This window comes from Mauremys mutica, chromosome 13 (assembly GCF_020497125.1).
Source record: "Mauremys mutica isolate MM-2020 ecotype Southern chromosome 13, ASM2049712v1, whole genome shotgun sequence".
In the NCBI taxonomy this organism is placed as follows: Eukaryota; Metazoa; Chordata; order Testudines; family Geoemydidae; genus Mauremys; species Mauremys mutica.
In genome coordinates, this window is record NC_059084.1 from 47728859 (window position 1) to 47799723 (window position 70865).

Consider the following 70865-nt stretch of genomic DNA (forward strand, 5'->3'; position numbering starts at 1 on the left):
GGGGCAGAGCAGTCCCCTCATAGTGTGCCTGAGTCACTCAAGGTGGATTCTTTAGCACAGAAATTGCAAGCTCTGATGGTAGATGAGAAGCGAACAAAAGAAGAATTAATTTTAGCATTAGGAGGGGCTCCAACACCTGCAGCACCCAGCCTGGTGGGATGGGCCAAAGAGCTGGAAAATGCTCTCAAAGATGCATTGAAGCCAGTACATGAAAATGCTCCATACAAGCGGTTACGTTCATTCTCGGGGGTGTCACCTGTACCCTCAGGGGAGGATGATTACGAGACCTGGAGGGATTTTACGGTGCCACTTGTCCAAGAGTGGGAATGCTCTGATGCTGAGAAGCGGAAACGGGTGCTTGAGAGTCTGAGGGGACCTGCCATGCGAATTATCCGAGCCCTGAAAGACTCTCAACCAGCTGCCACAGTGCAAGACTATTTAACCGCTCTTAAGAGTGTCTACGGTGCTACTAATAGCAGTGAAGACCTGTATTATCATTTCCGCCATACCTATCAGGAGCCCCACGAACGATTGTCTGATTTCATCAGGAGACTAGAGGATTTGCTACAGCAGGTAGTGCGGAAGGAGGGCATCCCCACCAAGCGCATTGATTTCGCTAGGTTGGACCAAATCCTCCGGGGCACCCGACAAGATGGGTTAATGTTGTGGAAACTGCAGCTGAGGAAGCGGGCCCAAGACCCACCCCCATTCCACAAGCTCATTCAAGAGATACGTGAGGAGGAGAAGCGATTATTGCAAGCGGATGCAGTGTTGCAGCCGAAGATGGCAGGGAGTCACACCACCACAGTGCTTGGAGAGATGGAAGATGCCCCATCAGTGGCAGCAGCACTGAGAGATTTGACCCAAAAAGTGGCCATAATAAAAGCTCAGGGACATACTGTGCCATCCTCAAGAGAGGAGAGTAGCAGGAGGGGTGATAGCCAGCATGAAGGTTTCTGTTATAACTGTGGAAGAGATGGTCACTATGCCTTCGACTGTCAAAACAAGACAAATCATGCAAGGGTATCTCAGAGATTGCAGCAGACCATTAGGAGGCTTCAGGGAAACACCAACAGGGCTTGGGGAAGGAGCAACCCAAGACCCTGAAATTTCAAGGCTCCCCCAAAAAAACCACAAACAGAGGCTACCCACGTGGGCTGATAGGCCCCCAAGCTATAGTACCTGTTCGTATAGAAGGACAATTGTGTAAGGCATTGCTGGACAGTGGATCACAGGTCACCATACTTTATGAATCTTACTACCAAGAACACCTGCAGCACTTGTCCCTGCGTCCCCTGTCTGGCCTGACAGTCTGGGGAATTGGCTGTGACTACTGCCCCTATCGGGGATATATCCTGTTAAATGTTCAGTTCCCAAAGAACGTTGCGGGGGTAAACCAGGAAATAGAAACTTTGGCACTGGTCTGCCCAGATCCAAAGGGAAAAAAGTATGCACCTTTAATCCTAGGGACAAATGCAAACCTGTTCCAGAGGTTGGCGTGGAAATGCCATAAGATGGCAGGGAACAACTATCTGCAGGAGCTGCCAATGCATGCTTTATGTAAAGCTGCATACCAGCGAGCCAGGGGGCCCCCATCCCAAGAGAAGACCAAGGCTAGACCTTTTGGGAGGGATAGTTTCCAGTTTGGGGATTCCCCCATTCCTGCTAAGTGGAAGGACCGCCTGTGTGACAAGTTAATCAAGAGGAAGGCTGTTTTCTCTATACACAAATGGGATGTTGGGTGTGCACATGATGTGAAGCACCATATCCAAATGCAGGATGGTCGGCCTTTTCCAGAGAGGTCGAGACGATTAGCCCCCGCTAATATTGAAGATGTGAGGCAGCACCTACAGGAACTGGTTCAAGCAGGTATCATTCAGGAATCCAGGAGCCCCTACGCATCGCCGATCGTCGTAGTACGAAAGAAAAGTGCAAAGGTGCGCATGTGCGTCGACTATCGCACTCTGAACCGGCGGACGATCCCTGACCAATACACAATGCCCCGGGTGGATGACGCTTTGGATAGCTTGAATGGTAGCTGCTGGTTCTCTGTCCTTGACCTCCGCAGTGGATACTATCAAGTGCCCATGGCACCCGAGGACCGGGAAAAGACAGCATTCATCTGCCCTTTAGGATTTTACCAATTTAATCGCATGCCTCAAGGAGTATCTGGAGCTCCAGCAACATTTCAGCGACTCATGGAGCGGGTGGTAGGGGACATGCACCTGTTGAAGTGTCTGGTATACCTGGATGACATTATAGTGTTCGGGCGCACTTTAGAAGAACACGAGACTCGGCTGTGCAAAGTCCTGGATCGTTTGGAACAGGCTGGCCTCAAGTTATCCTTAGACAAGTGCATCTTCTGCCAGACATCCGTGCGGTATGTGGGACACATAGTGTCTGCAGATGGTATAGCTACAGACCCAGAGAAGGTGAAGGCGGTAACTACCTGGCCGAGGCCCACAACTCTCAAGGAATTAAGGTCATTTCTGGGATTCTGTGGCTATTACCGCAAGTTTATCAAGAATTTTTCGCACATCGTACATGCACTCACAGAGCTCACCAAGGGATACCCCCCCACAAATAAGAAGAAGGGGAACTCACCTCGCCATAAATACTTCAATGTGGGTGCACCTTTTGGAAAACGGTGGACTGCTGAGTGTGAAGAAGCTTTCCATAAAATCATTCAACAGCTCATGCAAGCACCTGTTTTGGTGTACGCTGATCCCACCCAGCCGTATGAACTTCATGTTAATGCAAGCTACACTGGTTTAGGCGCTGTCCTTTATCAAGAGCGTGAGGGCAAACTCCGACCGGTAGCATTTGCAAGTCGAGGTCTCACACCGCCTAAAAGAAACTACCCTGCACATCAAGTGGAGTTCCTGGCATTAAAATGGGCCATCACAGAGAGGTTCCATAACTACCTCTATGGGGCCAAGTTCACTGTAAAAACTAATAATAACCCTTTGACATACATCAAGACAACAGCAAAATTATCCGTAGCAGGACACCGGTGGTTAGCGGCACTCTCTGCCTATGATTTCACTCTGCAGTATCGACCCGGTCGAACAAACATGGATGCAGATGCCTTGTCTCGGCAACCTCACTCTAAGGATTTATTACTCAATAAGCAGATAAATGTGGGGACCTCTGAACTGAGAGCTTTATGCCAACGGGTATCCATTGTGAAGGAAAAATCCACAGCCAATGGAGAACGGGCAATTGACTGTCTGGGTGCACCACCAGAAGCCATACCCATAGCCTACTCAAGTTTTACTAGAGTACAGGACCCACAGCTGCCCAAACTAAAGGATCGAGAGGTAGAGTACGCCCAGCGAGCTGATCCACGGATGAAGGACATCCTTTATGCATTGGAAAGGGAAAAAGATCCCAGGGCTATTCGACCGAGTCACCCAGAGGAGGCCCTTTTGCTGAAAGAATGGGATCGCTTATTGGTTCGGGATGGACGACTTTACCGAGGGCAGAAGCATCCCCAGAGGCCTCACCATAAGCAGTTGGTGCTACCGCAGAAGTACCGGCAAGGCGTGTTAGAGGCGTGCCACAATCGAATGGGGCATCTGGGAATCGAGCGGTTGGAGGCCCTAGTTAAGGCAAGATTCTATTGGCCCCAAATGGGGCCTGACATCGCCCACCATATTCGCACCTGCACCAGATGTATCCAACAAAAGACTCTGCCTAAGCAGGCGGCTCCTCTTGTTAGCATCACAAGTTCTGCACCCATGGAGCTTGTCTTTATGGACTTTCTGTCATTAGAGCCTGACCGCCGGGGTACTGCAAATATCTTGGTGGTCACTGACCATTTTACTCGTTATGCCCAGGCTTATCCCACCAAAGATCAAAAAGCTTCCACGGTTGCCAAGATCCTGTGGGAAAAGTTCTTCGTCCACTATGGATTGCCCGCCCGACTACACTCAAATCAGGGACGGGATTTTAAAAGTCAATTAATAAAAGAACTTTGTAAAATCATGGGGATAAAAAAATCACGCACCACCCCTTATCATCCCCAAGGGGATCCACTACCAGAACGATTCAACCGCACACTACTGAACATGCTGGGAACTCTGGAGCCTCAGCAGAAAAAATACTGGAGCCAGCACGTAGAGCATTTGGTTCATGCATATAACTGCACTCGACACGATGCAACTGGGTTCACACCATACATGTTAATGTTCGGTCGAGAGGCCCGGTTGCCGATCGATCTCTGTTTTGAAGTGTCTTCAGATGGGGCACTCCCAAAAACATACTTGGGGTATGTGACGCGCTTAAGAGATCAACTGAAGGAGGCATATCGAATAGCGACGCAAGCAGCTGGTCACCAAAATCAAAAGAATAAAACCCGATATGATCAGCGAGTGAGGCAACAGGAGATTCGGGTTGGTGACCGAGTTTTGGCCCGAAATCTCGGACTACAGGAAAAACACAAAATTGCAGATCGTTGGAAGTCACACCCGTACATTATAGAGAAGAAACTTGGGAATCTACCAGTGTATCGCATACGTCCTGAGGGCAGTCGCGGCCCCACCAAAACTCTCCACCGGAATCATCTGTTACCTATAGGACAAGTATTGTTTCCCCGTGAGGATATTTCCACAGATTCTGAGACTCCCGGACCTGCAAGTCGGACACGGTCCCAACGACGGAAATCTACCCGTCCTCTGCAAACACCCAGCTCCTCGGAGAGTGAGAATGAAATAGGGTTTGGTGAACATCCAGTTGGAAATGACCTGACCCTAATGGATCCTTTTGTTGTCACGCAAAGAGATGGTGAAGGGAAAAACCCCACACTAAGCATTCCCAAGGCCTCACTGTCCCAAGCTGTGGAGACCCCCCAAGAACATAATGAGGAAGGCTTAGTGCAGGCAGAGAACCCTGTACCCCAAACAGCCACTTTAAACCCAGATGCACTTGAATTCGTGCCTCAAGGACCCATCATCTTGCCTCCATGTCCAGTGGTGTCACCTCAGCCAACATCTGACAGCCAGCCTAGACGTTCCTCTAGGGAAGGGAAGCCCAGGTGTGTGCTGACGTATGATCGTTTAGGGGAACCCAGTGACCTACAGATTCCTGGGGTGCCACGGGGGGCAAGCTGCCTCATGGGAAACCTGTTCCACCCCTCGGGGTCCTGTGGGATGGATGATGGGAATGCTTCTGACGAATGGGGGCCCTGGGTCTCCTGCTGGGGATCCATGGCTTAAAGTTGCCTACCTTGACGGGGACATCAAGGATTATTTCTTTTGGGGGGGGAGAGTGTAACCCCTTTGGGGTCTAGAGAGCATAGCCCCTTTAAATCTTTTTCCCAAGGGGGAGGGGGAGAGTAAGAAAAAGGAGGGAAACTCCAGGGGGCAGGGCTGGAGCTGGAGGGAGAGAAAGGAGAAGCAGCATGGCTGGCCCTGGAGAAGGAAGCAAAGAGAGCCTGCTGGAGGCCTGAGGAGGACAAGCCCGATCGGGGACAGCCCAGGACAGGAGCCAGGAGGAGCCCTGTGCCAGGGGGAATCGCCCGAGAAGGACAGGCCGGAGCTGGACCCAGTATCACGGCTGCCCGGAGCTGCCTGGGGCTGTAAGTACTGGGGTTTGTGACTCTGCACTGGAAATAAGGAGGGAGGCTGTTAAATAGTTAAGTGGGGAGGTGGTCGCTCTGTGTGGCTTTGCAGAGAGCGGCAGAAGAGGCACCGGAGGGGTTTGCTGGGGAGAGTTCACTGGCGCCGAAGACGACCAGGAGCACCCAAGACTCACCACCGGACTGGAACTTTGCTCAGGCCTCTTGAACTCTGTGTGCAGACGCGTTGCTCAGTGTCTGTCCTGTCAGACTGTGCTACCACTGGGTCCGTGGGGCCTTGGTTTGAATGCCCCCCTGTTTTACTGCTCCCCCTATATTTCCCCTTGTTGTTTTTCTCCTCCTAGCCCTATGTAAATAAATATCTCCCTTTGTTATATCCATTGTACTTTTCCTGTGGGTGTGTGTGTTCACTCTGGGGGGTTTGGAACAGGTGCCCCTGGGGTGGAAGGGATTTCTCCTGCTGCGTTCCTGCACGCGCTGTCTCTTGGCCAGAGCTGCCTGCAGAGCAGACTCCATCTTGGCCACGAGGGCGCTATAGTTACATAGGGGGAGGTACTTACAGGCGAGGGGAGTGCACGGAGCCCTCTTCCTCCCCTCCCCCAGCTCAGGGGCCGCAGGGACATGGTGCTCGCTGCTTCTGGGAGTGGCATGGGACCAGGGCAGGCAGGCAGGGAGCCTGCCTTAGCCCCAGTGGGAGCTGCTGCCACCCTGGAGCTGCTCCAGGTAAACAGCGCTGGGCAGGAGCCTGCCCCTCAAACCTCCCCTGCCCCGAGCCGAGCCCCCTGATGCACCCACACCCCTCCTGCCCCCAACCTGCCTTGAGCCCCCCCCCCACTTCCCTCCCCCTGCTCTGAGCGCCCTCACTCACTCCGCACCCCCTCCTCCACCCCTCGGTTAGATTGTGGGAGACAAGAACATTTGGCAGCAGGACCAGAATCTGAAACTAGAAACTCTCTGAGTACAAGGGGAAGCAGGTTCAGCCTTTTTGTAGCCATGGGAGACCTGACAGTGACAATTGGTTGGTAGCTAATGCAGGGTGGGAATGTCACACGAGCCTTTGGGGAGTCCTGGGCCAAATCTCACTCATTGGGAGCTGCGTTCTGTGACCCTAGTGCCCCCCTGGCCCCACCGCCACCAACAACGGGCCTCTGCTTCTCCCTCAGCGGCCGCCTCTCCCGGACTGGGGTTCACAGACGAAGCGGGGGATCTCTGCACCCAGCGGGGCTGTGGGCAGGAAGGGGAGACACGATGTCCGGGAACGGAAGGGTTAAAACTGCCGGGAGGTTTGTGTTACATTCACCCGGGTGCCGGGTCTCCTGTCCCAGCCCGGAGCGGTGTGTGTGTCACTGCTGCCCCCGCGCGGCTGCCGGGAGAAGCGCGATTCCGCATCCTGGGTTTTTGTATGATCACAAACCGGTTTCGTGTCACTGTGTCCCCCGCACAGTAATAGCGGGCGGTGTCCTCCGGCTTCAGGCCGGTCATTTGCAGATACAGCTCACTCTTGGGATTATCCCTGGAGATGGTGAACCGGCCTTTCACTGAATCAAGGTAGTATATAGTACCCCCACTGCTGCTAATATAAGCGACCCATTCCAGCCCCTTCCCGGGAGCCTGTCGGAGCCAGCTCATCTCGTAGCTGCTGAAGGTGAACCCGGAGGCTTTGCAGGAGAGGCGGAGAGAGTCTCCGGGCTTTTTCACATCCCCTCCGGACTCCACCAGCTGCACCTGGGACCGGACACCTGGGAATAAAGACAGGCCATTAATATCGGTATAAAAACAGCGGTAACACAATATTCTTCTCACTCTGCCAGTTATTCAGAGAAGGAAAATACCTTCCAAAGCGGCTACAGCGAAAATGAACAGGAGCAAAAATCCCATTTTCCCGGGTGCTGGAGGGGAAAGTTCTCAGGGACTGGCTGGTCACTGCACAGACCCAGGGGCTGCGGATTGTGTCTCCGGGTGCAGCCTGGGCAGAGAGAGGCACAGATTTAAACAGGAAACTGTTTCCCTCATTTGCATATCCCCGCTTTATAAGAGACACACACTCCTGCTGCCCGTGATCTGAGTGACTCGCCCCAGGGCTGCGGGTGCAGGAGTCAGACTGTCCCGTGCTGTGTGTCTGTGCAGCGCCGGGCACAGGGTGCTGGGATCCTCCTGACACTTTCGGACCCCTGGGAGGAGTGAAAAGCTCCCTGCAGTGACTGTATTTCCCCACCCGGGAACTGAGGGCCTGGTTATTGTGAGGTGACATTGGGGCTGGGGGTGACTCAGCTCTGGAGCCCTGTTCCAGGGGCACAAGGGCCATGCACTGTCCAGTCAGGGGGGGTCAATGTCTGGGGAGGGGTCGTGTCCCAGGGATCCATTGGCTGGGCCACCCGCTGGAGAGGGAAGATTCCCCATGGCGCGGGGGGGATTGGGGACGGAAGCCCCTTTCTCTTCCCGGCAGTGACCGGCTCCATTGAAATGATCCGTGACACTAGGAACGTGATCGGAGCAAGCCTGGCTCGTGCTTTGGGCCGGGTCTGGGGCCCGCCTGTGGGTGCAGGTGGGAGAAGCTGGGGGGGGGGGAGTCTGAGGACAGAGTTAAGTTTGCAGTGGAGCCTCCCTGGGATTAGTGGACCAAGCGCGGCCTGACCAGGGACCAGGGTTTCTTGCAATTGGTTCTGGCCACTAATAGAGACAGGAAAATGGCCTAGTTCAGTGGCTGTCCTGTCAGCCGTTCCAGACTGTACTGAATCAGGAGTCTGATTTGTCTCGCATACTCCAAGTTTCACCTCACATAAAAACTGTATCAGACATCAAAATACAAAAGTGTCACAGCACCTTATCGAGAAATTGCTGAGTCTCATTTTTATCATATAATTAGAAAATAAATTGATTGGAATATAAATATTGTACTAAATTTCAGCCTATAGAGCAGTATAAACAAGTCATTGTCCGTATGAACTTTGAGTTTGTACTGAATTGGCTAGTGCTCTTTATGTAGCCTGTTGTAAAACTAGACAAATGTCTGGATGAGCTGATGCATCCCCAGGAAGACCTCCGCTTACCCCGTCTGAGAACCACTGCCCTGTCGCACTCCTTACAATAGATGCAGACTCCTCTCCTCGGAGATGTAAATTATTAACACAATGGCTCAGACGCTTCTTATCCTGTTGTATATGGGAGAAACAAACAGCTCCCTTGAATAACCAGAATTTTTTACCCGGGGATTTGGGCCCCCTATGAAATCTATTCTAGTGAACTAAGAGATGGTGGGGGATTCCGCTCGGAAGCCCCCACTCCCCGTGCACTGTGGGGCGGTGGCTCTGTGGGGTCAGTGACGGGGTCAGGTCCGAGGTTTTTGACTGGATTGGGGGACACCCGCTGGAGGGTGAAGATTCCCCGCGGCACTGGGGCAAAATGGCCCCTTCCCTTTCCCAGCAGTCGCCTGCTCCACTGACATGCGCAGTGACCGGGGGCCAGGCCCCCAGCAGGAGGAGCGCCTAGTGCACGGAGCAGGGCGGTGCTGCAGATGGTCGCTGGAGATGGGAGAAGTGCTCGGAGGAAAGTCTCAGGCCAGAGTTCAGAGCTGGATCCGCAGCACCAGGGCGGTGAATGTGCTGAGGGCAGAATGTCTCCGGGGTGAGCACCGAGTGTCACTGACAGCGGAGAATGTCGGGGGGGGGGGGTTAGAAAAGCCTGGGGGGAGTCTTCACCCGTGACTCCTCATTGCCTGGCTTCTCGGGGTTCGGGTTGATGGTGGGAATTTGCAGCTTAGAGGCCGGCCGGTGCAGTGCCTGGGTATGATGGTGATAACAGCGATGGGCCAGTTCAGGAGTGGGTCTCGGGTGCGTTGAGCTGAAGTGCAATTCCTAAACCAGATCCTGGAGTTTGTCTGTGGGGAGGGGCTGTGGGGTATTTTGCGGGGGAGAAACCAAGATTCCTGGGCTTTGCATATTGCTGTCAGGAGGGGCTGTAGCACATTCATATCTGGGATCCAACCCCCGGGGAGGGAGAGATGTCCAGAGGTCACCGCTCTTCGAATGAAGAGGGAGCCTGGATTAGCGGTAGAAGGGAGGGGACCAGGCCAGGATGAGCGGGTCTCTATGGGGCGATGACAGTAACTGTGGTGTCGGGTATAGAAGGCAGAGGGTGCACCCAGCCTTTTCGGTCTCTGTGGCGTGAGGGAGGCTGTGGGTAGCCGTGGTGGGTAGGTGCAGAGAGGGGGAAAATGGGCAGTAACGTAGGGTCTGTATGAGGTGAGCGTGGCCGTGGGGGGTAGTGGGGGGAGGTGTAAAGGGGAGGGGAGAGTTCTAGTGTGAGGGGGTGTGTCAGTATCATACTCTCCTCATGACACTTTTAACTGACTGGAAATGAAAAATATGAATCCGAGCAGAGAGAGGTTGAACTGGGGAACAGGAGGAGGCAGGACCGCAGGTCAGTATTGGAGGTAAGCATTCGTAGTGCTTTTCTCTGAGGTATTTCTATTTGGATTCGTATTTCCATTTACATTGTTATTCACATTCCAGTTCACCCTCCCATTCATATTGCCAGTCCCATCCGTAGGAGTTCATAGTCATATAACTGTTCCCATTTCCCCCTGTAGTCCCATTTATACTCCACTTCATATCCCCATTCAGATTCAGGTTCAGATTAATACCCCCTGGACACTTCCGTTTCGATTCCCCTTCCCATTCACATTTATGTTGGATCCATACCCACTTTGGCCTTCCTCTTCCCACCACGGAGCATGAAACTCACGGACGTGTTTCCTTTGGATTGTGGTGGGAATGTGGATCTGGGCATCAGACCCTCAAATGCTTCGGTGCCACTCAGTAGGTGCATAGACGCTTGTGCTGCCCCCTCTACAAAAGGGTGGATTTTTATCCAGAGGATGATCAATGGGCTAAGGGGGGAGATCACTCAGCGATCACTGACCCCGCCCTGCCTGTCAAACAACCCTCACTCAGGGCCCCGCACGCCCACCAACGGGCCTCTGCTTCTCCCTCAGCAGCCGCCTCTCCCGGATTGGGGTTCACAGATGGAGCGGGGGATCTCTGCACCCAGCGGGGCTGTGGGCAGGAAGGGGAGACACATTGCCCGGGAACGGAAGGGTTAAAACTGCCGGGAGGTTTGTGTTACATTCACCCGGGTGCCGGGTCTCCTGTCCCAGCCCGGAGCGGTGTGTGTGTCACTGCTGCCCCCGCGCGGCTGCCGGGAGAAGCGCGATTCCGCAGCCTGGGTTTTTGTATGATCACAAACCGGTTTCGTGTCACTGTGTGTCTCCCGCACAGTAATAGCGGGCGGTGTCCTCGGGCTTCAGGCCGGTCAGTTGCAGATACACCTCACTCTTGGGATTATCCCTGGAGATGGTGAACCGGCCTTTCACTGAATCAAGGTAGTATGTACCCCCACCCGTGTTTATATAAGCGACCCATTCCAGTCCCTTCCCGGGAGCCTGCCGGACCCAGTTCATGTAGGCGCTGCTGAAGGTGAAGCCGGAGGCTTTGCAGGAGAGGCGGAGAGAGTCTCCGGGCTTTTTCACATCCCCTCCGGACTCCACCAGCGCCTGGGACCGGACACCTGGGAATAAAGATAGGTTATAAATATTGGTATATAAACAGCGATAATGGCATCTATTGTTCTAGCTCTGCCCGTTATTCAGAGGAGGAAAATACCTTCCAAAGCTGCTAGAGCGAAAATTACAAGAATCAAAAATCCCATTTTCCCGGGTGCTGGAGGGGAAAGTTCTCAGGGACTGGCTGGTCACTGCACAGACCCAGGGGCTGCGGATTGTGTCTCCGGGTGCAGCCTGGGCAGAGGGAGGCAGATATTTAAACAGGAAACTGTCTCCCTCATTTGCATGCCCCCGCTTTATAAGAGACACACACTCCTGCTGTCAGTGCTCTGAGTGACCCGCCCTAGGGCTCCGGGTGCGGGAGTCAGACTGTCCCGTCCTGTGTGTCTGTGCAGCGCCGGGCACAGGGTGCTGGGATCCTCCTGACACTTTCGGACCCCTGGGAGGAATGAACAGCTCCCTGCAGTGACTGTATTTCCTCACCTAGGAACTGAGGGCCTGGCTATTGTGAGGTGATACTGGGGCTGGGGTCGGGGGCCAGTCAGCTCTGGAGCCCCGTTCCAGGCGCACAAGGACCATGTAACATCCGGTCAGGGGAGTCGATGTCTGGGGAGGGGTCGTGTCCCAGGGATCCATTGGGCTGGGCCACCCGCTGGAGAGGGAAGATTCCCCATGGCGCGGGGGGGATTGGGGACGGAAGCCCCTTTCCCTTCCCGGCAGTGACCGGCTCCATTGAAATGATCCGTGACACTAGGGACGTGATCGGAGCAAGCCTGGCTCGTGCTTTGGGCCGGGTCTGGGGCCCGCCTGTGGGTGCAGGTGGGAGAAGCTGCGGGGTGTGGGGGAGTCTGAGGGCAGAGTTAAGGTTTTGCAGTGGAGCCTCCCTGACATTAGTGGGCCGAGAGCAGCGTCTCTGGGAGCTTTTCTTTAGGGGGGAGTCGAGAAAGGATTCAAACAGTGAAGGAAGATTATTCTGCGCGGCTGATATTTATATTCGTAGAAGCAGCAAAGAGTCCTGCTGTGGCACCTTATAGACTAACAGAAGTTTTGGAGCATGAGCTTTCGTGGGTGAATACCCATGCGTCTGACGAAGTGAATATTCACCCACGAAAGCTCATGCTCCAAAACGTCTGTTAGTCTATACGGTGCCACAGGACTCTTTGCTGCTTTTACAGATCCAGACTAACACGGCTACCCCTCTGATATTTATATTCGTGTTTCTATTCCTGTTCCCAGTCCCACTCCACTTCCCATTTACACTCAGATTGTAAACGTGGTGGGACTGGGAGAGGTTTTATGGTCTGTGTTTGTACCGTGCCTAGGACTATGGGAGCCTAGACTGTAATTAAGAACAGAAGAAGGGACAGACTGGGTCAGACCAAAGGTCCATCTGGCCCAGTGTCCTGTCTTCCGACAATGGCCGGTGCCAGGTGCCCCAGAGGGAATGAACAGAGCAGGGAATCACTGAGTGACCCACCCCTTGTGGCCCATTCCCAGCTTCTGGAGACCCTAGGCGCCAGGACCACAACTAGCACCAAATCTATCACCGCTGAGCATCATCACCAAGATCATTTACTTAGTTAATTATTAATAAGCAATTAATTGTAGACAGAAGCTTTCTCCTGATTGTGTATAAAGAAGTTGTGTGACATGAACGCTACGTGTTTCTAAACCATCCGCAGGATGTAATATTGAGGGATAACAACAAAAAACACCACCGCAAATATTCCCATTCCCACTGACTTTCAGACAAGTAGCAGCATTCACGCTGACACACAGATCTCCATTCCCATGACCACTCGTGTTCCCTTTCATATCCCCACCCTCATTCACATACACTGGAGGGGGGAGTTCTCAGGGAATGTCCCATAGACAGTTACACTGAACGATGCTCAGATGAAGAGGGTGGGTGGCTCCATAATGCGCCATGGTACTAGGCTCTCAGACTGGCTGGAGACCAGTTCACTGATGAGGCTAATCGGAGGGAGACAATGTACAGGGCAGGGAGTGAAATAAATCTATAAACAGACACGACCCAACTCTCTGGCATTGACCAACAGGGATCTGGGGAACAGCCTCGTTCCCTTTTATAGCTGCCAGGGTTTGTGTTTTCACCTCTCCTGCTTTCTATCCGCACACGGGAACTGAGAGGTGAACATGGGACTATTTTAGGCTTCTGCTGCAGCTGCCAGGAAGGTTTTTGTCTGAGCCCAGACTGGCTTCCCCTCACTGTGTGTGTCAGTGTCTCTACACAGCGGTGTCCTTGGCTTTCAGGCTGTTCATGTGCAAGCGGAAAGTGGTGCTGTCCTTGGAGGCTGCAGATCTCCCCTGGATGGAGGAGGCGTAACTGTGGATGGAGGGATCATAGTACCTGGCCCGCCACCCCAGCCCCTTCCCGGGCTCCCGTCTGACCCAGCCCATCCAGGCGCCGCTCAGAGCGAACCCGCTGGTGGCACGTTGCAGCGTATGGGACTCTCCGGCCTGCTTCAGCGCTGGCCCCGACTGGGTCAGAACCACCTGGGAGCGGGCCCCTGGGGGAGAAGGGAGAAAACAAGGCAGCGGTACATTGGAGCAGGGAATTTTAATCAAAGGGGGAAAATGAGTTGCATTAACCGCTGAATTTGCATCTCCTCCTCTTTATAAGACACATCTTGGACCTCAGCGCTCAGCAAACTCAGCCTCCCGGAGGTGGGTGCCGTGGGAAAGTATTACCTGAGTGAAGGAGAAGAGTAGAACTTCACTCAAAGAATCATTTCTGCAGGGTTCTCTACAATTTTTAGAGACAAAATTCCTTTTTGATTGTTCATCTTAAGAACATAAAAACCGCCACACTGGGTCACACCAAAGGTCCATCTAGCCCAGTATCCTGTTTTCTGAGAGTGGCCAATGCCAGGTGCCCCAGAGGGAATGAACACAACAGGGAATCATCCAGTGATCCATCCACTGTCACCCATTCCCAGCTTCTAGCAAATAGACTCTTTAAATAATGTCTCTGGCATTTCTTCCTCTTCGTTCATGTGCACAAGGCGGGTTGAAGGGCAGAAAGCTAATGATCAATAGCTACTGAGGCGGATTCAATTTCTCCATTGCTACCCACTAAGTAAAGTCCTCGCTATTCTCTCAACATAGCGAGCCTTTAACTGCCAATCTGCTCTGCCGTGTCAGTGCCTGCTGCTCTCTGCTGGCCCTGAGAGCTGTTTGCGTCCGAGGAGGAGGTTTTTGTATTCACTGCAGTTGATTTCTGATCGCTGTGTCTCTCGCACAGTAATACCAGGCGGTGTCTTCCGCTTTCAGGCTGGTCATTTGCAGATACACCAGGCTGTTGGAGTCGTCTCTGGAGATGGTGAATCGCCCTTTAACCGCATCACTGTAAAACGTGCTGTGGCTATTAGCAGGGTTGTATATCCGTGAGACCCACTCCAGGTCCTTCCCGGGCGCCTGGCGGACCCAGCTCATATGGTAGCTGGTGAAGGTGAACCCGGAGGCTTTGCAGGAGAGGCGGAGAGATCCCCCGGGCTTCTGAATTCCACCTCCGGACTCCACCAGAAGAACCTGGGACCGGACATCTGGGGGGGGGGGAGGAAGAAGGGAAAAAGCCATTAAGAATCGTGTTAACACACGACCTGAGCCGAAGCTCACAGAAGCCGCGGGGAAGCGGCTCGTTCATTTCACTGCGCTTTGGGCTGGGGCAGGAATGTACAAACTGCCCCGGAGTCTCCCACCGATGCTGGGGGCGGGGCAGGCGGGAAGTACCTGGAAGGGCCGCTAGAGCCAAGAGAAGATTCAGCCACAATCTCATGCTGCTGAGGCTGGGGGGGTTTCCGATGGGAACTGCAAGACCTTGGCCTGCTCCCCGTTCACACTCCGCCCTCCAGGAGAACACTGGATTTATGCAGGGCCCCGAGACACTGAATTTGCATCTCCCCTCTTTAAAAATCACACCCCAGACCGCAGCCCTCGTTAAACTCGGGCCTCCCGGAGACAGGTTCGGCGGAAGAAGATATTCGGCGGGAGAAGGAAGGTTGGAGTCTCTCTGACAGGCTCATTGCTGCAGTGACCTCTAGGGATGCTCGCTGCCTCTGACAGGCAAACTGCACCATCGATTGTTCACCTGCCGCTGAGCTCTGTCTGTTCTTCGTCTGTGAGTCCTTGACACTGTGTGTCCCAGTGCAGAGAGCGCTAGGCCGGGCCATGGGACACTGGCTGTTTATTCCTTGGTCTGCTGGGTTGCCTTGGATAAGTCACTTCTCTGTGTAAAATTGGTATAGAGACCCTGACCCTCCTTTGTGAAGTGCGCTGAGATCTCCTGCTGGAAATCGCTATATAAATGCTAGGGGTTGGTGCTATTACTAATGTCTGGAAACATCTTTTTCTTCTTCTATAAGGAGGCAGGCATTGGAAAGCAGGGGTGCTGGAACAATATCTATAGTGCGGATGCTGAGAGACACTGAACCAAACTGGAAACCCTGTATATGGTGGAAACCACTTCAAGCCAGGGTTGGAGCAGCACCCCTAGTTCCACCACCTATGTTTGAAACTCTTCCTTGCAATGCTGGACGACCAGACAGGATTATTATTAGATTAGCACCTTAAAATGAATGGGAGTTGGGTGTGGGTACCCCCTAGCCTGCTTTGAATGTTGTAGCCCAGAAGTCCTAAAGACCTAAACTCTGCTAAGTCATATAGTGAAAATGGACAGTCGGTACCTGAAAGAATCTCCATCCTAGGATTATAACCCTGCAGGTATTTGTATGCGTGTGTAACTGTAAGTGACAGAGAACTCCCGATGCTTTGAGTGGGGTTAATTGTAAAAAAATCTGTTGCACAGAAGTTATTTCACTCTTCTCCTTCTTAGTATTAGTGTCAATATTATTTTCAACACCCACTGTATATAGGGAATAATACAGATAAAAATGTCAATAAGGTAAATGAAAGTCTCCATGGGAGCGCTGGATAAAATAATAAAAAATAACAGTAATACTTAGACCTTAGAAGCTTAGCCCTGTCCTTGTGTTGATGCATTCTGATACCAGGGGGAGTTTTTAAAGGATCTTAGCTTAAGCAATGTAACTTCTCAAATCCCGTGGGGGTTGGAAACCTCACAACGTTGGGTTCCTTTGAAAATCGGGAGCAAACTCTCTAATGGGTAGAGGACCTGTTGTTTCTCAGGGGAGATCCAGTGCGCTCAGAGGCACAGCTCAGCAACATTTCAGTGTGAGCAATCTCTTACAAACATTATTATGTAAAATCCCACAGCAGTCTGGGGTTGGCCTGTTCCAAACAGTTTAAGGAGATAGTAGGTCAGGGGATGATTTTCAAGGATGCAAGTTAATTCGTGATTTCGTCTAGACCCTAGAATAATTTCTTAAGCCTTGATTCAGGAAAGCACTTAGCATTTGCATAACCGCATCTCTGTGCAGGACACCACTTCCAGTTCAGCACAATTCGTAGTGCCATGGATTTAACTTCACACTTAATTCTCGGTAATGCCAGAGGCTATTCAAGATCTGAAAGAATGTTTGTCTCAAATCCCTAAATATTTACATGCTGATATGAACACAAACACGCTCTTTAATACTAATGCCTTAAATGATTTAATAAATCGGCATTTAATTGTAGTTCACTGCTGCCCTCTGCAGCATGTTGGTAAAGTTGTACCATTTCAGCTCGGTTTTTGTTCTGTGTTTAATAGCTTTAATCTGCTCACTGTGTGCCTAGCACAGTGATACCGGGCGGTGTCCTCGGGTTTCAGGCCGGTCATTTGCAGATACAGCAGGTTGTTGGGGTTGTCCATGGAGATGGTGAAGCGTCCCTTGAAGGGCTGGGCGTAGTAGATGGTAGTTGAAGTTGGGTGTATTTCCCCCGATCCACTCCATTCCCTTCCCAGGGGCCTGGCGGACCCAGCTCATCCAGTAGATGCTGAGGGTGAACCCGGTGGGTTTGCAGGAAAGGCGGACAGAGTCTCCGGGCTTTTTCACATAAACTTGGGGGTCCAGGGGCTGGATCTGCGAACTGGCGACTGGGAATAGAAAGATATTATAAATCATATCAATAGTAATAACGATAATAGACTGGTCCCTTGCCCCGCCAGTGCTTCCCAGGGGAGAAGATCCCTTCCAGAGCTGCTACAATGAACAGTACATGGTGCTGAAGTCTCATTTTCCCTGGAGTTGGAGGGAAAGGCTCTGAGGGGATTAGCTGATAACTGCACAGACCCAGGGGCTGCGGATTGTCTCTCTGGGTGCAGCCTGGGCAGAGAGAGAGAGAGATTTAAACAGGAAGTGTCACTCCTATTTGCATATCCCGCTCCTTATAAGACACACAAACTCCTTCCCTGAATGATCAAATTTCTTATCCTCCGATTCCGAGGGGTGGGCGAAGAATTTGTGTAACTTTCGGACCCAAACCTTCCTGAACTGAGAAGGGACGTGGCTTTGACTGCCATTGACATCGGATCAGCTCCTACATGGAGAGCAAATATTTAATCCTGGGCTCTTTAATCTGACAGACAAAAGGTATAACAGGAATCAAAGGCTGGAGGTTGAAGCTTGACACATTCAGATTGGAAATAGGGTGCAAATATCTAAGTGAGAATAATTGGCCATTGGACCAACTCACCAATGATCCTGGTGTGTTCACCATCGCTGACCATTTTTTATCCAAGACTGCACGTTTTTTCCCTGGGAGATCTGCCTGACGGATTATTTTCAGGGAAGTTCTCTGGCCTGTGGAGGTTCGATTAGATGTTCAAATGGTCCATTCTGGCCTTGGAATCCATGAATCAATGAGCAACCAGTCACCTGGATAATGGTGCTGACCTCCCTGCAAAGCGCTTTGAGATCTAAGAGGAAGTGGTGACAGTGACAGGGCCACGTGGGGGGGGGGAGTAGTGGGGCAATTTTCCGCAGGCCCCGCAGCGGCCCCCAGGAGAATGTCGGAGGATCCTCCCCCCCTCCACCCATTCGCCGGCGCCTCAGCGCCCCAGGAGCGGCCCTGGACAGAGCTAAAGCAGCGAGGCTTGGGTGGGGCCTGAGGTCCTCCGGCTCAGAGCCACGTGGTAAGGGGCTGGGCCTGTGAGCTGCGGCCGAAGCTCAGGTCCCGCTGGAGCCACGCCCTGCAGCGCTGTCCAGGGTAGCTCCTGGACGCTGCCCGCTAAGGCTCCAGAAGAGCGGGGAGGTCAATGGCATGATAAGGGGGCCGGAGCTGGGGGGGGGTGGATAAGGGGTAGGGAGTCACGGGGACAGTCAAGGGACAGGAAGGGGGCAGAGGTTCAGGGGGGCGATCAGGGGATGGGGAATGGGGGTTGGATTGTGGGCATTCAGAAGGTCTGTCAGGACTCAGCAGGGACGGGGGGTGGGGTGGGGTCGGGGCAGTCAGGGGACAGGGAGCAGGGAGGGTACATGGGGAGTGGGGTCCTGGGTGGGGGGTTGGGGAGGGTCTTGGGGGGGCCATCAGGGGACAAGGAGCAGGATGGGTCAGGGATTCTGAGGAGGGCAGTCAGGGGGCAGGAAGTGGGTGGGGGTCGGATAGGGGGCAGGGCCAGGCTGTTTGGGGAGGCACAGCCTTCCCTACCCTAAAGCTCATTCAGCAGTTTGAGGCTTGCAGACAGCTATTTAACACAAAGAGCCAAGCTGTTAGCTTTTCTCTTAGGGGTACCATCCCTTTCACTTCTCGAATGCCAAATTATAGTCTACATTTAATTTCAGTGCCATAGGGAGATTCATGTCAGGGGAGGGTAGCTTAATTGAAAATTAGCCACTTTAGCTTAACAGTGATAGAGCCAAGAGAGCCATGGAGGAGGGATCACATGAGAAGAGCAATATCCTACACCACCTACCTCCTTCCCAACCCTACCAAGGGAGACCCCCCCTCCCCTGCATTCCCCGAGGCTCCAGGGGGGTTAATTCAGCGGTTCTCAAACTTTTGTACTGGTGACCCCTTTCGCATAGCAAACCTCTGAGTGTGACCCTCCCCCCTTTATAAATTAAAATACTTTTAAATATATTTAACATTATTATAAATGCTGGAAGCAAAGTGGGGTTTGAGGTGGAGGCTGACAGCTCGGGATCTCCAGTAATAACCTCGTGACCCCCTGAGGGGTCCCAACCCCCAGTTTGAGAACCCCTGGGTTAATTTAATTTTAGCACCCTATGTCCATTCACATGCATGTGCTATTTTGAGCATTTCAGTTTTCACAACATAGGCTCATCCCTGATTCTGGAACAAACTCAAATGCTCAATTTGTGGAGTATGTACATAGGCTATACTAAAGACAAACCCACAGTAACCATCTCCAGTTTGTGAGGGACCCCATGGAGCCAGTCTCTAGGAAACAGATAAATGCATGGAGGTTAAGTCCATTAATGGCTATTAGCTAAGATGGGAAAGGAATGGTGTCCCTAGCCTCTGTTTGTCAGAGGGTGGAGATGGATGGCAGGAGAGAGATCACTTGATCATTGCCTGTTAGGTTAACTCCCTCTGGGGCACTTGGCATTGACCACTGTATGTAGACAGGATACTGAGCTGGATGGACCTTTGGTCTGACCCAGTATGGCCATTCTTATGTTTTAAGCTAAATGAACCCAAAGTTATGGAGACAGATATGAGTCAAGGAATCCAGCAGAGTTTCAGAAACCTGGGAAAATCTCTGACTGGATGGGCTCAGGCATGTGGTCACAAGCTGAGGCGGTTCAAAAGTTTTGGATTTTTTTAAGCAGATTTTCTTTAAACAATCAAACACAGCAAGTAGCAAATATTTGGCCACACACCCAAATCATGTTCAGGTTTTGGCAGACTAATTTCAGCTTTTCAATTAAAAATCCCACAACACATTTTGAAGGAAAGCAGACATTTTCCATGATTTTTTTCTGCTTTTTAAAAACCTTGAGTTTTCAATCCAAAAAAAGTTTTGACGGAAAATATTTGTCCAACCCTTTTAATGAGCTTTGGTGCCTTTTAGCACTAGCTGATGCTGAGAACCAGTGATACCTTTTAAAATGTTTATTTTTCCCGGGGGGGGGGCAAGTGGGGCAATTTGCCCGAGGCCCCACAGGGGCCCCCATGAGTATATACTAGTCTATAGTATTGCAACTTTTTTTATGGAAGGAGCCCCTGAAATTGCTTTTCCCCAGGCCCCCTGAATCCTCTAGGCAGCCCTGGCATCAATTACTGGATCCATTTATCGTGTCCAGATGAGATGCGATAAATTGATCCCTGATACATCGAACACTACCCGCCGATCTGGCGGGTTGTATAGACGTACCTTTAGTCTCTTTGACTGTGTGAAGCCACTTTAGCTCAGCATGGTCAGTCTGCAGGTGGAATCTGTGTCCCCAGATGTATGGGCGTAACTTCTCCAGAGAGTACACAGTATGAGTTTCACTGGTATCCCACTATAGTAAGGCAGAGTGGCCTCCCTCCAAATTGAAGAGTGAGGGACTGATACACTCCCCCTGGTGAGTGGAGCTAAATCTGCCCCACCCATCTCACCAGAAGTCCGGGGGCAGAACAGAAAGTATGAAAGGAGAGCTCAGAAGCTCAATTAGGGCTGGACCATAGGGGACAGACCAGTGGCTTTCCCTCTCAGGGCAGGTCTTCACCACCTGCTGGATTGGCAGGTCGGGATTGATCTATCAGGGACTGATTTATTACAGGGGTCCCCAATGCGGTGCCCACGTGCACCATGGTGCCCACGGGGGCATCTAAATGTGCCTGCATCCTAGACGGCGGTTGAGCACCCGCCGAAATGCCGCTGAAATTCGGTGGTATTTTGGTGGCGACAACTCTGGATGACACCGCTTGATCTAGATCAGTGGTCCCCAACCTTTTTGTCTCTCATGCACCAGATGAAGGGCCATGGCGGCGGTTGAGCACCTGCAAAAATGCCGCTGAATTTCTGTGGCATTTCGGCGGTGACGCCTCTCAATGACGTTGCTTGTCGGCAGCAAGCAGCATCATCGAGAGGCATCACCGCTGAAATGCCGCAGAAATTCAGCAGCATTTAGTCAGATGCTCGACCGCCGGCCAGGACGCGGGCACATTTAGATGCCGCCGCGGGCACTGCGTTGGGGACCCCCTGGTCTAGATGGTGCTGGTCTTGCCATGACTGCAGGGGACTGGACATGATGGCCTCTTGAGGTGCCTTCCAGTTCTTTGATTCTAAGTCTCATGTACGTGTGTAGATGTTCCTCTGTGTTTGTGGGTTTTTTGTTTGTTTGTGTGTTTGGAGTAGAAAAAGGGGTGAGAATAGCTCTTAGCATGGCAGTGCCTGAAGTGGAGCAATTACAGGTTGAATCATTATAGAATGAAAACCAAATGGAGCCAAAGTCTCAGTTTCCCTGCTGCTGGAGGGGAAGTTTCTCAGCAGGATTGGCCGGGCCGTCACTGCTCAGACCCAGGGGCTGCGAACTGTGTCTCCGGGTGCTGCCTGGGCAGAGAGAGGAACAGATTTGAACAAGAAACTTCTCAACCTATTTGCATATTCCCTTCCTTATAAGACACAAGCTTCTGCCCTTTGCTTTAGCCTCAATCTTGAAGAAGAGAACTCAGAAAGCCCCTCACTCTGTGTTGTGAAGTGCCTGGTCTGGGGGATCGTGTCTGTGCTGTTACCTAAGGGAGAAGTAAAATGAAGTAAAATAGGCGGTGATTTCCCAATGTCAGTGGGGTGAAAACAATCCACGAGCCGCTTGGGAAAGTCCCGGCGGTGCCACATCCCCAGGCTCAGCGGAGTGGGGTTTGTTCAGGCGCTGGGTGATCTCTGCCCACAGCCCCGCCCGGACTCTGAATGGCCCATTTCCATATCCAGCCTCCAGCTCTCCGTGCCTCAGTCTCCCTTCTCTGACCCAGGGGCTGGGATAGTTCCCGGCCTCCCGGCGGCGCTGTGGGGAGAAAGGCGATAACGGCGTGTGAAGGGCCGAGATGCCCCGGTGAGGGCCCCCACACGGGTTATAATGAACTAATCACCTTCCGCTGCGTTAATGCGCTAAACGTCCCAGTTTGCTGAAAGAGCCAGAGACTCACTGGTGTAAATCCGGAGTAACTCGAGTCTAGCGGAAGCAGCTGCGGTGACTTTACACCAGCGGAGGATTTGGCCCCAGGAGCAATTCGCTCCATCGGTTGGGTCTGATGCGAACCCCAATGCGCTTGTCCCGTTTACACTGACAGATGCTGCCCTGTGAGTCTGACACCGAGACGGGCCCCGGGAGAGCCAACGTGCCAGGTCTGCCAGGGGAGAGCGACTCAGAACAAAACTCGCTCCGGATTGGGGTTCACAGATGAAGCGGGGGATCTCTGCACCCAGCGGGGCTCTGGGCAGGAAGGGGAGACACGTTGCCCGGGAACGGAAGGGTTAAAACTGCCGGGAGGTTTGTGTTACATTCACCCGGGTGCCGGGTCTCCTGTCCCAGCCCGGAGCGGAGTGTGTGTCACTGCTGCCCCCGCGCGGCTGCCGGGAGAAGCGCGATTCCGCAGCCTGGGTTTTTGTATGGTCACAAACCGGTTTCGTGTCACTGTGTCTCGCACAGTAATAGCGGGCGGTGTCCTCGGGCTTCAGGCCGGGCATTTGCAGGTAGAAGTTGGCGCTGTCCTTGGAGGCTGTGAATCGCCCCTGGATGGAGGGGGAGTAGAAATTCGTGACTGAAGATTGGCGATAGTGAACCAGCCACTCCAGGCCCTTTCCCGGCTGCTGCCTGACCCAGTCCATCCACCAGTCGTTAGGAACAAACCCGCTCACGGCGCATTTCAGCTGAGTGGATTCTCCGGGCTGCTTCACTTCGGGACCCGACTGGGTCAGAACAACCTGCGAACGGGCCCCTGCAGAGGGAGGAGGAGGGAAAAGAGGGAACAGGGAAGGAACCAGCCACGTTAAATACATTCTCCATCGGTTAACAGGAATCAAATAAATAAAATAACAAAGAAATGAATAAAATCGTGTTTACATATAACGACATTAATGCCAATAATGTCCCATCTGCCAGCGTGTCCAATGCGTTCAGGGGAAGAAAATACCTGACAAAGCCGCTACAATGAAAAGTAAGTGGCGCCAAAGTCTCATTCTCCCTGATGCAGGAGGGGAAACTTCCCGGGGAATTGGCTGGTATCTGCCCAGACACAGGGGGCTGAGGATTGTCTCTCCGGGTGCAGCGTGGGGAGACTGAGCGAGAGATTTAAACAGGGACCTGCCACCTCTATTTGCATATCCCCCTCCTTATAAGAGATACAAACACCTTCCCTTAATGGGCTGAACTTCTTTCATTGAGTCTCTGATAGGAGTCTCCTTAGGGGTCGCCAGCCTATCAGAGGTGCTGTGCCGAGCCTTCCTTTATTCACTCTGATTTAAGGTTTCGCGCGCCAGTCAGACATTGTAACGTTTTTAGAAGGTCTCTTTGGATGAGTCTATAATACAGAACTAAATGGTTGTTGCATGTAAAGTAAATAAGGTTTTTAAAATGTTTAAGAAGCTTCATTTAACATTAAATTAAAATGCAGAGCCCCCCGGACCAGTGGCCAGGACCCAGGCAGTGTGAGTGCCACTGAAAATCAGCTGCGTGCCGCCTTCGGTGCACGTGCCATAGGTTGCCTACCCATGCGAGTGATGCGACTCTTTACTGCGTGTATGTGCAGCACCTGGAACATCGGGGTGAGACCCTGATTATACTTTCACATCACTGGGGAAATGTCAATGACGTCACATAACTAGCCATTAATGTCTAGGGAGTGCTCTTAAATCAACTGCGGTGAAGGGAAATATTCCCATTGTCTTTAGTGGGGTTCGGCTCATGTTGTGTGAGAGAAGAATATTTGGCCGGAGAGCAGAACAGATGGAAATTAAACATTCTATGAGAACCAGGAAGTGGGGACATTTATGATCTCTTTTAAGATTAGGTCGGGTTTAAAGCTGCAGGCCTTGGAACCGGGGTTGCATCCTGTGATTTTTAGGGAGGGTAAAATTCACCTTGGGAAATTGTAAAATGACAAATAATTTGAACCAAAATCTCAGCTTCCTGGATGTAGAGAAATACAATTTTCAAGGATGGGAAGTAAATGAGAACCTGTAGACAAGCCAGAGTGTCTGTATAGGGAGAGAGAAAAGGTCAGAGGCAGGGCAGAATTTAACCGGGGCATTTGGTTCATACTTTGCATAGACACCTATAAATAGAAGAGACACTCTCCTTAGTCTGTGGTCTGAGCATTGTAACCATGGGTTGAGAGAAAGAGGGAAAGGGAGATGTGTATTCGATAGATAGATAGATAGATAGATAGATAGATAGACGAGGTGGATGGGGATAGATAGATAGATAGATAGAGGGGGTGGATGGGGATAGATAGATAGATAGAGGGGGTGGATGGGGATAGATAGATGGGGTGGATGGGGATAGATAGATAGAGGGGGTGGATGTGGATAGATAGATGCAGGAATGGATGAACAGAAGGCTCCGTAATCGGAATTGACCCTATGTTCACACGTTGTATAGATAATCGTTTATTGATGAGGCCAATAGCGATGAGATCGATATTTATACTCAGTATTTAATGCCTTTCTAAGTTAACATTTCAAACTACAGACCATCACTGCACAGTGTCTCTAGGACTAGCTGGGTGACTTTCTATAGCTGTGAGGCTTTGTGGTTTGGTTTATCCTGCCTTTTCCTCTCCTTTGGGAAATGGGGACGGTGCGAGGGTGTTTAATGCCTTTTGCACGTACAATTTATTCTACACTGTATAAATATTTCAATCAAACATTTGACGCCGAGGGTCTCCCTAACCTTTTCCCATCAGGCAGAGACCAAGCCCTGGATCTTTGTCTTTTGTGGCACTGACCTAGGCTAAATCAGCCCATTATGAACTGAACAAAGTGTTTCCTCTTCCGAGTTTCCAGTGCCTGGACTGTCAGCATTAAACCGGCTGCGACTTCCTCTACAGACCACAAAGGGAGGTTTGTGTCTGAGCTCAGCCCGGCTTCCCCTCACTGTGTCTCTGGCGCAGCAATACAGGGCGGTGTCCTCTGGTTTCAGGCTGTTTATCTGCAAGTAGAAATTGGAGCTGACCTTGGAGACTGACTCGTCCCTGGACGCTGGGAGAATAGTGGCTGCTCACTGAAGTTTTCCAGTAGCTGACCAGCCCTTGCAGCCCCGTCCCGGGCGCCTCTGACCCAAGCCACCCACCTGTCGGACGGGCGAACAGAAAGAATGAACAAGGAGGCATGAGGGACCCAGACACATTAACTCCTTACCCTGTAAAACAATAGGTGTGAAACGAAATAAAAGACACGCTACACATCACATTAATGTAAACGCGAAAATAACAGCATTCCTATGGCGTCCCCAGTGCTCTGGAGGGGATAAAATACCTTCCAACGCTGCGAGAATGAAAACTAAACGCAGCCAAAGTCTCCTCTTCCCTGGTACTGGAGGGGAAAGTTCTCAGGGAATTGGCTGGTTATTGCGCAGACACAGGGGGCTGCCGATTGCCTCCTCGGACCTGGGCATGCTGCGGTCCTGATGGGCAGTAAATCACGTTTCAGCTCTGCTAGAGCGAGAAGCCAAAGTCTCAGGTCTCTGCCTGGCTCAGGTGTTCTGCTGATATTGACTCTTTCACTCTCCCTCAAGGCTGTGGTTGCAGGGTTCAGTGCTGGGGTTGCAGGGTCTGGGGGTGGCAGGGAGCTGAGGCTTTTTGTAAGGGGCTGATAAATTCATCCCTTCCTTGACTTGAGATCCCCAACTCAAAGCTCAAATAGGAGAGTGATTTAGCCAGAGATCCGGCTCTGGGAGTGACTGTGTCCATAACACACAGCCCGATAAATTGATCGGAGAGCTGGTAAATTGTTAAGGTAACTTCCTCAGCAGAGAACTTTCAGCCTCTATCACTGAAATGTAAATTTTCCTACTGTGCACATAGGCCAAGATTTTTTAAAACCAAGATTTAATTTTATTTAAAATTGACTGATTGTGTTAAGTGCCTCAATTTTTATGGGTTGAGTTTGAGACACCTTAGAACAGTGGTTCCCAAACTTTAACAGCCTGCGAACCCCCTTCACTGAATTGCGAAATCTCGTGAACCCCCTCCTAAAAATGAATATTTCTAGGGATTTACGTTTAAATTTCCTCAGTGTGATGGATGCCCTGGCTTTGCTCTGCAGAGCTCTTGGAAGGCCGGAACCACTGCCGGCTCCCCAGCTGACGGGGAAGGGCTTGGGCTGCCAGCCCGAACTGCCGGCCCTGCTCTCCCTGGGGCTCGGGCTGCCGGCCCTGCTACAAGTGCTGGGGTTTGGGCTGCCGGCTCCCCAGCTGACCGGGAAGGGCTTGGGCCGCCAGCCCGAACTGCCGACCCTGCTCTCCTTAGGGCTTGGCCTGTCTGCCCTGCAACCGGGTCCCACCTGCTGCCTCTAATGACCCGGGTCTTCTGAGGGGGAGGGGTAGCTTAGTGGTTTGAGCATTGGCCTGCTAAACCCAGCGTTGTGACTTCAATCCTTGAGGGGGCCATTTAGGGAACTGGGTAAAAATCTGTCTGGGGATTAGCCCTGCTTTGAGTTGGGGGTTGGACTAGATACCTCCTGAGGTCCCTTCCAACCTTGATATTCTATGACTCTGGCCACCAGTAGTGATTTTTTTCTGGCGAAGCCCCTGTAATGTTCTGTGAAACCCCAGGGGTTCGCAAACCCCACGTTGGGAACGGCTGCCTTTCAGAGTTTTGGGGATCAGTACTTTCTCATGAGAAACCCTCTGCAGGAATTCCATGCTGGGCACCCAATATTTAATACACATAAACACTTATGAAAATAGTATCTCCCTTCAGAGTAAGTTAGTCCCTATACAGATGACAGAACAAGAGCTGAGAAAGCTAAGTTCTGCGGGTGCATAGGGCTGGCCTTAGGTTTATGCAGCATACACAGCTGCGCACGACAACCAAAAATTTGCGGCACCACCAGAATAGCAGATAAGAGCGGGTCAGCTCCTGCAAACCCAGCGTGCCCTGCAGTCTCCTTAGGCAGGTGCCTTATTCACAGAGCCAATTGCGCCGGCGCATTCTGCATGAGGGAGAGGGTACCCTGTCTTTGTGGGGAATTGTGATTCTCTGCCGCTGTGAGGTGGGCTGGGTGGCTCGGTATCCTTTGCTGCCTCATCCCTCCCGCCCGCAGGGCTGTGAGCCCTGGCTGCCACAGCGTCTGCTGCTAGGTGTGAGTCGGTGATGCGGGGTGAGGTCTGTGGGGCCAGGGCGGGGGTTGTGACTGTGCCCCAAGTTGGGCATAGGGGCATCAGTTTAATAATACTGCATAGGGCCCCACAACTCCTAAGGACAGCCCTGATGGCAAGGAATTGATGTATATAATAATGGGGGTAAATCATACCTATACTAACCTATAGAAGAAGGACACCTTAACATTGGTAAGGGGAGGACATAGAAATAAGGAAGAGGGGAGAAACCCCCTATTGAATATGCATTAGACATGGTTGGTAGATCAGCATAACATATTATAAAAGTGGCATCCCAGGGCAGTAGAAGGGAGAGAGCGATGTAGCCCTTGGGAGGGGCAGAATGATGGCCACTGGCAAAGATGAGGAAGGTGAGGATGATGAGGAAGATAATGGCTAATATTTCAGGTTGTTCTGCAAAGGAAGGTGTGAGTATGGATGTTCAGATGTACTTTCTGTATTATCTCTATCTACCTTACTGAGTTCGAGTGCGTGACTTCGCTAAACGTGTTGATAAATTATTTCTTTGTAAATCTAAAAGAGTTCCTATAGTGTGAGTGTTGCACCTGGTAACAGTGAACCGCTCGCCATGCACTTCAGCCGAGTGGATTCTCCGGGCTTCTGCATTTCTGGACCGGACTGGGTCAGAACAATCTGTGTCTGGGCCCCTACGTAGGGAGGCGGGAGGAAGGAAGAATGAGGGACCCAGGAGCATGAAACACATTCTCCTTTAATTAACAGGAGAATAAATTAAAGAAGAGCATTTTACAAAATATATTAATACCATTGCAGAAAAAACAGTGAGTCTCCTGCTTCTGCAGTGGATTTGTGGAGAGAAAACAACTCCCAGAGCTGCCACAAGGAAAAGTAAATGGAGCCAAAGTCTCATTGTCCCTGGTGCTGGAGGGGAAAGTTCTCGGAGATTGGCTGGTAACTGCTCAGACCCAGGGGGCTGCGGATTGTGTCTCCGGGTACAGCCTGGGCAGAGAGAGAGAGAGAGAGAGAGAGAGAGAGAGGGATTAAAGCAGGAAACTGTAACCCCTACTTGCATATCCCCCTCCTTATAAGAGACACAAAATTCTTGCCTGCTCTCTAGATTTCAGTGACATTTGACAAGAGGGTGTCTTTGCCAGGGAGCCTCACGCTTAAAAACCCATTCCCAAGTTATACACAGGGGGCTTCTTTGGCCTTTTAAAATTCCAGTCTTGGCTCTTGATTTGCTATTGATAATCAATAACTGAGAACTGCTTGTCGATAACTGTACAGGGATCTCACCTATTCTGTTTTGCTGACTGATTGTTGTCGGGTACTCAATAAATCGGTCTGTGTATCGATTGAATACCCTCTTAAACCAGGCTTGCCATTTCAATCGGGTGGGTGCCTGGCCCTCATCTCACTGTATCGCTAGATCCCTTCTGTTACCAACGTTTTAATCTGTTTGAATGAATGGGCCAGAGCACCAGCTATCGTCAGTCGGGGTAGCAGCCCTGGGATCCGTGGAACTTCCAGAATTCACCTCAGTCAGTGAGGCTCTGACCCCAGAACAATTGTCCTTCCTTCGGCCTTGGCCAAAGCTCCGGAAAGTCAGAGAAAGTTTTCAGACTCGATTGCAATGGGAATTGGATCAGCCCCAAAATGCATTTGTCTTCCTGACGGTGGCAGACGCCGTACTGTGAAACCGTGTAAGTGTCTGTCACCCGGAGAGTGATGGGTGTGAATGGGGATAGATAGATAGTGTGCGGGGAGATAGATAGGTCGATCGATATTTGAGAATGGAATTTAAATAGACAGATAATGCGCCGTGGTACTAGGCTCTCAGACTGGCTGGAGACCAGTTCATTGATGAGGCTAATAGACGTGAGACAATGTACAGGGCAGAGAGTCGAATAAATCTATAAACAGACACTACCCAGCTCTCTGGCATTGACCAATGGGGATTTGGGCAGCTCCCTTAGGTCCTTTTATAGCTGCCAGGGTTTGTGTTTTCACCTCTCCTGCTTTCTATCCTCACACTGGTACTGAGAGGTGAACGTGGGGAATTTAAGACTTTTTTGGCAGATAAAACTTTCTTTTCACCCGTAACAGTGTCTGTAATAGAATATCTGGGACCGAGTGAATTCCCACCGCGCTCAGTGCGGGACACCCCGTCCCCGGTATCGCCGCCTCCTGTGGATCTAGATCTGACTGACCAGCTGGGTTCACTTCCCCCATTTCAAAGGGAGGGAATTACTGTCTCCTGTGAGCTCCCAGCGCGGCCTGTCAGCATCAAACCAGCTGGGACTTTCTCTGGTAACCGCCACGGGAGGTTTTTGTCCGAGCTCAGCCCGGCTTCCCCTCACTGTGTCTCGCACAGTAATAGCGGGCGGTGTCCTCGGGCTTCAGGCCGGTCAGTTGCAGATACAGCAGGTTGTTGGAGTTGTCTCTGGAGGTGGTGAATCGGCCTTTCACTGCGTCGGAGTAGTAGATAGTAACCCCGCTGCCCCTAATAGCTGAGACCCACTCCAGCCCCTTCCCGGGAGCCTGCCGGACCCAGCTCATGCTGTAGCTGCTGAAGGTGAACCCGGAGGCTTTGCAGGAGAGGCGGAGAGAGTCTCCGGGCTTTTTCACATCCCCTCCGGACTCCACCAGCGCCTGGGACCTGACACCTGGGAATAAAGTAACGTTAAGAATCGTATCAATATTGTTTGGGAAGAACACAATATTCCCCTCTATCTATAAAGAAATTACGGGGAAAAATACCTTCGAAAGCCGCTACAATGAAAATTAGGTGGAGCCAAAGTCTCATTTTCCCTGGTGTTGGAGGGGAAAGTTCTCAGGGGACTGGCTGGTCACTGCACAGAGACAGGGGGCTGCAGACTGTCTCGGCTTGTGGACAGAGACGGATTTAAACAGGACACTGTCACCCTCATTTGCATATCCCTCTGCTTATAAGGGACAGCAACTCCTTCCCCAACGATCACACTCCCTGCCTGGGGACCCACGACAAGGGGCAAGACGCATTGCTAGAGAAATAAGCGGGGGGGGGGGGGGGGGGAGAGAGAGAGAGATCTGCCCTACTGGTTCAAACCCATGGCCTATCTCGTCCCGTATCCTGTCTCTGTCAGTGGCCCCACCAGAACTTCAGGGAGAATGTACAGAACAGCGACATTTGGAATCTTCCACTTCCGGCATTGAGAGATTTAGGGTCCCTTGGGCTCGGGGTTGGGCCCTGACCCTCTTGGCTCATAGTCATTGATTCACTAGGAATTTATCTAGTTCTTCTTTGAAGCCAGTTATACTTTGGGCCAAAACAACATCTCGTGGCAATGAGTTTCCCTGGTGAATTGTGTGTTGTGTGAAAAATAATTTTCTCTTGTTTGTATTAATGCTGCAGCCTATCGGTTTAATCTGATGAGCCCTGGTTTGTGTATCTGGGGAAAGGGTATGACATCACATGACCTTCTCATAAACAAACTAGGAAATACAACCTGGATGGAGCTACTATAAAGTGGGTGAATAACGGTTGGAAATCCATTCCAAGGGAGTGGTTCACAGTCATGCTGGAAGGGCACAGAGCAGGGATTGGTTCTGAGTCTGGTTCTGCTCAATATCTTCATCAATGATTTAGATAACGGCATAGAGAGGACACTTATAAAGTTTGTGGATGATGCCAAGTTGGGAGGGGTTGCAAATCCTTTGGAGGATAGGAATAAAATTCAAAATGATCTGGACAAACTGGACAAATAGTCTGAAGAAATAGGATGGAATTCAATAAGGGCAAATGCAAAGTGCTCCACTTAGGAAGGAACAATCAGTTGCAAACATACAAAATGGGAAATGACTGCCTAGAAAGGAGTACTGAGGAAAGGGATCTGGGGATCATAGTGGATCACAGGCTAAATATGAGTCAACAGTGTAGGGCTGTTGCAAAAAAGCAAACATCATGTATTAGCAGGAGTGTTGTAAGCAAGACACGAGCAGTAATTCTTCTGCTCTACTCTGCATTGATTAGGACTCAACTGGAGTATTGTGTCCTGTTCTGGGCACCACATTTCAGGAAAGATGTGGACAAATTGGAGAAAGTCCAGAGAAGAGCAATAAAAATAGTTAAAGGTCTAGAAAACATGACCTCTGAGGGAAGACTGAAAAAATTGGGTTTGTTTAGTCTGGAGAAAAGAAGACTGAGAGGGGACACGATGATAGTTTTCAAGTACATAAAAGGTTTTACAAGGAGAAGAGAGAAAAAATTGTTCTTCTTAACCTCTGAGGATAGGACAAGAAGCAATGGGCTAAATTGCAGCAAGGGAGAATTAGGGTGAACATTAGAAAAAACTCTCTAATGTCAGGGTGGTTAAGCACTGGAATAAATGGCCTAGGGAGGTTGTGGAATCTCCCTCATTGGGGATTTTTAAGAGCAGGTTGGACAAACACCTGTCAGGGATGGTCTAGATCAGAGGTGGGCAAACTACGGCCCGCGGGCTACATCCGGCCCACGGGACAGTTCTGCCTGACCCCTGAGCTCCTGGCCAGGGAGCCTGGCCCCCGGCCCCTCCCCCACTGTTCCCCCTTCCCCCACAGCCACGCCGCTGCGTGGGCAGCGCTCTGGGCGGTGGGGCTGTGTGCTCCTGCCGAGCAGAACAGCATCGTGTCTGACTCCAGCCGGGTGACGTGGCTGTCAGACATGCTGCTCTGAGCGCAGGGTGACCAGATGTTCTGATTTTATAGGGACAGTCCCGATATTTGGGGCTTTTCTTTATATAGGCACCTATTGCCCCCCCACCCCCTGTCCCTTCCTGTTCTATGATTCTGTGATTCTAACTACTGCACTTCACTGCTTGAACCCACAAGGCTGCAGCTTCTGCGTTCAAGACCTGCAAGGGCTGGGGAACGAGGGCTTTAAAGCAGGGGCAGTGAGTAGCCCCAGCTGCATCATGGTCCCCTTTCCCTAAGGGTCTGATCAATCCCTCTGTGAATGGGCTCCAGTTCCCAGCCGCGAGCTCATGGAGGAGAGTGACGCACTAGAGCGTCTAGCAAGGACTGTGTGATGGATCTTTCACACGGTGCCTGATACTTAATCAAAGCCCTGGTCAATTCATAGATCATCCTTACAATATTGGGGCCTGTGTCATTTCAACACCAGTTTTCTTACCGTGCACACAGGATAAACTGTTTACCAAGGACTAGTTATTTAGTGTCCCTGGGTTTTTCTTTGCCACTTTGAGGCAACTTAGAGGGGCTTGATGTTGAGAAGTTGGGTGGTCAGCACCTCCAGAGAGGTGCAGCAATATGGGTCCCCAACACGGGGCCTGATGATCATTTATGAAAATATTGGACACAGATGTTACATTTTTTAGGTGAGAGAACAAAGGATGATTCATTTGCTTATATGATATTGAAATAATTTATTTTTCTATGGCATATTTGAAAGCACCAAGGGTGGTTAAGCACTCTGTGCCCATTGAAAACAAAAGGCCTTTGGGCACTTAAGAAGTGTCTGTATGTCGTCAAAATGTCCCCCTTTTGCTGAGAAGCAGAGATGTGGTAAATAAGGCTGGTATCCATTTGGGCCCCTTCTTCTGGATTAGAGGAAGTTTTATGCAATGGTGCTGCTTTTCTGTCTCTCTAGGGTTGGTCCCGATGGCTCCGGTTGAAGATGTCGGTTGTTTGTGCCCTGGGAACACTCCTCAGTCATGTTATTCTTGCTGTGTCTCTGCTCACCTGGCGCACATGGAATTCTCCCCCCGCTCTGCACATTGGCTGAAGTCAGAGCTAGGAGAGGAACACTAAAATGCCCCCGTACTTAAGGTGCATGAGGCACTGTAGGAGTGTGCATGAAAACAGGACTGTAGCAGGGTGCTGGTGCAAAGGCACCTAATTAGCCCTGCTCAGCCAGCCCCAATCAGGGGAAATAGATTGGGGCTGGGGAGAAGCCTGGTGCCTGGCCGTTAGAACTGGCTGCACCTGTGGGCCTGAGGGTTCAAGGGCTATAAAGGCTGGCTGGCACAGGGCCGCCCAGAGGGAGGGGCAAGTGGGGCAATTTGCCCCAGGCCTTCACAAAAGTGTTTCGTGGGCCCTGGAGCAGGGTCCTTCACTCGCTCCAGAGGCCCTGGAAAACTCTCATGGGGCCTGGGTCCGCAGAGCTTCTTCCACTCCGCGTCTTCAGCTCTGGGGGGTCCTTCCGCTCCGGGGCGGAAGGACCCTCTGCCTCCGAATTACTGCCGAAGTGGGACCCGCCGCCAAAGTTCAGCCCGATCTTCCGTGGTAATTTGGTGGTGGGGAGTCCTTCCGTTCTGGGATACGCCGCCGAAGGGCCCCGAAGACCAACGGCGGGGGCCCCCCCACTGCTGAATCACCGCCGAAGACCGGGTTGCACTTCAGTGGCGGGTCCCGCTTTGGCGGTAATTTGGCGGTGGGGGGTCCCTGACTCAGGTCTTCGGGGCCCTTCGGTGGCGGGTCCCGGAGTGGAAGGACCCCCCGCTGCCGAATTACCACTGAAGCAGGGGCTCCTCACTGCCAAAGGCCCCTGGAATCCTCTGGGCGGCCCTGGGATGGCAGCCAGAAGAAGGGGAGTGGCCAGGGGAAGGTCAGTCTCCAGGCTGAGGGCAGACTCCGGGTAGGAGAGGAGATTGTCAGGCCTGCCAGCTCTGTAAATAGTCTCACTGGTGGTGGGAGAACTTGTGTAAGTAAAGCCAGGGGTGCTGTACAAAGAGAAGCCTCCCTGTGCTTTACTGGGGCCGCAGAGGGCCCCAGGAAGAGGGGTGGGCAGGGGGCCCTGTTACAAGGCCCATATCCAGGAGCGTTGCCAGCTTTTCTGCCGCCCTAGGTGACGGAAGGTCCCACCCCAAAATGCTGCCCCCGCGGCAGAAGATCCTGCCTCCGAAATACGACCGCGGTCACTGCCCCCAAATTGTAGAGCCCTAGGCAACCGCCTAGGTCACCTAATGGGTTGCACCGGCCCTGCCCATATCCCACCCAACTGGCACAGGCTTCAGTGTCAACAGAAGGGGGAAGGCAGGGGAATCAGGATTGTGCCCTTCTAAACTGCTGCGTGGGGTGAAGAGATTCCTCTGGCTAGGCGGGACACAGTACAGGCAGAGGCCCTTGTGTAAGCAGGGGTGGCTCTATGTTTTTTGTGACCCCAAACACGGCAGTCAGGCGGCTTTCAGCGGCACGCCTGCGGGCGGTCTGGGGTCATGCAGATTTGGCGGCGTTTCTGGGGGTGATCTGCCCATCCCGAGGTTTTGGCTTACCCCCCACCGAATTGCCGCCAAAACCGTGGGACCAGCGGACCTCTCGCAGGCAGGCCACCGAAGGCCACCTGACTCCCGCCCTCACAGCAACCAGCACGCTGCCCCCTGTGGTTTGCTGCCCCAGGCACACACTTGCTGCACTGGTGCCTGGAGCCGCCCCTGTGTGTAAGGCCCTCCACACGGGGTGAATTTCACCCACAGAGAATTATCCATGGGCTGAGGGGGGAGGTCACCTCTAGATCAGTGACCCCCCTTCCAGTCAATCATCTTCATCAGGGCTCAGCCTTGCCACTGACCTTCCCTCAGGACTCAGCTTCTCCCTTCAATGGGAAAAGGAGGCAGCCTCGCACTGGAGACTGGCTGACCAGAAAGCCCTGGTGAGTCAATGGGGGCATCACAGAGTGAGGACGGATGCACCTGCTCTTTCTCTAAAATAGCCACTGGGCATCTGCTCTCTGCGCTCCCCGGGGCAGATGGAGTCAGCAGAACCTCTCTCTCCCCTGGCAGTTGTGTGAGATCTCCTTAAGGGGAAATACTTTGCCTTTCTCTCTTCTCATTGCTATGGAGCGAAAGCACCACCCCCAGGAAATCCCTTCCCCGGTCTCTGCAGGATGAAGTTTTTGTCTGAGCCCAGGTTGGCTTCCCCACACTGTGTCTATCACACGGTAATACACAGCAGTGTCCTCGGGCTTCAGGCCGGTCATTTACAGGTAGAAGTTGGAGCTGTCCTTGGAGGCTGTGAATCGCCCCTGGATGGTGGGAGAATAATACTCGCTCTGCCCTGCTTTCCAGTAGCTGACCAGCCACTCCAGCCCCTTTCCCGGCTCCTGTCTGACCCAGTCCATATAATCACCGGAGACAGCGAACCCGCTCACGGCGCATTTCAGCTGATTGGATTCTCCCGGCTTCTTCCTTTCTGGACCTGACTGGGTCAGAACAATCTGTGACCGGGCCCCTGTGGGAAAGGGGAGGGAGAAAAGGGAACAGTGAGGGAACCAGTCACATGAAACATCTGTGACAGGTTGGATCACAGAAACCCCCTGGGGAGCTGCCCCCTGATGTTCCAAGACTATTTCTATCCCTGTTTTCCCTGCCAGCTCCGGACTCCAGCACCCTGTCTTGCTGAGCCAGACACTCCCGTCTGCTCCAACACAGACCCAGGGTCTGAATTACCTGCCCCAAAGCTGCTGGTTTACCTGAAAGCAGCTCACAGAAGTGTTCCTGTCTTTAGCACTCAGATGCCCAACTCCCAATGGGGTCTAAACCCAAATAAATTCATTTTACCCTGTATAAAGCTTATACAAGGTAAACTCATCAATTGTTCTCCCTCCTTAACACAGATAGAGCGATATGCACAGCTGTTTGCTCCCCCAGGTATTAATACATACTCTGAATTAATTAGTAAGTAAAAAGTGATTTTATTAAATACAGAAAGTCGGATTTAAGTGGTTCCAAGTAGTAACAGACAGAACCAAGTAAGTCACCAAGCAAAATAAAATAAAATGCACAAATCTATGTCTAATCAAACTGAGTAGAGATAATCTCACCCTCAGAGATGCTTCAGTAAGATTTTTTTCTCAGACTAGACACCTTCCAGGCCTGGGCACGATTCTTTCCCCTGCTACAGCTCTTGTTCCAGCTCAGGTGGTAGCTAGGGGATTCTTCATGATGGCTCCTCTCCTCCCCTCTCTTCTGTTCCACCCCTTTATATATCTTTTGCATAAGGTGAGAAGCCTTTGTCCCTCTGGGTTTCCACCCTCCCTCACTGGAAAAGCACCAGGTTAAAGATGGATTCCAGTTCAGGCGACATGATCACATGTTATTGCAAGACTTCATTACCCACCTGCCAGCACACACATATACAAGAAGACTCACAGGTAGAACACACCCATCTGCAGACAATGGTCCTAGTTAATGGGAGTCATCAAGATATCAAACCACCATTAATGGCCCACACTTTGCATAATTACAATAGGCCCTCAGAATTATATTTCATGTTTCTAATTTTAAATACAAGAGTGGTACATTTATACAAATAGGATGATCACACTCAGTAGATTATAAGGTTTGTAAGATACCTTACAAGAGACCTTTTGCATGAAGCATATTCCAGTTACATTATATTCACTTATTAAATTTTTATAAAGCCATTTAGACTGCACAACTTCACAACATCCTTTCATGTATTTATACCTGCTCCTGTCTGTTTTCCTCCATCTATCTGATGAACTAGGTTCTAGCCCACAAAAGCTTATGCCCAAATAAATGTGTTAGTCTCTAAGGTGCCACAAGGACTTCTCGTTATTCCCCATCAGTGAACAGGAGATGAATATCAATAAAAGCAGATTACAAAATACCTTTTTAGATCATTGCAGAAAACCAGGAATTGTTGCCCCCTTCCCCAGTGCATGTATAGGGAGAAAATACCTTCCAGAGCAGCCTCAAGGAAAAGGAAATGGAGCCAAAGTCTCATGTTCCCTGTTGTTGGAGGGGAAAGTCCTCAGTGGAGTGGCTGGTAACTGCACAGACCTAGGGGGCTGCAGTTTGTCTTTCCGGGTGCTGCTGGGACAGAGACAGATTTAAACAGGTGTGGTGCTCTGCTCTGTTCAATGTTGATATCAATCGGCTGCGTGCGTGTGTTCCCTCCGTGTGCTGCCCCAGCTCTGCGCAGATCGCTGACACAGCAGACCCCGAGACAACCCCCAATGACCACAGACTCTAGTAAGGTACGAAGGCACGTCGGCCAGGGTTATTGTCGAAGAGAAATACACTCTCCAGCTCCCGGGCAAATGGAGTCCAAGGTGCTGCTAAGGTGCAGCTAGCCAGTACATATGTACCCCCTGGCAATTTTGTGGCTGCTTTTCTTATGAAAATATTCACCAGTTGTTTTCCCCCAAAAGTTCCAGGGAGAACTGGTGAGTCAAAGGGCACCTGCAGTTTCTATGCACGTACAAGCAGTTGGGGAAAGTATGCAGTTGAAAAGTGACATTTTCCAATCAGGGTCGGCTCCAAGCACCAGCACGCCAAGCGCGTTGTTGGGGCAGCAAGCTGTGGGGGGCGCTCTGCCGGTCGCCACGGGGCAGCAGGCAGGTTTGGCTTTGCCGACCGTCTGCGGAGGGTCCGCTGGTCCCCTGGCTTCGGTGGACCTCCCACAGGTGGGCCCCCAAATCCGCAGGACTGGGGACCTCCCGTAGGCAAGCCGCCGAAGGCAGCCTGCCTGCCATGCTTGGGGCAGCAAAATACCTAGAGCCACTCCTGACTGCAAGATATGGTAGAGACCATACCCCTTACCTAGGACCCGTCTTTGGGTGGGGGTAAACCGTTAGGGTCACAGGCAGTATAGTTATAGTGTCACTTTTGCCTATTTACTTTACTTTACTTACCAGTGTTTGGGAGTCCTCTGTAGCATACCCAGTTTACTTACCTCGTTGAACTGTTGTTTGTCTAATAAACGTTTTACTCCTGCACTCTCTTGTTGGGTTTTATTCTGGGCAATCTTAAACCCCGAAGATAGAGGCAGGTAGGGAGATGAATCTCTCGACTGGTCTCCAACCATCCTAAAACCAGTCAACACTAGGGGCTGTAAGAAAACAGGTTGCAAAGATGGTCCCTCCCGCAAAGAGCCCCACTCTCAGCGTAGGACAAGATACAACAGCATGAGCTAGGTAGGCAGAAAGGGGACAGTGACATAAGACGATATTATCTCATCTGCTAGATATTTTGTCAGCAAGAAAAGAAGATATGAATGAGCCCAAGTCTTTAAAATAAATGTTGTAGTTGTTATTAGTACTAATGACTGGTTCTCTAGTAGTATCTGGAAGTCCCAAACATACAGTTAGGGAGACTCCCCGCTCCAAGGATCTCAGTCTAAACAGACACAGAGTAGGAGGGGAAACAGAGGCACAGAGCAGGAAAATGACTTGTCAAAACTCACCCAGGAGGTCAGTGGCAGAAGGGAACCCAGGTGTCCTGAGGCCCAGTGCACTGCCCTGTCCACGAGGCAACGCTGCCGCTTCATTTTATCTGTAAACGTCGTTTCCCTTCACCTGCCTATGTTCTCCGCAGCCCAGTCTTTGTTTTTCTATTGACTCGTTCGGGGGACGCTAGTGAACTTGGTTTCGCTTTTCAGAATCCGCTTCCCCTTTTTGTGCCAGTCCCGCTCTGCTCTGTGTCACTGTGTCTCTGGCGCAGTAATAGGTGCCGGTGTCTGCAGCTGTCAGCGAGCGGAGCTGCAGGGAGAACTGGTTCTTGGAGGAATCTGCACTGAGGGTTGCGCGGCTCTGGAAAGACGGGCCGTAGTATATGCGCCATTTGGAACTGCCCCAGTCGATCTGTCCCACCCACTCCAGCCCTTTCCCGGGAGCCTGTCGGACCCATTCCCAGTAGCTGTTAGTGACCGAGTCACCGGTGATAGAGCAGGTCAGTGTGAGGGTCTCTCCGGGCTTCACCACGCCTGGGCCGGACTGGACCAGCTGCACTTGGGACAGGACACCTGAGGGGAAAGTAAAACATCGCATCAATTACCCGAATCATCCCCCATCGCGGTGCATTGACCTTCCCCTGCCGCAGTGACTTACATCCCGGGGCAGCCAGCACAGAAAGGAAAAGCACCAGAAACGCCATTATTTGCAATCAAGGACAAAAATGCGCCCAGCGGGCAGGACTGGGCAGTTCAGTGCCGGAGCGGGACTGCGGCTCCTAGAACCGGGGGTTTGTATTTAAACAGGAACCGGGATTTGCATGCGGGTTTCACTCAGCGAGGATAAAACGGGTGACAGAGGGCGGCTCGGGCTAAAAGGGGACATGTCCCCAGACACAAAGGGGGAGAATTCAGCTGTGCTCCAGGATTGAAATCTCAGTTTGCCTCCATCGGCAGAGAATCAGCCACGGTGCATATGTACAGAGGACCATTGTCATGGCCAGATGGGGTCAGAGTCAGACCCAACTTCTGTCTAGTGCAATATCATCTCTCTGACAATGACCCGCCACAGATGGTTCAGAGGAAAGTGTAAGAAACTCTGCAGTGGGCAGATGTGGGGTAACCTCCCTTCCACATTAGATCTCATCCTGATTTCCAATAGGGAGAGTTTGGCTTAAACCCTGAAGAACCCAGTTTAACATCCCTTTCAAATACAGGTTGTGATGACTTATGATAAGTGTGGATATCACTGATATCCATATAAATCTCCTGTTGTCAGGGTTCTTGTCCCACTCTGAACTCTGGGGTACAGATGGGGACCCGCATGAAAGACCCTCCCTAAGCTTATTTCTACTATCTTAGGTTAAAAACTTCCCCAAGGCACAAATCCTTCCCTGTCCTTGGATGAGTAGGGCTGCTACCACCAAGTGAGTTAGACGAAGATTCAAGAAAAGGACCACTTGGAGTTTCTGTTTCCCCCAAATATTCCCCAAACCCCTTCACCCCCTTTCCTGGCGAGGCTTGAGAGTAACCAAGGTGAGCACCGACCAGCCCTTGGGTTTCTAGGACACTAAAAACCAATCAGGTTCATAACAGCAGAACTTTATTCAAAAGAAAAAGTAAAAGAAGCACCTCTGTGAAATCAGGATGAAAGGTAATTTTACAGGGCAGTCAGAGTTAAAACAGCGGATTCCCCTCTGGTCAAACTTTTAAAGTTACAAAAACAGGGATAAACCTCCCACTTAGCACATGGAAAATTCACAAGCTAAAACAAAAGTTACCCTAAGGCAGGGTTTCTCACACAGGGGTCGCCGCTTGTGCGGGGAAAGCCCCTGGTGGGCCGGGCAGGTGTGTTTACCGGTCAGTCCGCAGGTTCCACTGATCGCTGCTCCGGGCCAATGGGAGCTGCTGGAAGAAGCATGGACCAAGGGAGTTACTGGCCACTGCTTCCAGCAACTCTCATTGGCCCGGAGCAGCGATCTGCGGCCAGTGGGAGCCAGACCTGTGGTCGGGGCAGGTAAACACACCTGCCCAGCTGGCCAGGGGCTTTCCCTACGAACAGCGACCCCTGTTTGGGAAACCCTGGGCTAATGCATTTCCTTGCTATTACTTACTATGTTTGTACGTTTAGACGTATCATTCAGCAGGAACTGGATTACTTGCTTAGTCTCTCTCTCTTTGTCCACTGAGAGAACAACAACGACCCAAACAAAAACCTTCCCCCACAGATTTGAAAGTATCTTCTCCCCTTATTAGTCCTTTTGTCAGGTGCCAACAAGGTTATCGGATCTTCTTAACCCCTTACAGGGAAAGGAGGGATTTTATGCTACCCGTAGCTCTGTGTTTATGACACTTGTCTTTCCAGGTCACAGTTTGTGACAGGAGCCTGCCTCTCATCCCGCGAAAGCCAGAGATCAATGATAACAATGTGGTTAAACCACTGAACTGGAAATGGAAAGAGCAGAATTCCTGCCCTCACTCTGGCACGCTGCATGTTTGGGCAAACCATTTAATCACTCCCTGCCTCAGTTTCACCACCTCCAGCATGGTGGATAATGATACTTCGCTACCTCTCAAGAAGGGTGTTGTGAGAATAAAATGTATTCGGGGTGTGAGGTGTTCAGATATTGTGCAAATGAGAGTCGAATAATAATAATTAATAATAATACAAGAAGGAGGAGGAGGAGCAGACAGAAGGTGGTCAATAGAGAGACGAAGAAAGGTGAGGTAGCTCGGCCATTACAGACTATGTGTACGGGCTGCCGTGTGAGATTTTGTAGCGTCTCAAAGTGAACAGTGTCAGACGCTGTTAATGTAAAATACTGTTTGCTTAAGTATAACGGTCCTATTGGTTTCAATCAGTTTAGCTGGAGTCTCTGAAACTGAAAACGAAACGCACATTCCCCATTTCCTTGTCATTTTTCTTTCGGAACATGGATCTGCACATCAGGCCCTGAGATAAGGGTTAAGTAGGCGGAAGTCTGGTCACTCCTCTTCAATGTGCCCCCAGCGGTGGTCTCGTCAAAGGGGGCAGCGCCTGGGCCAGGATACCGCAGGTGAGGTTCTCGCAGAGCAGGCTGTTTGCGGGACAGGGAAGGGAGCTGGAGCGCCCCTGAAAAAATACATCATTCTCTGGATGTAAATAGCTAAATATTGTTCAGTTTTCTGCGAAATTAACGACAGAAAGAAAACAACATCAGTGTAATTGATTTCTTCCTTTGTCTCGTTATCAAGATTTACAGCCCTCGACCGCCCCCAAGGGCTGAATACGTTGTTTTCAATCTACAGCGGTAGCTTTTTGCCCGACTGTAAATTCATTTCCCCGCATTGTGTGTCTGGCACAGTGTGACGATGCGGTTCTGGCAGGACCCAACTGAGAGTGCCAAATCAGGACCAATTGCTCAAACAGGGCAGTCACAGCCCTAGGCTGGGGTTTTTCCACCTCTAAGGCAAACCAAACCAGCCAGACAAAAAGGACTTCGGTCTCACCCCACTGGCTAACCACAAGTCACACGAGCAATTTCCTTAGACACTCCAGTCTCCCAGTATCACCACCAGTGCACTCGTCCTGGGGATGAATGGTTATGGAAACCAACACCCCAATAAAAGAAAAAGGTTCTCTCGATCCCAAAGGACCAAGCCCCAGACCCAGGTCAATATACACATCAGATCTTACCCACAAATCACGCTGTTGCCAATCCTTTAGAATCTAAAATCTAAAGGTTTATTCGTAAAGGGAAAAAGGTAGAGATGAGAGGTAGAATTGGTTAAATGGAATCAATTACATACAGCAATGGCAAAGTTCTTAGTTCAGGTTTGCAGCAGTGATGGCATAAACTGCAGGTTCAAATCAAGTCTCTGGAACATCCCCCGCTGGGATGGGTCATTCAGTTCTTTGTGCAGAGCTTCAGGTTGTAGCAAAGTCCCTCCAGAGGTAAGAAGCAGGATTGAAGACAAGATGGAGATTAAGCATCAGCCTTATATAGGCTTTTCCAGGTGTAAGAATCTCTTTGTCCTTACTGTGGAAAATTCCAGCAAAATGGAGTCTGCAGTCACATGGACAAGTCTCTGCATACCTTGCTGAGTCACAAGGCGTGTCTGCCTTCTCTCCATGGGTCAATTGTGTAGCTGATGGTCCTTAATGGGCCATCAAACAGGCTAGGCAGAGCTAACACCAGCTTGTCTGGGATGCTTTCCCCAGAAGCACAGCACCAACTTGAAATACAGACAGCATAGAGCCAACATTCATAACTTCAACTAAAAATGATACATGCAAACAGACAGCATAATCATAACCAGCAAACCATAACCTGGTCTTAGACACCTCATATGACCCTCTTTACATCAGATTTGGTGCCACTACAGGACCTTGGTTGCAACCCATGTTCTATATGGTCCCAATTTATATCAATAACGTCACACACAGTGATACCGGGCGGTGTCCTCGGGCTTCAGGCCGGTCATTTGCAGATACACCGTGTTGACGGAATTGTCCCGGGAAATGTTGAATCGCCCTTGAACCGCCGGAGAGTACCATTGGCTCGATCCGGTCGGTTTGCTGACCTCAGCCACCCACTCCAGTCCCTTCCCGGGAGCCTGGTGGACCCAGTGCATTCTGTGGTTGCTGAAGGTGAACCCGGAGGCTTTGCAGGAGAGGCGGAGAGAGTCTCCGGGCTTTTTCACATCCCCTCCAGACTCCTCCAGCTGCACCTGGGACCGGACACCTGGCAATAAAGACAATAATCATATAAACGCTAGTTTCAAATACTCAAACATTCCTCTACGTCTCCAGTGCAACAGAGAGAGAAAAAAAATACCTTCCAAAGCTGCTACAATGAAAACTAAATGGAGCCAAAGCGTCATTTTTCCCGGGGCTGGAGAAGAAAGTTCTCAGGGACTGGCTGGTCACTGCACAGACCCAGGGGCTGCGGATTGTGTCTCCGGGTGCAGCCTGGGCAGAGAAGGCAGAGATTTAAAGAGGAAGGTGCCACCCCTCCTCCCTGCTTTGCATATCCCGCTCATTATAAGGGACACAAACTCCTCTCCTCAGAGATGCAAACTGCTAGCGTTCTGGCTCAGAGCGGGGTGGGGGTCAGACGCTCCTTATGCTGTTGTATATGGGAGAAACTAACAGCTTCCTTGAATAACCGGAATTCTTCACCCAGGAATTTGGGGCCCCCTGTGAAATCTATTCTAGTCAACTAAGAGCTGGTGGGAGATTCCACTCGGAAGCCCCCACTCCCCGTGCACCCTGGGGCGGTGGCTCTGTGGGGTCAGTGATGGGGTCAGGTCCGAGGGGGGGTTTAGAAAAGCCTGGGGGGAGTCTTCACCCGCAACTCCTCATTGCCCGGCTTCTCGGGGTTCGGGCTGATGGTGGGAATTTGCAGCTTAGAGGCCGGCCGGTGCAGTGCCTGGGTATGATGGGGATAACAGTGATGGGCCGGTTCAGGAGTGGGTCTCGGGTGGGTTGAGCCGAAGTGTAATTCCTAAACCGGAACCTGGAGTTTGTCTGTGGGGAGGGGCTGCGGGTTTTTGTTGGTTTGTTTGTTTGTTTCCAGTTTTCTTTTTAGGAGGTGCCAAAATTCCTGTGCTTTACATATTGCGGGGAGGAGGATGCGTGGGGGCTGTAGCACATTCACACGCAGGGCTGCCCAGAGGGGGGGCAAGTGGGGCAATTTTCCCCGGCCCCAGAGGGGCCCCCACCAGAGCTTTTTGGGACCCCTGGAGCAGGGTGCTTCACTGGCTCCGGGGGCCCCAGAAAACTCTCACGGGGCCTGGGGCCCCGGAGCTTCTTCCGCTCTGTGTCTTTGGCGGCGGGGGTCCTTTCCCTCCAGGGCGGAAGGACTCCCTGCCACCGAATTACTGTCGAAGCGGGACCCGCCACTGAAGTGCTGGGTCTTCTGCGGTAATTCGGCAACAGGGGTTCCCGCCGGGGGTCTTTGGGGAACTTCGGTGGCACCAGAGTAGAAGGACCCCCCCCCACCGCCGAATTACCGCTGAAGGGGGCTTCCCGCCGCCGAAGACCCCAGGCCCCCTGAATCCTCTGGGCAGCCTTGGCACAGAGATATTGTTCTGGTTCAAACAGGGAGGAGTTAGAGCTTCAAGCTGGAGCACTGAGCAATTCTGGGAAGGAGAAAAACTCCCCTCCTGTCAGAGTGAGAAGAATCTAAGGAGGAGGGAAGATAATGAGAAATCTTCCCCTTTTGAGCAGGTGAGTTAATAATTTCCAAATATTGGGCTGCTTCCTATCAAATAGTGGGTGCTGACCCCTCTGGGAGACAGAAGGTTGAGCTAGGTGGGCCCTTGGGAGAGTGTTGGGGCTGGCAATTCTTAGGGTCCCAGGTTAGGTCCTTCAATGGCTATTAGCCAGGATGGGGTGGGATGGTGTCTCTAGCCTCTGTTTGCCAGAAGCTTGCAATGGGCAACAGAGGATGGATCACTTGACGATCACCGGTTCTGTTCATTCCTTCAGAAGTACCTGTTATTGGCCACTGTTGGAAGGCAGGATACTGGGCTAGATGGACCTTTGTTCTGACCCAGTATGGTGGTTCTCATGTTCTTATTCCTGGGGCCTTTCCCTTCATTTCTTAGGGGCACCAGAGACAAAATGCAGCAGCCAGGACTCCTGGGTTCCACTCCCAGCCTTGGGAGCTCTGATGCAATGGTTGCCTTTCAGTGCTAAGGGGTTAGATTCTGGAGTGCTTGTAACTCAAGGCAGAAGCAGTGTTGGCAGCTGCTCCTCCCTGGGGCTCATAAACCCAGACTGGTTCTCCGCAAGGTTAGTTTTATTGCAGGCTTTAATAGGATTTTCCTCACAGTGTGTATCTGACACAGTAATACACGGAGGTGTCTCCGGGCTGCAGGCCGGTCAGTTGGAGGGACACTTGGCCTTTGGAGGTGTCTCTGGTGATGGGGAGTCGACTTTTGAGACCATTGCTATAAGCAGTGCCCCCATCAGCCCAGATACCTCCCATCCAGTCCAACCCTTTCCCCGCTGGCTGGCGGGCCCAGTGCACCCCTAGGTAGTGAGAGAGAATCCGGACATGGTGCAGGTCAGTGTGAGGGTCTCCCCGGGCTTCTTCACTCCCCCACCGGACTCCACCAGGCGGACCTGGGAATAGACACCTGCAGAGGGGAGATAAAGGGGGAATATTGCAGTGATTCCCGGAGGCGCAGTTATTAGGGAACACGCGGTACCGAGCGCCCAGCGGCAGCGCAGATCCCACCCGTACCCACGGGGAGCAGCAGGAGGAAGGCGATGGCCAGGCTGGGGGTCATGTCTGCGGCTGGCGGCTCGGTCCCCAGGCGGGATGGGAAGCTGAAGCCCGGCGCTGGCTCTGAGCGGGGTGAGCGGCCGGGACTGGGCTATGAACAGGCCCCCGGGGAGCTCATTTGCATGGGCCGGGGGGTGGGGACAATATAACGGGGGGACCCAGGAGGTGTGTGACACTGTAGCTCATTGTGAAATCTAATACAGGTGGGTTAGAGAGTCCGACCTTAGCAGCGAACCTTCCCTTAAGGTCATGATTTTACCCTTATTTCATGTGTAAAACAACTGTATGGAAACAGTTGTGTTATCTATCTATCTATCTATCCCTGTACACCTCCTCTATCTATCTATCTATCTATCTGTGGATTTTTGCCTCTCTTCCCCCCGACCTCTTCAATGTTGGTGTCAGTGTTATCAACTGGGAGCAAGTTACATTATTGATCCGTTCTGTTCTCAGGGTAACCCGGTCACTGAGTGTGGAAACAGATTTTGAAATGGTGATTTGGAATATTTCTGGTGTTTTTTTGCTACTGTGGAAGCAGAGAAAAGGACAAAGGGAATTTGAATGCAGATATCTTAACTTTTAGGAGTAAAGTAAGAGTCAGACTAACACTAGCTTTAATAACATGAGATTTCAGGCAGGGCCTGGGCAAGTAGAAAGCAAGTGGAACAAAAAACTCTAAGAGATACTGTTTTTTGTCCTTGTGTTAGATAAGAATGGAATGTAGATTGTGGCAGTAATTCATGAGAAAAAGGGAGATATCAGGAAAGAATATGTATAAACAAGATGCGATTGTTGATCATTACTGTCTGCAGGAAAAGGTGTAAATGCTTGTCCTAACTGTTTATCTAATAGAGACCTGGCTGGGATGGGGAACCCCACCTGTGTGTACTCTCCCCTTGCAAGTGTCAGGAAAATAAACTGTCTCGGACTTGTTGCAACCAACCTGCAAGTGAAGACTCTGTTTTCTTCCATACTACATTGCTGGAAATAGTTTTGGAGTCACTGTGGCTTGGTCTGAGGAGAAAGGTCAGAGCTCTGGAGATGGGATAAAAGCCATCCCTGTGCAGAAGGGCAGCAGAAGGCTCCGCCAGTGGATAAATCCTACAGGAGGCTTAGGTGGGGCTCGGGAGCTGGAGAGGACCTTCGGCTGACTCCTGTGAAAAGGGTGAATTTCACCCAGAGAATTATCATCCTCAGTACAAAAGCGACAGATGATCACTGACCACCCCCACTCCCACCCCCCGCCTTCCAGTCACTGGGGGGATCCACAGAGTGAGGGCGGATGCACCTGTTCTTTCCTCCTGCTCCGTGAAATACACCCTGGGCATCCGCTCCCTGCGCTCCCCAGGGGAATGGGGTCAGTAGAACCTCTGTCTCCTGTCTCTAGCCATTTCGCTGCCCCAAGCACGGTGACATGCTTTGGGGGGCACTCTGCTGGTCGCCGGTCCCGGGGCTCCAGTGGACCTCCCACAGACGTGCCTACGGAGCGTCTGCTGGTCCCGCAGCTTCCGTGGAGCAGCCGCAGGCACACCTGCGGGAAGTCCACTGGAGCCGCCTGCCGCCCTGCCGGCGACCGGCAGAGCGCCCCCCATGGCATGCCGCCCCAAGCATGCGCTTGGCACGCTGGCGCCTGAAGCCATCCCTGGTGGCAGGGAAAGCACTGGAAGGGGGAGGGGCAGGAACACAGCATGCTCAGGGAAGAAGTGGGGGAGGAGGGAGCTTGGCTGCTGGTGGGTGCGGGAGGAGCCCGCCCTGCACCAGGAGTCCCAGGAGCTGGCAGGACCAAGCTTCTGCCCCTGCAGGAGAGAGCAGTGGGTGGGGGGGAGAGAAGAGCTGGTGGGGCCTTACTGCAGCCCAAGCAGGGTGGGACAGGCCAGTGCCCCTTTGGAGTCCGGGCCCAGTGCCATGGCACCAGTGGTACCTGGTAAACCTTGTACTGGTCAGTGGCTGGGGAGGGGTCGGGTCACAGGGTTGCACTGGGCTGGGACACTCACTGGAGAGTTAAGTCTCCCTGGGATGGGAAGCGTGATGTGTCTGGGAGTCTTTCCATAGGTGAGGATGCAGGCAGCTCTGAAGTTATTACTGGCTTTGGAAAGTATCTACCAAGATGGGATGGATCTAAGTAGTGAGGCTGGTGGATCATTTTTGCTACTATATTGAATTCTTAAAGGAAGAGGACAAGAAGTGTTTGTTAAGGCTACTGAAAAATTACACAGACTTGATTATTAGAAATCTACAATAACAACTTCTAGATTCTATGTAGCTTTTACAGATCTCGGTCCTATAAAACACCAACAGTTGAGTGGAGTGAGGCACTACTAGCAACGGGGCTGCCGTGTGCTCAGGATAGAATAGGGAATTTGAACACAGAATGGGAATATCATGGGACGAGTGAATGAAGATTTGAGTTCAACTTATTTTTTTTATCATCACTAGTGGCGTGAGCTGATCTTTATGCCATATTTCCTGGGATGAAAGAAGTAGGAATTCATCTCTTGCTACTCCCAGTCACAACAGCTACAGGTGAGGGTTCTTTTTCATCGCTGAATAGAATTTTGTGTTCGGGAAGAAGTCGCCTTCTGCCTGGTGATGTGAATGAACTAATGAGCATATCAACTGAGGGAATGGAAGTACCAGACACACGAGCAGCCACCAAAGATGAACACACTGCATTCAACAAGTTCATTAACAGAGTTGTGCAAAATTATAACAAGAAACGAAGAAGGATGTAGACGTCACACTTCATAGAAGGCTTGAGTAGCCAACTTTAATTTGTGTGATGATTTTAAAACACCAGTTAAATCTAATAAAATGGTCATGAAACTTTTTCAGTTCTTACTATGGTGTCGTACAGCCCAGCTTCACCCTCACGGTCCCATCGCCCATTGGCCCTGACCCCCCCGTAAATTCAAACCCTCCCTCACAAATTTAAATTACTGGGAAAACACTGATGATGTCATCAAGGGCTGAGGGGCGGGGTCTGTTAGCTCCATGGTGACTCCATGAAATTGTGGAACTTTATTGTGGGCTGGATCCTTAGCTGCACCGTTCACGCTAAGACTGTGATTTCCAAATGTCACGTGGATGAAAAAACAAAACAAAACGTGAGTCTCTTTTGAAAGTCCCAGCAGTGCCCACATTTACCTGCTCGCTAGAGTGGGGCTCATTCAGCTCCACCCACTGACACCCGCGGAGAGTCTGGGCGGTGATTTCCACATGTCCGTGGGGTGAAAACAATCCAGGAGCCGCTTGGGAAAGTCCCGGCGGTGCCACAGCCCCAGGCTCAGCGGAGTGGGGTTTGTTCAGGCGCTGGCTGATCTCTGCCCACAGCCCCGCCCGGACTCTGAATGGCCCATTTCCATATCCAGCCTCCAGCTCTCCGTGCCTCAGTCTCCCCTCTCTGACCCAGGGGCTGGGATAGTTCCCGGCCTCCCGGCGGCGCTGTGGGGAGAAAGGCGATAACGGCGTGTGAAGGGCCGAGATGCCCCGGTGAGGGGCCCCACACGGGTTATAATGAACTAATCACCTTCCGCTGCGTTAATCCGCTAAACGTCCCAGTTTGCTGAAAGGGCCAGAGTAAATCCGGAGTAACTCGAGTCTAGCGGAAGCAGCTGCGGTGACTTTACAGCAGCGGAGGATTTGGCCCCAGGAGCACTTCGCTCCATCCGTTGGGTCTGATGCCAACCCCAATGCGCTTGTCCCGTTTACACTGACAGACGCTGTCCTGTGAGTGTGACACCGAGACGGGTCCAGGGGGAGCCAACGTGCCACGTCTGCCAGGGGAGAGCGACTCAGAACAGGACTCACTCCGGATTGGGGTCACAGATGAAGCGGGGGATCTCTGCACCCAGCGGGGCTCTGGGCAGGAAGGGGAGACACGTTGCCCGGGAACGGAAGGGTTAAAACTGCCGGGAGGTTTGTGTTACATTCACCCGGGTGCCGGGTCTCCTGTCCCAGCCCGGAGCGGTGTGTGTGTCACTGCTGCCCCCGCGCGGCTGCCGGGAGAAGCGCGATTCCGCCGCCTGGGTTTTTGTAGGATCACAAACCGGTTTCGTGTCACTGTGTCTCTCGCACAGTAATAGCGGGCGGTGTCCTCGGGCTTCAGGCCGGTCATTTGCAGATACAGCTCACTCTTGGGATCATCCCTGGAGATGGTGAATCGGCCTTTCACTGAATCAGGGTAGTATGTACTCCCACCCGTGCTTATAGCAGCGACCCATTCCAGTCCCTTCCCGGGAGCCTGTCGGACCCAGTGCATCCAGTAGCTGCTGAAGGTGAACCCGGAGGCTTTGCAGGAGAGGCGGAGAGAGTCTCCGGGCTTTTTCACATCCCCTCCGGACTCCACCAGCGCCTGGGACCGGGCACCTGGGAATAAAGACAGAACATTAATATCGGTATAAAAACAGCGGTAACACAATATTCTTCTAACTCTGCCAGTTATTCAGAGGAGGAAAATACCTTCCAAAGCTGCTGGAGCCAAAATTAAAAGGAGCAAAAATCCCATTTTCCCGGGTGCTGGAGGGGAAAGTTCTCAGGGACTGGCTGGTCACTGCACAGACCCAGGGGCTGCAGATTGTGTCTCCGGGTGCAGCCTGGGCAGAGAGAGGCACAGATTTAAACAGGAAACTGTCTCCCTCATTTGCATGTCCCCGCTTTATAAAAGACACACCCTCCTGCTGCCAGGGATCTGAGTGACTCGCCCCAGCGCTCCGGGTGCAGGAGACAGACTGTCCCGGCCTGTGTGTCTGTGCAGCGCCGGGCACAGGGTCTGGGGTCCTCCTGACACTTTCGGACCCCTGGCAGGAATGACCAGCTCCCTGCAGTGACTCTATTTCCTCAACCAGGGACTTAGGGGCTATTTATTGTAAAGTGATATGGCGAGGGGGAGGGGAGGGGAGACTCAGCTCTGGAGCCCCGTCCCATACGCAGAGGGGCCATGTAACGTCCGGTCAGTGGGGCCCGTGTCTGGCGAGGCTTCAGGTAGCACTGAAGGGAGATTGTTATTCACGATGGATATTTTTATTCGTGTCCACACTTCTGTTCCCATTCACACTCCACTTCCCATTTATACGGGAATTCAGTAAAATAAAACGGAGCACAAATCAGTACCTTTCTGTTGGCTGTTGGGGTTGATTCCTGTTCCCCCCCTTAAATGGGGCCATTTTAAGAGCCAAACACGATGTGAACCCGCTGTCGGTTTTGGTGATGGGCTTTGTCACTCTGGTCTAGCCTCTCACACAGTGACACCGGGCGGTGTGTTCCGCTCTCCTGCTGCTCCTTTGTAAATACAGAGGGCTGCTGGGACTGTCTCAGGAGACAACGAACCGCCTTTTCACTGAATCGGTGCAATGAGAACAATTTCGTGTGTCCTGCGCCCTGGAGACCCGCTGCAGACGCTTCCCAGGAGCCTGACGGACCCAGCGCTGAAGTGGAACCCGGAGACTTTAGAAGAGGCGAAGTCAAAGGGCGCCTGCAAATTCCATGTACAAACGAGCCGTGTATGTAGGTGCAGAGCTGAAAAAAGGATGTTTTCCAACCCCCAAAGCCCCTCTTCAGTCTCCTCCCCAAGGCTGTGCTGTTTTCTCATTGCTCCCCCTGGTGGGGAATGGAGAAGGGGACTCTGCAGCCCCCCTCCCGCTCACTGACCTCCCTTTTGTATTATCATTTAAAGCAGAAAATAAATATTTGGGGGGTTATTTATTCTTTTAATCCAAGATTATTTTGCTCCTATGAAAATGTCCCTTGGGCCGGAAACAGCCAGGTTTTGCTGAACAATTATTCAACTAACCAGAAAAACAAACAAACAAAAAAGAAAAACAAAACAAACAAACTTGGTGGGTTCTAGTGCCAAAAGCTGAGAGATCACTGCCCTTCTGCTTGACTGTATCTCTGACAGTGGGGGAAGAAAGCGGAATCCCAGCATGCTGAAGTAAAGAGGGTGCTAGACTGAAACCCAATTAATCAGGTTGACGATTTATGGCCTGTATTATGCAGGTGATCAGACTAGGGAATCATACTAATCCTTTCCAGTCTTTAATTCTATGAATCTGTAACTGTCCTGGAGGTTGTTTTCCTTTTTCCTTTGGTGTCTGATAAGGGTCACATTCAAATATGACCATAAGAATGGCCATATTGTCTCAGACCAAAGGTCCATCTAGCCCAGTGGCCCGTCTTCTCACAATGGCCAATGCCAGGTGCCCTAGAAGGAATGAACAGTATTCCAGATGTGGCCTTACCATGGATTTATATAAGGGCAATAATATATTCTCCGACTTATTCTCTATTCCTTTTTAATCCTAATATCCTGTTTGCTTTTTTAACTTCTGTTGTGCACTACGTGGACATCTTCAGAGAACTATCCACCATGACACCAAGGTCTCTTTCCTGACTCGTTGTATCTAAATTAGCATCCAGCATATTGTATGTATAGTTGGAGTTACTTTTTCCATTGTGCATAACTTTACATTTATCCACATTAAATTTCATTTGCCAGATTTTTTTAGCACTTTGTTATTGTTTGTTTGAAACAATTGTTTGTTGGTTTTGTGAGATCTTTTTAAAGTTCTTCACAGTCTGCTTTGGTCTTAACTATCTTGAGCAGTTTAATATCATCTGCAAACTTTATCACCTCACTGTTTACCCCTTTCTCCAGATCATTTATAAATAAATTGAATGGGATTGGTCCTAGGACTGACCCTTGGAGGACACCACTAGTTTGTCCTCTCCATTCTGAAAATTTACCATTTACCATTTATTCCTACCCTTTGTTCCCTGTTTTTTAACCAGTTCTCAATCCATGATAGGATCTTCCCTCTTATCCCATGACAACTTAAGAGCCTTTGAGTGGCCTTGTCAAAGGCTTTCTGGAAATCTAAGTACACTATGTCCACTGGATCCCCCTTCTCCACATGTTTGTTGACCCCTTCAAAGAACTCTAATAGATTAGAAAGACATGATTTCCCTTTACAGAAACCATGTTGAGTTTTGCCCAACAATTTATATTCTTCTATGTGTCTGACAATTTTATTCTTTACTATTGTTTCAACTAATTTGCCTGGTACTGACGTCAGACTTACCAGTCTGTAATTGCCAGGATCACTTCTAGAGCCCTTTTTAGGTTGGATATTAAGAAAAAATTCCTAACTATCAGGGCAGTTAAGCATTGGAATAAATTATCTAGGGTGGTTGTGGAATCTCCATCATTGGAGATTTTTAAGAGCAGGTTAGACAAACACCTGTCAGGGATGTTCTAGATGGTGCTGCCATGAGTGCAGGGGACTGGACTTGATGACCTCTCGAGGTCCCTTCCAGTTCTATGATTCTATGAAAATCTAAAATCAGCAGCGGATTGAAGGAGAGAAGTTACTTCAAAAAGGGACCAATGAGCCACATGAACCACATTCTCCAATAAAGAGCATGAGAGCACTGAATAAAGCTGTGTTATAAATCACAGCCATTGCAGTATCACACAGAGAAAAATCTCTCGCCCTTCAGTAGATGCATTGGGAAGAAAATACTTTCCAAAGCCGCAGCAACAAAAACTAAAAGGAGCCAAAGCCTCATTTTCCCTGGTCCTGGAGAGGAAAGTTCTCAGGTGATTTGGTTGGCAACTGCACAGACCCAGGAGCTGCCGATTGTGTCTCCAGGAGCAGCCTGGGCAGAGAGAGAGGCAGAGATTTAAACAGGAATCTGTCACCCCTATTTGCATATCACCCTCCTTATGACACATAAAACATCCTCACTTAATGAGCCCAATTTACCTGCCTGGGGATTCAGAAAGTGGCCAGAGGAAGCAAGAGAGGAACATTCAGGGCTCAGGGTGCTCAGGCTGGGTTGTCTGCTCTGTCACAGACTTCCTGTGTCACTGGGGAAGTAACCTGTGGCTGGATTTTTCCAAGTACTGAGGCATCAGTGTACATTTTCTGAAGCACCGAGGAGCCCAACTCCCATAGATGTACCTCAGTTCTCAGGCTGTGAAATGGGGATGATCAAACTTTCCTCCCTCTGCGGGTGCATGGAGGATAGATGAGATAGAAAGTATGAGGTGCTCAGATATGATGGTGACTGGGGGAGAGGGGGATATATGTGTATCTAGGAGAAAAAAGTCTATTACTCTGGGTGTGATGCGAGGATCACTTAAATGAATGGAATGAGTTAGCCAATTATCTTCATTTGACCTTGGGCCATTCCCCAAAGCAGCAATTAATGGCTTTTCTTTCCCATGAGAAAACTGCTGGTTGGGTGACATGATGAACTTGAGCAAAAATGTCTGGTCTACGAAAAGAGAAGCGACTTTAATCCTTGTAGGGCCTGATGCGAAAGGCCTTTATAACTCAATGGAAGCCACCCCACTGAGTACAACATCATTTGTGTCACGCCCTGTGTTCATAAACCTGATGCTGGAAACTTTTTGGCCGTTGCTCAAAATATCAATGTAAATGTTTCACCAGTTACCATGGAGTTCTCGCTAAACCGGAGCTAATTAAGGTGCAGAGGATGCTTCCCTCATAGGGTCATCAATTGTGTTTGCTGCAGAAAACTCTCAGAGCAATCAGATTAGTAGAAGAGCCCTGGGCAGATTCCTAGGTATTGATAAAATACCAAATCTGACTAATTATAGTGAGACTGTTGGCGGGATTGAGGAATGAAGGGTGTTGCCCAATATTAGTGAGGTCTTGGACCTTCACCTGTCAAAAATTCAATGTCATTTCTGCATCATCACGGCGGGATAATCCCAGTACAGATGAGGATGATGATAGTAGAACCTAGCTTCTATATAGCCATAGATTTCAGAGCGCTTTACAAAGCAGATAAATGGCGTTATCCTAATTTTTCACGTGGGGAAACTGAGGCACGTGGAAATGAAGTGACTGGCCCAAGATCACCCAAGAAATAAGTGGCAGACCTGGAAGTAATTTTCAGCTCTCTTAAATCTCAATTTACCACTTACCACTATGGACACCTGCAATGCACAGTGCAGTAAAGGGTAGAAAAGGCAGTAGACCAGTTCTGTAAACTGGCTGACTATTTTCCGCTCCGTGTTAGGTCTGATTCTGTTGTCAGTTACTCAGTGTAAATCTGGAATAATTCTGTTTAGTTCAGGGGAGTGACCCCGGATTTAGGCCAATGTAACTGAGAGCAGAATTTGGCTGAATCTTTTCAAATCCAGTCTCTTCTCCTTTGACACACTCAGAAATTGTCAGAAGGCTTTTTCAGGGTGTGTATCTGCATGTGTGTTTTTGTTTGTGTATCTTAGTGTAAGTGCTTGAAGGTGTGGATGTGTGTGTGGGGGGGTGCTTGTATGATTGTATGTCTGTGATTGTGTCTGTAGGTGTGATGATGTGTCTCTGTGTTTGTGTGTGTGTGTTTGGAATAGAAACGCGGCTGACAGGAGCTCTTCGCGGGGCAATGTCTGACGTACAGAGCAACTCCAGGGTGACTCTTTAAAACTCACTTAGAAATGCCCTTTACCCTCAACTATTTATAATCCAGGGACCGACATTCCTTCCCCGGCCCCTTTCTCTCCGATGCTCCCATGACCCAGTTCTGTGCAGTCTGCGGCGCGCTAGCGACCCATACCCCAGTGTGGCCCTCGGGCCAAAAAGTTTGCCCACCCCTGCGCTAGGAGCACAAGCAGCATCAAATCTATCACCGCTGAGCGTCATCATCAAGATCATTTACTTAGTTAATTATTAATAAGCAATGAAGTGTAGACAGAAGCTTTCTCCTGGTTGTGTTTAAAAAACTTGTGTGACATGAACACTACGTGTTTCTAAACCATCCCCAGGATTTAATATTGAGGGATAGTAACAAAAACAACAACAAAAATATTCCCATTCCCACTGACTTTCAGACAAGTAGCATCATTCACGCTGACACACAGATCTCCATTCCCATGACCACTCGTGTTCCCTTTCATATCCCCACCCTCATTCACACACACTGGAGAGAGAGAGAGAGAGGGAGGGAGGGAATGTTCTCAGGGAATGTCCCATAGACAGTTACACAGAATGATGCTCAGACAATGAGGGTGGGTGGGTGGATGGCTCCATAATGCACCATGGTACTAGGCTCTCAGACTGGCTGGAGACCAGTTCATTGATGAGGCTAATAGAGGTGAGACAATGTACAGGGCAGGGAGTGGAATAAATCTATAAACAGACACGACCCAGCTCTCTGGCATTGACCAACAGGGATTTGGGGAACAGCCTTGTTCCCTTTTATAGCTGCCAGGGTTTGTGTTTTCACCTCTCCTGCTTTCTGTCCCCACACGGGAACTGAGAGGTGAACATGGAACTATTTGGGCTTCTGTTTGTCAGATAATAATTCCTGTTAACCCATATCAGAGTCTGTGTAAGGGGACTGTTGTTCCTTTGAATTGTACATGATGATCAGTGGTTCAGGGAAGCGTCCAGTGCAGAGAGTGGGGACATGTTAGCCCCTGCCCTAAGTGACCATGACAAGGTTGGGGGTCGAGGCCCCCCCCCCCCAGGAATCCTGGGCCCAGCCTTGTTGGGGTTACGAGGACTCTGCCACACAGGAGGTGGAAGGGGAGCCCTCGAGGTCAGGCAGGGCTGTGGGTAAAGGCAGTGGGAGCGAGGACTCAGACCCTTTCGCTTGCCCACTTCACCGGCATAGTGTATAAGCCAGGAAAGTTCCCCACAGTAGTGGGACCATCCCCCGCTTACATCTGTAATAGAACATCTGGGACCGAGTGAATCCCCACCATGCTCAGTGCGCGACACCCCGTTCCCGGTATCGCCGCCTCCTGTGGCTCTAGATCTGACTGACCAGCCGGGTTCATTTCCCCCATTTCAAATGGAGGAAATTACTGTCTCCTGTGAGCTCCCAGCGCCGCCTGTCAGCAGCAAACCAGCTGGGACTTTCTCTGGTAACCGCCACGGGAGGTTTTTGTCTGAGCTCAGCCCGGCTTCCCCTCACAGTGCAGGGTGTGTGTCTGGCACAGTAATACCGGGTGGTGTCCTTGGCTCTCAGGCCGGTCAGTTGCAGATACAGCAGGTTGTTGGAATTGTACCTGGCAGGGCCGGCTTTAGGAAGTGCGGGGCCCAATTCGAATAGTTTTGACGGGGCCCCGGCAGGGATGACTAAAAAAAAAAAAAAAAAAACACAAAAAAAACCCCCTTTCATTTCTTCCATGTATTATTTACTTTCCATGACTATATACATAATAACAAAATTATATATTACATACATTACATCATATATTATAAATATCAATATTTATCGTACACCTCACCTATGTTTTTAAAACTTTATCTTCCTCGCTTTTTGTCTGACAAAATCTTTCAGTAAATTGCCTAACTCTAAGCTCTTCATTACTTCGCATTCAATTGACATGATTGCCAAATTGTTTAATCGGTCTTCCTGCATTGTTGATCGCAGATATGTTTTAATTAGATTTAGCTTCGAGAAACTCCTCTCTCCTGAGGCTACAGTTACTGGAATAGTCAGGAAGATTCGAATTGCTATAAATAAATTTGGGAATCCTGTTGATCGGTTATTATATGTAAGAAATTGAAGGATTTTTAGGGGGTTTGTACAATCAGATGAAATAATTGGCTTTAATGCTTCCAGTTCTTCACAAAGCATGTAGCCATTTATGTCAACTGATTTTACAGTTGAAACTTGTTCGTTTTCCTGCACTAGTTTCACATCTGTCAATGCAAGTTCCAGATCTGCAGCAGCTTTTCGTATGGTGTCCTTGGGAAGATTTTTGAATTTGCATAAAAATCCAAATAAACTCTCATGCTTTTGTAACTGTTCAAACCTTGGTTCAAGTGACTGTAAAGCTTTGTCTAACACTTGATTGAAGCACTGCACTCTGTAAGCTTCTTTTGGATCAGAAAAAGGCTCGTCTGCAGACTCGTACTCAAACTGTTTTTTTCGTTTGTGCAAACGTTTAGTCTGGAATACTGGAGTCACATCTAGATCTTTGGCAAGTTCATTGGCACCAGTTAACACTTCTTGAAAACCCTTCTCTCTGTACATTTTTAACCAGTTACAAAGCTTTTCAAATGAAGAAATTCCTGCAGAAATATCCATTGTATCACTCTGCAGCTCTTTGCTCACAAAATTCACTTGAAAAAGTAAATCATGCCAGAAAACTAGCGAAACCAAAAACTTATAATCCCTTATTTGAAAAGCCAGCGATTTAGCTTCATGTTTTGCTTGAGAATCATCAGTTGTTTCTTCTACCTCTACAAGTGCATCATAAAACTCCCCTGCTTGGTACCGCAGAGCTTTGACACTTTGCATTCTACATTCCCATCGTGTTTCGCAAAGAGGCTTTACCGAAAGGCCAGTAACATGTTTTCTAAAAATAGTCCATCTTTTAGTAGATGCAGAAAAAAGGGCATAAATACACTGCAAGGCTCCAAAGAAACTCATCGCATCTGGACATGTTTTGGCCATGTCTCCCAAAATGAGATTATAGTTGTGACATGCACATGGTGTAAAAAAAGCTCTTGGGTTTGTTTTCAAAAGTCGTGCTTGTACACCTGATATGTTTCCCTTCATATTTGCACCGTTGTCATAGCCTTGCCCACGGATATTTGCAACGTCCAATCCCAGGTCTTTGAGTTCACTTAAAAGGATATTGTACAAATATTCACCTGTGCTGCTTTCTACTACTATGAACTTAATGAAATGTTCATATACTCCTGCTGGAATACTTGGTGATACACCATCAGCCACATATCTAATTGTCAATGACATTTGTTCTTGGTGACTAATGTCAGAAGTGCAGTCGAGTATAATAGTAAAATATTTAGCAGCCTTAATTCGAGCTATTATTTCACGTTTAACAGCATTCCCTACAATGCTAATAAGTTCATTTTGAATGTTTTTTCCTAAATAATGGTCATGTATTTCTTCGTTCTTGATTCTTCGTAAATGTTCCTGTATCACTGGGTCAAACTTTCCCAGTAATTCAATAACTCCAAGAAAATTTCCATTGTGTGATGTTCCCAGCCGTTCATCAGACCCACGAAATGATAAGTTTCGTTCTGCTAGCAACTGAACGACAGCAACTAGTCTCTCAAAAACTTGATACCAGAGTTTTGCTTCTTTGTCAATAAGTTTTTGTTGTATTGAGTCAATGGTTTTTTCAGCAGATAACCTTTGCTGAAGGTCGCAGCAACTAAGCATAGCTTGTAAATGTCCTTTTGAGTTTTCGTGCTCGGACAATCTTGTATGAATATTAGACCAGTCATTAAAACCATTAGATGCTAATGAACTTGTCACATTATTGCACAAAATCTTACAGTAATAACAAAAGATCTTGTCAGCTGACACTGAGTATATCACCCATGGACGAGGTACAATTTCACCATTTGAAAGTTTCCTTTTGCAGTGAAACTTTGAAAAGTGTTTCCCAATCTTATTTTTAGGGAAATCTTCTACAATAATTTTAGGCGGCCCTTGTTTTACTAAATACTCCCTGATACGCTGGCTAATGTATTCTGGCCAAGTTGCAGGATCATCAGATATTTCCATCTGGTCAGCAGAGTTGAAGTTGCCTTTCTGCTCTGGATCTAAAACACTCACATCTTTATTATCAGAAAAGCATTCTTGACCCTCAGTACCTTCAGCATCAGTTACAGCCCTTTTTGTAGTCTTCTCTTCACCGTGACTGGCTTGAGTGTCTTCTTCAGACTGATTTGGCTCTTCAAATTCTTTGTCACTGCTGTCGTTCTCTGTCTGTGTTGTATGTTCTACTGGAGAATTTTCAACCATATCTGCGTCTTCACTGAGCTCTTCTGGCTCAACAGTAGAATCAGGTCTGCTAAAATACTTGCTTAAAGCATCCTTTTGCTTCTGTCTTTCAACTGCCTTTGCCTTGTATATGGCTCTTTTCTTACTTCCACTTGGGTACTTTCTACCAATATCTCTTGATCTCTTGCCCATATTGATAGAAGTCACCACATTCTAAAGGAATATTAATTATAGATTTTCACTTTCATATTAGGAAAATAATTTGTTTTGATAGTTGTACAACTGATTTTATTCAATAATGTCTATTTTATGCCCCCTGCTTCCCCCCAGCACCGCCCGACCCCGTGGAAACACTGCCCCCCCCCCAGCGCCGCCCACCCCGCAGAAACAAACCCTCCTTCCTCAGCGCCACCCCGTTGAAACAGCTATGGGCCAAAGAGGAAGGTTTGGAGAGGGGGGGAGAAACGGCACACATAGGCAAAAAGAAGTATTCCATTCTATGCATCTGAAGAAGTGGGCAGTAGCCCATGAAAGCTTATGTTGAAATAAATGTGTTAGTCTCCAAGGTGCCACAATTACTCCTGTTCTTTTTGCGGATACAGACTAACATGGCTGCTACTCTGAAACCTGGCACACACAGGGTGACCAGATCACAGCAGTAAAATAGGACTCGCCCCCTCCCCGCTCAGCCCCACCATCACACCCCTCCTCACCCCACTGACTTGCTGCGTCCCTCCTAGTCAGTCCCCCACCCACCACTCGCCACCTTTCACTTTCTCCCTCCCCTGCCAGAAACCCCCATGCCTGCCCCTAGAACCCCTGCTGGCTCAGTGCTCGCCTCTTTGCCCACCTGCCGCTTGCCCCCCTGCTTGCCCCCAACTTGCCACCGCACCCCCCCCTCCCGAGTATAAAGCCTCATTCAAAGACCATGGGGTCACTATATTACTGCACACAGCAGTCAATCAATGCAGTTGTAGATAAATCTCTGCATTATGCATTTTTGTATAACTTTTACATGACTTTGTATTGAACCTTAGTAATATGTTATAGCAGGCCCCTAAGGTAGCATAAAGGTAAAAGAAAAATGTCTTTTTGCTAGAAGTAGAATAAGATCTTCCCTCCACTTTGTAATCAATTGCCCCATTGACTGAATGAGGTGTGAATGAGGAAGGTGTGGAAGGCAGCACCTCCAGACAGCTGCAAATCTTGGAGAGGGGCTGGGAGCCAGACCAAGGAGCTTTGCCCAGAGCTGAGTGGGACAGAGTTTGGGTGCTGGGTGCAGGCTCCGGGTGTGACGAAGTGGGACTGGTCTTACTGGGGGTTGGGTACAGATCCTAAGTTTCTAGCAGCAAAAGGCCATGCAACCAAATGCCTGAGGTTCTGTCGCCTAGCAACAGATGGCCGGGCCCCTCCCTGCAAAGGTGCATCTAAAGGTGCTGGAGACAAAGGAGTCAGGTGACCTCCTGGCCCGGGAAAGAAGCGGAGGAGAGAGGAGGAGTTGGAGGGGGTTAGGCAGACGGGAGTTGGCTGGGGATAGAGGGGAAGCAGGGAGAAAGGGCTCTGATCCCCGAGGGGGGGGGCTGTAAGGCCCCAAAATGGACCTAACCGGGGGGATCCGGTTATCTGTGCCTGCAAGACCTGTGTTGGACTGTGTTCCTGTCGTCTAAATAAACCTTCTGCTTTACTGGCTGGCTGAGAGTCCTGGTGAATCGGCAGGGAGTTTGGGGGTGCAGGGCCTAACTCCCCCACACTTCGTGACACCGGGCTGGGGCATGGGGTGGGGTGCAGGAAGGGTGGAGGGGTGCAGGCTCTGGGAGGGAGTGCGGAGGGGTGGGTGTAGGCTTTGGGACAGAGTTTGGGGGCTGGAGGGTGGTGTTGGGGGGAAGGGACTGCCAGGTGGCTTCCTTCCTCCCCTGTTGCCCCTCACCATAGCCTCAGTGGGGGATGGAGCTGCCCCTTGCCCAGTGTTTGCAGGAGTGGTGACTGGGGGGAAACCCAGTCAAACTCTGGTTTTACTCTTTCGCTGATGGGTCACTTAAACCCCTTACAAACTCCTTCCTGCCTCTCTCACTCCCCTTTTCTACTGGGCTTGTTTGGTCTTTTCAGTGGAGCCAGATGAAAACCACAAACCCCAGTGAGAGCAACAGGCTGGAAGACTAGACTGAACCCACCACCCAGCCTAGTCCATCCCAGAGCCCAGGACTGAGGGCAAATGTCCCCCCACCCCCAGGCCACCTGCTTCCACTCCTGGCCTCTCCCAGCGCTGCCAATGATTCTGTGTGGCTGCATCGGGTGGGATTTCAAGCGGACCCCTCAACCCCCCGCTAAATTCACCCCTGTTTTGTGACCACTCTGCACCAAGAGCACCTACCTTCCCTGCCCTAAAGCTGCTGGATGGCTAGAAAGCTGAGCTGGGCATTTGATTGATCTAGAATATTATCATACCCCCCCCAAACCTTAATATCCACAAAGCTTTGGGGGGGGGGGCTATTCCCCCCCAAGCCGGTCTATTTCATTGTTGCAGGGCAAATGAAGGAGCCATGGTTTAATGGAAATATTCAGCCCCTACAGCGGTCTTGCAGCAGGGAAAGCAGAGTTGATGGGAAGGGAACAGTTTTGGATAGGAGCCCCTGTCCTCCTCCTTTGCAAATAATTTGGAGAGGGGAATTTGATCACTCAGTGCCTCAGTTTCCCCTCTTGCGGGGGGGGGGGGAGATAAAAGTCTCAGCCTGCCCTGTTGCAGACCTTTCGCATTCTCCCCTCTTGATGTATTTGATTTCCCCCTCCAAACCTCCCTCTCTCTCACCTGGAGTTCACAGCACTAAGTACGGGCTCGGGGCTTTTCCCCTGGGTTACAGGATCCCAAGACTTTAGTTTTAAAACAGACACAGGCAGTCACAAACTCACCCTCAGACACCAACACCACGAAAACAACCCAATATTACAAACCCTGGGGGAATCACAGGGTCAAACACTCACCGTTGGAAGCCCCAACTGCTCAGGTTAGTGAGGTCCACTGCAGAGATTCCTGTCTGCCACAGACCAGAAGCTCCCTTGGCGTCTCCTCCAGGTGAGTGCTGGGGGTGGGGGAGGGGGAGGGGGAGAGGAAGGAAGGCACATGTGCCTTCTCTCCCCCCGCCCCCCGACCTGTCCTGCAAGTGCAGCCAGGGCTGCCTCTGCCGGCCAGCGTCTCTCAGCGTCTCTCGTTGCCTAGCAACAGCTGCTGCTTCCGGGAGACGCAGAGTTTGCTTCCGGGAGAGACGCTGCCGGTGCGTGGGGGCCCCTTCAGGCGCGGGGCCCAATTCGGGGGAATCGGGCAAATCGGCCTAAGGCCGGCCCTGCCGTTATTCAGAGGAGGAAAATACCTTCCAAAGCGGCTACAGCGAAAATCACAAGGAGCAATAATCCCATTTTCCCTGGTGCTGGAGGGGGAAGTTCTCAGGGACTGGCTGGTCACTGCACAGACCCAGGGGCTGCGGATTGTGTCTCCGGGTGCAGCCTGGGCAGAGGGAGGCACAGATTTAAACAGGAAACTGTCTCCCTCATTTGCATGTCCCCGCTTTATAAGAGACACACACTCCTGCTGCCAGTGATCTGAGTGACCCGCCCTAGGGCTCTGGGTGCAGAAGTCAGAGTGTCCCGTCCTGTGCGTCTGTGCAGCGCCGGGCACAGGGCGCTGGGGTCCTGCTGACACTTTCGGTCCCCTGGGAGGAATGAACAGCTCCCCGCAGTGACTGTATTTCCTCACCCAGGAACTGAGGGCCTGGCTATTGTGAGGTGATATTGGGGACTGGGGGGACTCAGCTCTGGAGCCCCGTTCCAGGGGCACAAAGGCCGTGCAATGTCCCGTCAGGGGGGGTCAGAGTTTGGCGAGGGGTCGTGTCCCAGGGATCCATTGGGCTGGGCCACCCGCTGGAGAGGGAAGATTCCACATGGCGCGGGGGGGGGATTGGGGACGGAAGCCCCTTTCCCTTCCCGGCAGTGACCGGCTCCATTGAAATGATCCGTGACACTAGGAACGTGATCGGAGCAAGCCTGGCTCGTGCTTTGGGCCAGGTCTGGGGCCCGCCTGTGGGTGCAGGTGGGAGAAGCTGGGGGGAGGGGGAGTCTGAGGGCAGAGTTAAGGTTTTGCAGTGGAGCCTCCCTGACATTAGTGGGCTGAGAGCGGCGTGTCTGGGAGATTTTCTGTAGCGGGGAGTCGAGGGAGGATCCGGCTACAGTGAAGGAAGATGATTCTGCGCGGCTGATATTTATATTCGTGTTTCTATTCCTTTTCCCAATCACAGGCCACTTCCCATTTACACTCGGGTTGTAAACTCGGTGGGACTGAGAGAGGTTTTATGGTCTGTGTTTGTACCGGAGCCTAGACTGTAATTAGGAACATAAGAAGGGCCAGACTGGGTCAGACCAAGGGTCCATCCAGCCCAGTGTCCTGTCTCCCGACAGTGGCCAGTGCCAGGTGCCCCAGAGGGAGTGAACAGAACAGGCGCTAGGACAGGGGTGGGCAAACTACAGCCCGTGGGCTGGATCCAGCCACCCAATAGCGGATTTACCATGGAGCCACTGGCGCCATGGAGCCGGGCCCACCCTCCAGGGGGACCAGGCCCACTCTTCTGCGCCCCCCCCCCGCTTTCTCCTGTGGGAGGCAGAAGCTTGGTGCTCCTGGCACTGAAGCTCCTGCTGCAGTAGGGCAGCCAAGCTCCCCCTCCGCTGCCTCCTCTCACAGCTTGCTGCGTCCCGCCTTCCCCTCCCTGCTCAGGGCCGGCTCTAGGTTTTTTGCTGCCCCAAGCAAAACAAATTTTGGCTGCCCCCCCCCAGCCCTGAGCTCCCCCCCGCCCACCAGTGCCCCCCCACCCGCACCTTCTGCCGCCCCAGCACTGGGCTCCCCCCCAAACGTGGGATCCGCTACCAGCACACTGCAGCCGAGCCCTGGCCCAGCTGTGACTCTGTCCCCATGCGGGTGGAGCTGCTGGGCGGCGCGGAGCGGGAGTACTTCCAGGTGGTGGTGCGGCTGCGGGGCGGCGTGGAGAACTCGGCCCCCTCCCTGGGCTTTGCCGCGCTGCTGGTGGCCAAGGTGGATCAGTTCGTGCTCACCGCCCTCACCCCCGACATGCTGGTGGCCAAGGTGGATCAGTTCGTGCTCACCACCCTCACCCCCGACATGCTGGTGGCCGAGGTGGATCAGTTCGTGCTCACCGCCCTCACCCCCGACATGCTGGTGGCCGAGGTGGATCAGTTCGTGCTCACCGCCCTCACCCCCGACATGCTGGTGGCCAAGGTGGATCAGTTCGTGCTCACCACCCTCACCCCTGACATGCTGGTGGCCAAGGTGGATCAGTTCGTGCTCACCACCCTCACTCCCGACATGCTGGTGGCCAAGGTGGATCAGTTCGTGCTCACCGCCCTCACCCCCGACATGCTGGTGGCCAAGGTGGATCAGTTCGTGCTCACCACCCTCACTCCCGACATGCTGATGGCCAAGGTGGATCAGTTCGTGCTCACCACCCTCACTCCCGACATGCTGGTGGCCAAGGTGGATCAGTTCGTGCTCACCACCCTCACTCCCGACATGCTCGCGGCTGAGGACCTGGAGAGCCCCCCGGACCTGCTGCTGTTCAGCCTCACGGTGCCCTGGCCCAGCCCCATCGGGCAGGAAGGCGAGGATCTCCGGCTGCAGGGCTACCTGCTCAGCACCAATGAGCCCAGCCGGACACTCACCTCCTCACACACTCCGGGAGCCCCTCTCGCCGCCACTGCAGCCGGGGCTCTGCTCCAGGGGACCCCGCTTCCCTCCCTCCCCAGCTCCTCACACACGCCAGGCAGGGCCACCCAGAGGATTCAGGGGACCTGGGGCAAAGCAATTTTGGGGGCCCCTTCCATAAAAAATAATGGCAATATAATAATTACATGTATTTGGAAATGTAAAAAATAACCAGTGAAATACATTCAACAATTAATTTTAATAATTTGAAAATACACGAAATACATGAACTGCTTTACTGGTTTGCTGGGTGATGGTGATGGTTGGTGCCAATGGGCTGCCGTTGCCTGGGGGTGGTGCTGCTGTTGGCCAGGGCTGGGTGGGGAGCTGGGCTCTGGGTTGGGGGGTGCCCGGCTCACAGAGGGGCTGGGCTCGGGACTGTGGGGAGATGGGGTCGGGGGGTGTCTGGCTCACAGGGGCTGGGGTCGGAGCTGGCAGTCAGGGGCTGTGGGGAGATGGGGTGCGGGGGATGGTGTCTGGCTCACAGGGGCTGGGCTCGGAGCTGGCAGTCAGGGGCTGTGGGGAGATGGGGTGCGGGGGGGGGTGTCTGGCTCAGAGGGGCTGGGCTCAGAGCTGAGGGTCAGGGTTTGGGGGGCTGGGGTCAGGGGGGTGCCGCCCCAGCCCCTTACCATGCCGCTTACCCCCTGCAGCCGCGTAGTGTCTCCAACTGGGGCCTGAGTTCCCAGCGCTCGGCTGCAGCTCGCATCCCACCCCCTTATCAGCTGAGACACTGGGGGATGGGAGAAGAGGGAGGCAGAAGCAGCCTGCGACACACTCCTGGGGGCCCCTGTGGGGCCCGGGGCCTGGGGAAAATTGCCCCACTTGCTCCCCCCTGGGTGGCCCTGACTCTGGGAGCCCTTCTCGCTGCCGCCGCTGCCCGGGCTCGGCTCCAGGGAACCCCATCTCCCTCCCTCCCTCCACATCTCCTCACACACTCTGGGAGCCCCTCTGGCCGCGGTGGTGAGAGGGGCTCCCGGAATGTGTGAGGAGCCTGGGAAGGAGGGAGGCGGGCCCCGGATGCAGGGAGGGAGGAGGGGTCCTGCTGCCAATGCCTCTCCGAGTCTCCCCAGGGCGGCGCAGGGTTTCCCTTCCAGAGTGGGCTGTGCAGAGCGCCGCTGGGTTGGGCAGAGGGCGCGGATCCCAGCTCCGGCGAGAGGCTGCGCCAGGACCGGCTCCTGGCAATGAGGCCTCAAGCAAAAAAATAAAAATAAAAATGGGGGGTGGAGTGCTGCCCCTTAGAAAGTGCTGCCCCAAGCACCTGCTTGGAGGGCTGGTGTCTAGAGCCGGCCCTGCCAATAGGGATTTGGGCAGCTCCCTTAGGTCCTTTTATAGCTCCCAGGGTTTGTGTTTTCACCTCTCCTGCTTTCTATCCTCACACTGATACTGAGAGGTGAACATGGGAAATATAAGACTTTTGTTTGACAGATAAAACTTTCTTTTCACCCATATCAGTGTCTGTAATAGAATATCTGGGACCGAGTGAATCCCCACCGCGCTCAGTGCAGAACCAGGGCCGGCTCCAGGCACCAGCCTACAAAGCACGTGCTTGGGGCGGCACCTTGTGGGGGGGGCGGCACTCGGGGTTTGTTTTTGTTTTTGTTTGGCCAGGCGGCGCTGGGGGGAGGCGGGGCTTAGGAGGTGGTGCCGTGTTGGGGGGACGGGGACTTGGGCGGTGCTCGGCTGCGGCGGGGACTTGGGCAGCACGACACGACGCTCGGGGGGGCGGGGACTTGGGCGACGCTCAGGGGGCGGGGACTTGGGCGGCCGTGATGCTCGGAGGGGGGCGGCGCTCCTTGGTTTTGCTTGGGGCGCCAAAAATGTTAGAGCCGGCGCTGCCACATCCCCAGGCTCAGCGGAGTGGGGTTTGTTCAGGCGCCGGGTGATCTCTGCCCACAGCCCCGCCCGGACTCTGAATGGCCCATTTCCATATCCAGCCTCCAGCTCTCCGTGCCTCAGTCTCCCCGCTCTGAACCAGGGGCTGGGATAGTTCCCGGCCTCCCTGCGGCGCTGTGGGGAGAAAGGCGATAACCGCGTGTGAAGGGCGGAGATGCCCCGGTGATGGGCCCCACACGGGTTATAATGAACTAATCACTTTCCGCTGCGTTAATCCGCTAAACGTCCCAGTTTGCTGAAAGAGCCAAAGCCTCCCTGGTGTGAATCCGGAGTAACTCGAGTCTAGCGGAAGCAGCTGCGGTGACTTTACACCAGCGGAGGATTTGGCCTCAGGAGCAATTCGCTCCATCCATTGGGTCTGATGCGAACCCCAATACGCTTGTCCGTTTACACTGACAGACGCTGCCCTGTGAGTGTGACACCGAGACGGGCCCCGCGGGAGCCAACGTGCCAGGTCTGCCAGGGGAGAGCGACTCAGAACAGGACTCACTCCGGATTGGGGTTCACAGATGAAGCGGGGGATCTCTGCACCCAGCTGGGCTCTGGGCAGGAAGAGGAGACACTTTGCCCGGGAACGGAAGGGTTAAAACTGCCGGGAGGTTTGTGTTACATTCACCCGGGTGCCGGGTCTCCTGTCCCAGCCCGGAGCGGTGTGTGTGTCACTGCTGCCCCCGCGCGGCTGCCGGGAGAAGCGCGATTCCGCAGCCTTTGTTATTTATTGTATGGTCACAAACCGGTTTCGTTTCACTGTGTCTCTCGCACAGTAATAGCGGGCGGTGTCCTCGGGCCTCAGGCCGGTCATTTGCAGATACAGCTCACTCTTGGGATTGTCCCGGGAGATGGTGAATCGGCCTTTGACGGAATCAAGGTAGTATGTACCCCCACCGTCGCTTATAGCAGCGACCCATTCTAGCCCCTTGCCGGGAGCCTGTCGGACCCAGCTCATGTAGTAGCTGCTGAAGGTGAACCCAGAGGCTTTGCAGGAGAGGCGGAGAGAGTCTCCGGGCTTTTTCACATCCCCTCCGGACTCCACCAGCTGCACCTGGGACCGGACACCTGGGAATAAAGACAGGCCATTAATTTCCGTATAAAAACAGCGGTAACACAATGTTCTTCTAACTCTGCCCGTTATTCAGAGGAGCAAAATACCTTCCAAAGCGGCTACAGCGAAAATTAGGAGGAGCAAAAATCCCATTTTCCCTGGTGCTGGAGGGGAAAGTTCTCAGGGACTGGCTGGTCACTGCACAGACCCAGGGGCTGCGGATTGTGTCTCCGGGTGCAGCCTGGGCAGAGGGAGGCACAGATTTAAACAGGAAACTGTCTCCCTCATTTGCATACCCCCGCTTTATAAGAGAGACACCCTCCTGCTGCCAGTGCTCTGAGTGACCCGCCCTAGGGCTCCGGGTGCAGGAATCAGACTGTCCCGTCCTGTGTGTCTGTGCAGCGCCGGGCACAGGGGTCCTGCTGTCACTTTCGGACCCCTGGGAGGAATGACCAGCTCCCTGCAGTGTCTGTATTTCCCCACCCGGGAACTGAGGGCTTGGCTATTGTGAGGTGATATTGGGGCTGGGACTCAGCTCTTAAGCCCCGTTCCATGCGCACAAGGGCTATGCAATGTCCGGTCAGGGGGGTCAGTTTCTGGGGAGGGGTCGTGTCCCAGGGATCCACTGGGCTGAACCACGCGCTGGAGAGGGAAGATTCCCCATGGCGCTGGGAGGGATTGGGGACGGAAGCCCATTTCCCTTCCCGGCAGTGACCTGCTCCATTGAAATGATCCGTGACACTAGGAACGTGATCGGAGCAAGCCTGGCTCGTGCTTTGGACCGGATCTGGGGTCCGCCTGTGGGTGCAGGTGGGAGAAGCTGGAGGCGGGGTGAGGCGGAGTCTGAGGGCAGAGTTAAGGTTTTGCAGTGGAGCATCCCTGACATTAGTGGGCGGAGAGCGGCGCGTCTGGGAGATTTTCTTTACGGGGGAGTCGAGGGAGGATTCAGGCTACAGTGAAGGAAGATGATTCTGCGCGGCTGATATTTATATTCGTGTTTCTATTCCTGTTCCCAGTCACACGCCACTTCCCATTTACACTCGGGTTGTAAACTCGGTGGGACTGAGAGAGGTTTTATGGTCTGTGTTTGTACCGTGCCGAGGACTATGGGAGCCTAGACTGTGATTGGGAACATAAGAACGGCCAGACTGGGTCAGACCAAAGGTCCATCAGCCCAGTGTCCTGTCTCCTGGCAGTGGCCAGTGCCAGGTGCCCCAGAGGGAGTGAACAGAACAGGCACTAAGACAGGGGTGGGCAAACTACAGCCCGTGGGCTGGATCCAGCCACCCAGTAGTGGATTTACCATAGAGCCACAGGTTCGGCCATCGCGGCTCTAGGCCAATGGGGGCTGCAGGACAAGGGATGTGCTGGCTGCAGCTTCGCCCAGCCCCCATTGGCCTGAAGCAGCAAACCACAGCCAGTGGGAGCCGCAATCGGCCAAACCTGTGGATGCGGCAAGTAAACAAACCGGCCTGGCCCGCCGGGGGCTTACCCTGGTGGACCATGTGCTGAAGGTTACCGAACCCTGGGATAGGAGAAAGGGGGGTCCAGCATGAGGATCCCCTTGGCAGTGGCTGGGGCTCCCCTGCTAAGCAGGCCCATCAAACCCTTACCCTGACAAGCCCCAACTCCCCTGCATCTTTACCACCCCGATGAGCCCCCCCGGACACCCTCCCCACTGACCCCCAACCACCTACACCTAGACCCCCACCCAAATGAACCCTGTAGATAAATCTCTGTATTAAGCATCTTCACATAAGTTTCACATGACTTTGTATCATGCCTCTTCATATAACCCGGTATTAAGCTATTTTCATACAACTTTGTATCAAGTCCTTTGCTATAGGAACTTTGTATCAGATCCCTATGTAGAAAAACTTATAGAAAACGTTGTGCTAAGCCCTGGTGTAACGTTATAGCCCCTAAGGATAGTTAAAGTAGAAGAAAAATGACTTTTTGCTGGGGGTAGAATAAGATTCCCCCTCCCCACACTCCCTTAATCAATTGCCCTGTTGAATGAATGAGGTGTGAATGAGCAAGGCGAGGAAGGCGGCACCTCCAGACAGCTGGTTGGAGAGGGGATGGAAGCCAGCCCCAGGGACAGTCAAACTTGTCTAGTGGGCTCACTAAAGAAGAGCAGACATATTGATGGCCTCGGGGGTGGGGGTGGTTGAGAATCAAGCACCTTCTTTTGGACTTGCATCTGAAGAAGTGGGTATTCACCCACGAAAGCTCATGCTGCAAAACGTCTGTTAGTCTATAAGGTGCCACAGGATTCTTTGCTGCTTTTACAGATCCAGACTAACACGGCTACCCCTCTGATTCTTTTGGAATCACCCTCTTTGAACGGTATTGGGACAACGCCCAGAAGGAAGCAGCACAAAGGACCAACAGACACAAATTTTGCATGACAGGGAAGCTGCTATAAATGTCTCAAGTATCAGGGGGGTAGCCATGTTAGTCTGGATCTGTAAAAGCAGCAAGGAGTCCTGTGGCACCTTATAGACTAACAGACGTTTTGGGGCATGAGCTTTCGTGGGTGAATTCCCACTTTGTCTGATGCATGTGATCCGACGTAGTGGGTATTCACCCATGAAAGCTCATGCTCCAAAACTTCTGTTAGTCTATAAGGTGCCACAGGACTCTTTGCTGCTATAAATGTGAGGTGTCTTGCACCTGGCACCT

At 51.6% G+C, this 70865-nt stretch overlaps 6 gene segments (V, D, J or C); all 6 read right to left on the minus strand.

Annotated features, from left to right (window-relative positions):
• Positions 1-4018: 4018 nt before the first annotated feature.
• LOC123347497 lies at positions 4019-7456 on the minus strand. The segment is given in 3 exon segments: positions 4019-4089; positions 7021-7317; positions 7411-7456. Coding segments are annotated over 3 exon segments (414 nt in total).
• Positions 7457-13385: 5929 nt separating this feature from the next.
• On the minus strand, positions 13386-13788 carry LOC123347498. The segment is given in 2 exon segments: positions 13386-13669; positions 13752-13788. Coding segments are annotated over 2 exon segments (321 nt in total).
• A 575-nt stretch (positions 13789-14363) lies between these two features.
• On the minus strand, positions 14364-14937 carry LOC123347499. The segment is given in 2 exon segments: positions 14364-14704; positions 14892-14937. Coding segments are annotated over 2 exon segments (387 nt in total).
• Positions 14938-38660: 23723 nt separating this feature from the next.
• On the minus strand, positions 38661-39180 carry LOC123347500. The segment is given in 2 exon segments: positions 38661-39049; positions 39135-39180. Coding segments are annotated over 2 exon segments (435 nt in total).
• Positions 39181-42904: 3724 nt separating this feature from the next.
• LOC123347501 lies at positions 42905-43339 on the minus strand (the record flags this gene model as incomplete). The annotated part of the segment is given in 2 exon segments: positions 42905-43200; positions 43294-43339. Coding segments are annotated over 2 exon segments (342 nt in total), but the record flags the coding sequence as incomplete, so codon positions are not given.
• Positions 43340-67853: 24514 nt separating this feature from the next.
• On the minus strand, positions 67854-68333 carry LOC123347502. The segment is given in 2 exon segments: positions 67854-68194; positions 68288-68333. Coding segments are annotated over 2 exon segments (387 nt in total).
• Between the last annotated feature and the right edge of the window lie 2532 nt (positions 68334-70865).